General features: G+C 34.1%; 2 pseudogenes; one reads left to right on the forward strand and one right to left on the reverse strand.

Moving 5' to 3' along the window:
- Positions 1 to 8,817: 8,817 nt before the first annotated feature.
- Positions 8,818 to 12,425, reverse strand: LOC149882097 (uncharacterized; annotated as a pseudogene).
- A 4,498-nt stretch (positions 12,426 to 16,923) lies between these two features.
- Positions 16,924 to 30,557, forward strand: LOC149882098 (uncharacterized; annotated as a pseudogene).
- The last annotated feature ends 37,183 nt before the right edge of the window (positions 30,558 to 67,740 follow it).

Here is a 67,740-nt window from a genome sequence, read left to right on the forward strand (position 1 = left end):
GATGCAGCTAGACGTGAAATGTTTCTTTTAGTCTTGGGTAACAACTTCTCTTTTTCTAAAAGTGATTGAAACTTAAACACAAACTGATCATTTTTAATATCCCAGTCATTTCCCAAAATCATTTTATTCAATGGAGTATTTATATTGACTTTATCATATTTACTGTATTCATCATTATTAACGTTAATTCCTTCCCTGTTGTTAATGTGGCTTTGTAAATCTAAATTATTTGTTGTCCATTTCCTTAATTCTAAACCTCCTTTTAGCATAATGTCTTTTGCTGTATGATAAAACTGTATACCATCACTTAAACTGTCATACTCACAAACTAACTCATCCACATACCAATTAATACACAAAAACTTATTGAGATGATGCTGTATTGTTCCGTTTAAAATAAATGGACTTGAATTAAGACCTAACACAACATGAATAAATCGATAAATAACTAATTGATCATCATGACTTAGATTACTGAACCAAAGTAAACGTACAAAGTCTATATGTTCAGGAACAATTTCTATATTGAAAAAGGCTTGCTTGATATCAGACGTAATACCAAAAACATTCAAACGAAATCTAATAATAATGTCAAATATCTTTGAGAGCAGGTTTGGACCAGGGTATATAATATTACTTAACGAAGGAAAATTTACAGCACATGAAGCATCAAAAACAGCACGCATTTCTGTTGTTTCTTTTTTTCTTCCCTAGTAACAAGGTAATGTGGAAGATAACATACAGATCAAGGTGGTTTTATAATTTCATCATCCTTAACTTTTTTTCTTATACCATCTTTCATATATTGTGTGAATATCTTATTATAGTCATTTAACAGCTTTGCATTTGATTTTAACCTTTTATGTAAGTTTTATAAACGTTTCTTTGCAATTTTAAAATTATCAGGCAGCACTACATGGTGTGGTCTGAAGGGTAATTTTGTGACATATCTTTTACCATTAAATTTTATATCTTTTTCAAATTGATGCATTACACTGTCCTTAAACTCACCAATGGACTCAAGTTCCCAAAATTTTTCTAATTGATTTTTTAATTCCCTGTCGACATTACTACGTAAAGGAAGAACCCTACACTTCATGGAATGACTGTTAAAATGTTTACTTGAGCCAATCGGAAAAGATAACTTGATTTGGCCTGCCAAAATCCAGCTAATGATGACTTAATCGCAATCGGACCATCAGAACCACGAACTATTTCGCTAGTGATAAAGGAATAGCAAAAGTCAGTTCCAACAAAAATATCAATACTTATTGTAATATTAAAATTATTATCTGCTATCTGCTAGTGTTAAATGTTTCAAATCTTATAATTATTGACGGCTTCTGCAATACTTTTTCTTTTAACTTTCTTAGAGTGGCTACACGAGTTGCTTCAATATTGGTGACTTCACAGCATTTAGTTGAGGAATGTTTATCTTGACAATACAAACACTTATTATATTCTTGACCTCCTTGGGCATGTAAATTTTGGGTAGTAAATCGAATGTTTCCACTCACAATTTTTCGTTTCTGCTCCTTTTCTCCATGAAGACTTTGACGTCTTTCTTTGAATAAAAGTTCTTCATTAAAATTGGTGACTTCTTTTCTAACAACCAAATATTATCACCAAACTTTTTTGAAATAAGGATTTTCAACTCCTCAGATATTCTTTCATTAAGAATAGGTATAAATAGACAACCATATGAAGTAATGTCCATTTTTAATGAATTTAGATTACTGATAGAGATTTCAATCTCGTAATAAAGCTTCCTCAATTGTTCAAGATTATCCATTGATGTCACAGGACGAACTTTTAACAAAGCTTTCATATGTTCAGTAACTTGCACTTGAGGGTCTGCATATCGTTGCTTTAAAACATCAATTGCTTCTTTATAGTTTTCATTTGATAATGTTAAACCTGATATGGCTGATAGAGGAGCATGAAGCAAATATTTTTATAAATATGAAAGTTTATCTATTTCACTTAAGGAATAACTTCGATTAATGGTGGGATTAAATTGGTCCCAAAAGGAATACCATTTTATAGGGTTTCTGTCAAAGGTTTGTATTTCTAATTTAGGCAAATTATAGTTTAGATGGTAATATGGTCAAAATTCTAAAATCGTTTATTTTAATTAAAAAGTATTTATTTCTTCAGAAATTATTAAAAAACTGCGTAAATTAAAATTTCATATTTGGACCCATGTTTTAGGTTACGAAATCTTAAAAAGTCAAAAGGAGCTGCGATGTATATTGAGACAATGGTAGATGCTATAAAACTCAAGCTTTTAGTGTTTACTTATATCAAATAACTCATGGAACCGAAATTATAAAGTTAGCTTAAAGCACCAAGGAGATGCAGTACATACAACTAATGGGTTAAAATTTACCCCAAAGCAGCCCCCTTTTGGAGCCCATAACTCTGCAAAAAAGTAATGTCAAAGAAATATACTGCTTCAATGAGTTCATCATATATGTTATTACTAATGTAAAAAGTTTTAAAGCATCATAATAAGTAGTTCCCAAGTTATTAATCGCAGCATGCTAAAAAATGGCATTCTGAGAAATCAGCAATTTCAGACTATAAGCAATTAAAAAAGCAATTTAAATTTTCAAATATACTCCCATTTTATTTCTAAAGATTTGTAGTCACTTCTCATTGTTTTAGCAGAAGTAAACTAAGTTTTCTATGAGTTTTACTTAACTTTTCAAGTACATAGAGAAGTTAATATCTTTGTTTAGAAAAATAGACAAATTTTAAATTTAAAAAAAGTATTTTTAAAAAGCAAAAATTACAATTACCAAATTTAAATTTTTAAATTAAATAGCTATATCAATTGGGAGATTAAAAGAAAGTAAAACTAATAAAAACTTCCAGAACCATAAGCTATTCCTTCTCTTTCTTCATGTTGATCTCTATAACCTTTTCGTTTTTCCCTAATTTGGTTCCGACGTTGTTTTACAGACTTCCCACAGAATTGACGAATTGCAATTTCAAAATATTTTTATAACATGTTAATTTTTTTTTCTGTAAGACGACCAACATCCCCTAATCTTTTAGTATCACTTAATAAGCTTTTATTAGTTGCTTTTAACTTTCTTAGTCTTGCTCCACTTCTTTTTTGAATATGACCTCCACATTCAAGTTTGGTTAATTCTTTTCCATCATATGGATTCTGTTCTTGAATGTCTAAAAATACTTTAGAATCAACGTCCTCAAGATAATTTACACTTCTTAATATTCTTTCTAAAACAGAAGCATTAAAATAAACGACAAGTTCTGCTGTTTTTATAGATCCAGCAGATCCAAAATGATTAAGGTGACAGTCATTTTTATGTTTTTGCATAAACTCTATATACTCATCAGAGTTAAACTTATCCTCCCAGAGTTCACAAGCTTTACATTTTTTTGTGCAAACACGATAGTCAAGGCATTTTCCTGTATCAACTGTAATAATAGTTACTATAGAATTTAAAGAGTTACGTCCTCGTTTCTACCATGTATCATCAAGAAACAGTAATATCTGAAATTAGACTTTAGATACTGAACGTAGATTTGTATCAAAAGATTTTTCAGAAGTTTTACATGAAACCTTTTTACTGGATTTTTCAGAAGTTTTACTTGAAACTTTTTTACAGCTTTATTATTGGCAATAACATTGCTGGTTGATGTTGTAAAGTTAGGTAAAATGCTTAAAGCATTTCTCTCAATTAATGACATTTCTTTACTCACAAAAGTATCTTCATTTTGTGAAAAAATGGGCAAACTTGATTTTGTAGAAGTGCTTTTTCTTTTTTTAAACACTCTTGAGGCCCTAATTTTTCTTCTCCTCAAAGCATCAGTTTTCATATTTAACAATTAGAAATAATATATCTATTTTAATCAAAATTAAGTTATTTAAAAACAAAAAATAAATGATTATACTCAGGCTATATTCAACACCAATAACTGAAATGCAGAACATTTGCTTTTAAGGTGGTACACCAGGGAAAAAACGAAACTGTGAAATATTATATAAAATGTATCTTTTTGATGAAAACTTGTTTTAATAAAGTGTTTTAATTAATTTTATTTAAAAAGATAATTTTTAAAACTTATTAAAAATGCATAATGGCGGAAAAAAGAACAACAAAGGCTGTATTTCAAAACATAATATCTTTATCTAGTGAAAAGATTATGGATAACCGATACAGTTATAAAACAACTTATTATATACCGTTTAACCCATGCATTTTTAAATTTTTTGAAAATTACTCTTTTTATCACGAATTTACTAAAAAAATTGAAATTTTTGACTTCCTCTATAGATTTATAGCAATAACTTTTTATCTAACCAAATCCAAGAAAAACCCATGGGTCAACCGGAGCATCAATATTAAATAAACATTTCCTGAAAATTTCAGCTCATAAACATAAACTGTACTTAAGTTATCATGTTTTAATTTTAAAAAACCCTAAAAAAAACATTTATGCAAAAAAAACAAGAAATAAAAAAGAATAGATCATTTTGAAGTGTTAAAACTACTAAAAACCACCAGCTACATAAAATTCTTTTTTCTTATCCTGTTCAGCATCACGGAAAACCATTTTATTTGGTTTTAAAGATTTTCTCCTATTTTTTCCTTCATTATTCGATTTTAAATTCATTCAATTAACACGAGCAATATTTGCTAAAATTGATTTTTTACAAGTTACTGAACCAATTAAACCATAATACTTTAGTACATTTAACACAACCAATTTCTCGAAAACCAATAACTGCACGCATATTTACTTCAAAAGTTTTTTTTTTACTTTTTTCTGGTTTATTTTTTGATAAAACTCTTAGTGAAGTGTAATTACACGTAGACCAGCCACAAGCTGAGCAGTTCATGTTGAGTAAATGAGAAAAACCCATTCTGTGACTTAATTTATCTTCAATTAAAAGAGGAGAATAACAGCACTGACAAACTGTTTTTGAAATCAAACTTTTTAATATGGTAAAATTAATCAAAACGAAATAGTTATCAATTTGTTTATCATCAAAACTTTTAATACTATTGTCAGTAATTACTTTCTTAGCACTGAGAAGATGGAGATATTAAAGGCTGAACAGTAGAATAATTTTTATTAGGATGACATCCGTTCCATTTTCTTTTAACTTTTCTAGATAAATTTTTTTTACTTGACATCTTAACAAAAAAAAATCAAATAAACAACAAGAATGTTTGTGCTCTGTTTAATAGGGTTTGTGACTTTTATCAATGCAGTTTTGTAATTTCGGAAAGTTCTAGAACATTTGATGACGTTAGGGATTTAATAGCTTTAATAGATTTACCAATAAGAATTGTAAATATGTGTTTGTGGTGATTTATGACGGTTTGTGGAAGGATATTTTGGGAAAAGCATGGGGTATATATAAAGGAGAAAATTTGTAAAAAGGGAGAGTTAGTTAGAAGAGAAAATTATTGCTATTTAGTGACTTGTTGATTGCGAGAAAAAACTACAAGTTTAGACCGGGAAAGCAAGAGCAATTCTTTCTTGATGACTTAATGCTTTCATAATTGCTATTGAAAAAACAAGTCCAAAATCACTTCCAAAACAAGTTAAAAGTTTTTTGCTATGAGGTTGTTAGGGAGTTTTATATGATAGTGGGGCTCAAGTAGGTCAAAGTTAAGCTATATATTTAAACAAGTATGTCGAAAGTTTTTTTTAAAAGTCAACTTAAAGGGTCAATCTTTCATAAAATTAGAAAAAAAAAAAATCAAAAAAAATTTTTTTTGGTCATTTTTGTTCCTCGTGTACCACCTTAAGTTACTTTATAAATAGGACAAAAAATGAATTAATATCAGCATATTTAAATGCTGGTTTTATAGTTTTTAAGGCAAAAAAAGAAACCAAATATCACTTAGTATTTTCTAAAAACTTTCTATAGAAAATGCTTGCTTAAAGCAGTTCAATAGAAATCAATACATGATGTTTATCTTGTTGATATGCCATTGCCAAGGAGCAATACTTCATAGTACCATTTTTTAAATGAAAAATAGAAAGCTGTATATAGATTTTATTGGATGATAAAGAATTCCATCGTTTTCAGCTTAAATGAAAATCCCAAGAAAAGTTTTTTTCAAAAAAATGAAAAGTTTTGATATTTTTAACCATACTACCACCTCAAATGAGATGCCTTGTGAACTAACAGATTGAGAATTAGGTGACACTTTTTGAAAATTCATTTTGTAATCAATTTTCCAAAAAATTTGATTAGAATGATGTACAAAACTTTTGGACTGAATAATAAATTTAGCTAAGTCGTCTGGCTCCTTTAAATTAATAATCTTTTCCTCGAATTCTCTAATTTCTAACAAAGTGCTACTTAATGAGTTTCTTAATCCTCTTATAGTAACTAAATTATCACCATTCTTTTACAAATTTGTTTTAATTTCCTCATTGATTTCGTTTATGTCGTTTTGTAGTCCCGCTCTTCGTGATGTTTTCCTATTTAAGGCTGCCATAATAAATGAGTATGAATGTCACTTTGTGCATAAAACAGTTCCTTTTCAATTTAGTAAATTAACTGAAAATAATGTAGCTCGCTAATTCTTTTAGCCAATTTTTATATTTTCTGTAAGATTGTCCCCAGTCAATAATACGGATACGCGGTGGGAAGGCCTATAATAACCTGTATCGCCATGACAAGCTCGCATTTTGCAAATTAATGTATTGGCAGTAATTCCTCCTTGAGCATGTCATAATTAAATTTCTGTGGTGTTCATGCAGCAGAATCATATACAAAAATTATACAACATATATAGTACTAGCACACAAAGACGGAAAATATTAAAAAATATACTGGACGTTCTTTGCACACTATGTCATATACACCCTGGTCTGCAAGAATTGAGAGTGTTAAAGTATTTGCTGAATAAGTTAATGAAATTAAAATAGCAATAGACTTAACTTCGGAAACTCGATTAGATCTTAACGAAATAAAAAATAAATATATAGAACCTTTTAAATGCTCATTACTAGCAATGTATGACACAAAGTTCTTGCAGCTATAAATTACAGAAATACTGTTTTACAAGCTCGTTATGCAACAACTTATGTAGTAATAACCAATTTGTCAAGTTTTTTTACTGAGTTAAATACTTTAAGAGATAGTTGGAATACTATTTTAAATGATTGTTGGGCATATCTTTACACATAAACACAGAATTATCAGGAAAAAGTTTACTAAAAGGAAAAAACAGCACACGAGTTAAAAAGGACGCCGACAAAAGAATTTAGAATTAATGTTTTAGATGTTTTCATGAATAGAATCATGAGAAATATGATAAGAATATTTAATGCAGCAAAAGAAATAGATTCTTTATTAAATATATTATGGTTGTTCCGTGACTTAAATGATCAAGAAATACAAAATGTATGAAAATGATATCGATGATCATCTTAGAGATGAAATGCTTCATTTAAAATCATTTTGTGATGCACATATGCAAAATATTTCTCTTCAGCCTGTTGAATAATTAAATTGAATAAAAAAAAACAAACTGGGATGTGCTGTTTCCAAACATAATTGCAATAAGGCTATTTTTAAAAATTCCAGTGACAGTTGCCCAAACAGAGAAATCTTTTAGTATGTTGAAAAGAATAAAAAACGTATTAAAATCAAGAATGACACAAAATCGTTTAAATGACTTTGGACTTTTATCTATTTAAATCAAAATGGCTATGAAAATTAATTTTGAAGAAGTTGTTAAATTGTTTGTGAGTCGAAAGGCTCGCACAGCTCTAATATGAAAAGTGTTTAACATTACTTTTTATACACCATTTTTTTTAACTTTAGTTCTTAAAAGATTTCATTAATTTTCATTTTTATTTTTAAACGGCCAGAGCACACTTCTAGCAGTCTTGGGTATATGATTAATCATAATGAGGACACGTTAAGTAAACTTCCCCAAGACCCGAAGTTTCTCTCGGCGGCTGTGATAATATGCATTCGTAATTCTTTGAATTGTTCCTGTTTTTGAGTAAAGTTCTTTATAAATATTTATTAAAAAACTCATAACCCTAGTCATTTATTTGAACTTCGAAACAACCATGTCGGCATATCTGTTTATACAAACAAACAAAAAAAAACCCACAGTTGTAGCAGTTTTATTAGTAAGTGCTTCTGCTTCGACCCATTTACTGAAGTAGTCGACTAATAAAACCAGATATTTCTAACCATTAACTTCTGGTAGTTGTGTTAAATATATTCCTATTTGCTTTATATTACCTTTTGGAATTAAAATGTTTTTGTTTATCTGGTAAGTAGATTGTAATAGGATAAAAATGGCAAAATTGTTTAAAACATTTTGAAGTAAAAGAATACCTTCGCAGCTTTATTTAAATGATATAATTCATTATCATGACTATAAATGGCTTTGTTTGTCTTCTAAAGTTGGCTTTATCACCTTTATTTAAAACTTCTTTTGGATACGTTCTATATTTTAAATAACTAAATATCAGGGTGTCCCACTTTTAACCTGACCAAAAAAAATTCAAATGCACCCTATGTCAATCATCCTTATTTGGCCCCAGGACAGACCAAAAAAACCTTTAGGCCTCCAAGTCAAGGGGTTCCAGTACAAGGTATTTTTATATGCGAGGTCCATGGAATTATTCCCCCCCCCTTCCTTTCGGTGCCTCTAATTTATGAATTGAATAGCAGAAAATTGTCCATTTTACATTTATTTTTGTTCTGAAAAAAAAAACCTTTCATTTAAGAGCTAATACTTGTACAAATTTGTCATTTACAACAATTAAAGACAGATAAAGTCAAAAATCACATTAAAATTACATAAAGTCACTTTTTTTCATATCTTTTCCAACCTCTTTTTGGTTTTTTTGCACAACTTGCATGGTATCCTGTAGAAGACTTTCTTCATGGCTTTCAGCCACAAAATCTTGCACAAGTTTTATATGGCGCTCAGCCCTGTTATTTACTACTGCTAGATTCTCCCTCTGATCTTGAAAGTGTCTGTAGGAATCATTTTCAAAGTTATCCTTTATCCTTGTATTGATTACTCCTGTAGTTATACCTAGGTATGTGAAGAGCAGCCAGGAGTCTTTAGAGATGAAGTCGGACAAAACTGACATAGGCACCTCATGAGTTGGAGATTTAGGTTGCTTCCGTTTAAAATTATCAGGCTGCGGACAATTGAAACCTAGCAGCTTCTGAGCTAGTCCTGCTCTTTCCCTCAGTTCTAAATGTCTATTTGCTATTGAAAGAATAGCTAGCTGTGGGGTCAGGTATTAGCTATAACGGTGTGGGGAATTATTTAGGCCTTCCCTGAGACACTAAAGAGTCACTTTTTGGAACCTGATAATATTTTTTACATCTGACATCAAATCAATACATTTTACAAAAAACACTCTCTTTTTATACACTTTTACAATCGCGTCATTTTCACACATTTAATGCATTAACAATTACATACATTAACACTTACATACATTAGCACCTATAAACATTAACACCTACACACATTAGCACCTACAAAACATTAACACCTTCACACACGCTAAATACATCTCGAAGACGTTATTTACGACACCCTCCCCCGATTAAAGCTAAGACTTCGGCTTTAATCTTCCATCTCGTCTTCCATAATGTAATTGATCTTTTGTCTTGCATTCAATTTCGCCAGTCTAGTTTTTCTTTTCAACGTATCCTCTTCGGCTCTGGTTTCCAAACTCTCGTCCGATTCGATTGCGCATTCTGCCCCACAATCCATTTCCAAGTCACACACCAACTGAATTGGTCGTTCAATTGCATAACCATTTCCCAGGCGTATTTTAAAGCCGCGAATAACTATATCGCTCCCTTTAATGTTGTTTTCAATTCGGCCGATGTTGAGAAGTGCCTTGTCCCTCACATCGTCTTTAATGAGCACTATACTTCCGACACCTGGGAGTTTCACGTTGTTTCTCTTTTCCCTTGCTTGTTGTCGTTCTTCCATTGCGTGCACGTACTCGTTCATCCATCTTTTCCTTAAGTGATTCTTACAATTTTTAACAAGCTTGACTCTACGTAGCGTGCAATTGTCCCTTGATATTAAATCGATATCTTCTTCAACCAAAACTGCAGGTCTCCATTAATACATTTGGCGTTAATACTTGATTATAGAATTGGTCACCTTGGTAACAAAGTGGCCTATTGTTCATTGCGCATTCCACATCCAACAATACTTCTTCAAATTCAAAGAAGCTTAGGATGCCCTTATCGATTGTTTTTGACAAACTTTTCTTCATTATTCCAATTAATGCTTCAAACAAACCTCCCCACCACGGCGCTCTTGATAAATTAAACGTCCATTTTATGGCTGTGGTAGCAAGATAGTTTGCGAGATTTTCATCCTTCTTAAGTGATATTTACCACATCCCTGTTGCCACAAATGTCTTTGCGATATCACTAATCATCATTTGTGGTAGTCCTTTTTTTGCGACAAATTCCTTTAAAATTCTCTGAAATACTCCTGCCGATAGATCATGACAAAGTCTAAGGCAGACAGCTCTTGTACATGCGCAGTAAACAGTGCAACATAACATTTTTCAACCCACTTTTCTGCCGCTTTTTACTTTAGCGGACCGGCAAAGTCAACACCAGTAACCGTAAACGGTTCGATATCTTCAATTCTAAAGCTCGGTAAAATTGCTCTCGTTGGCGGTAACAGCGGTTTCACTCTATATCTTTTACATAGATTGACATAAAGTCACTTTTTTCATGTCTTTTCCAACCTCTTTTCGTTTTTTTTGCACAACTTGCATGGTATCCTGTAGAAGACTTTCTTCATGGCTTTTAGCCACAAAATCTTGAACGAGTTTTATATGGTGCTCAGCCCTGTCATTTACTACTGCTAAATTCTCCATTGATGTTGAAAATGTCTGATGAGCAATAAGCTATATATATCCAAGTATGGTCCCCTGGGAAAGCTGCTCCATGCAAGTCAAGTTCAAACTCTGATGGACCAGGCTTGCATGGAGCAGCTTTTCCAGGGGACCGTACTTGGATATATATAGCTTATTGCTCATCATTTCGTAAGCTAGCTTAAAAGCATCCAGATCATGTGACGGAGCCTGGGCCACCATAGGAGATTTTAAAAAGTATGCTCCGTAAAATGTGACAATAAAGTCAGTTGACAGTTCGATCATATCTTTCTCACTATTATTCAACTTTCAATTAATCTTTGAAGTCAACTGCATTGTAAGCAAGTATAGACTACCAGCCAAGAATCTTGCTTGATGGTGGGCACCTGGTTGTTTGAACTGGAAACCAGGTACATGGCCCCTGAGGTACATTACTATAAGCTCACAAAGAACTTTATAATCTCCCCTTTGAAAGCGGTCTTGTTTTAGGGCTGTTATGCAGAAGTTCTTAGTATCTAATACCTTTCTATGAAAATCAGTACCTACCATATCCTCCTCTCTTCCATAATTGAAAAACAGCAACTGATCAACATTATTTGTTCTTTCTCCTATTTCTGGTCAGATTGTTTGAAAATCTTTATATATTGCACGTGATGGAGATTTATTTGATTCTTGAATACAATCCATTGCATAAGAAATATGCCTTTCAGATATATGGTGCCTTTAAAGATCAATTTTAAAAAGATACAAAATGTAATAATATTGCAACAGTTTAGTGCAATAAACTTTTAAAGTATGACATCAAAATATTTACCTACAGGGCGGCCGAAGCACAGGTCTTTTAAATACAAGATCCACCAAATTCACTTAGTTGCCCCCTTGTATTTTCCAGAATTAGAGGCCGTTGTATCTGCACTACAACCAATTATCTGGTCAGTGAGCTCATAATACTCTAATATGCTCTGAATAGCTTAGTCCTGCCCTTTAGATGACTCAATTTCTAGAACTCCTAGCAAGAAATCTAAAGGTTGATTAACCTGGGGGGATGTTATACTGAGAGCAAGCCTTTCTACAGTTTTAGACATTTTTTGGACAGTTCGGTAGTGTTTGACCAGTTTTGTATCAAAATGAATGACGGCCTTTAAACCCCGAACTTTATCCAGATTTTCTTCTCTCGCTATTCTAGCTTCATTTTCAATCACAATCTTTTTGTTTCTATGTAGACTACTCTTTGATACAGAAAATGTATTTAGATCAACACCACCAATCTTGAACTTAGTCAAGAAAAGAGCCCACTAGTCGAGAACATCATTCATTGAAAGCTCCATGTAAACTCTATCTTTACTGATCTTCTTTTTTTTTTGATAAGGCTCAAATTCACTGTCAGTATCAGTGGCACTCGTACCACTTGAAGATAATTCTATCTTAAAATCTTTTATCCTTTCTATGTCCTCTATAGCTTTTTTCTTTGATATTTCATGTTTTTCTTTTTTATGTGGTTCTTCTCTACACATACTTTCTATCATATCTAACATTTGTTTTTCTCCGTCTACCATTTTTTCTTGGTAAGACTTGTCTTTTCCAGTGGCAAACTTAACCATTTCACCTTTGAATGCTCTCTTCAGGAACTCAATATCTTCTGTCTTTGCTTGCTTGTCTCTATTTTCGTCATCTCTTAAAAGTTTTAAGATGTCTGCGTTAAAAACAGGAAAAACACAGTTCGCTTCTTTTATAAGACTCTGTTTTTGTTTTATATTGCTCTTCTTTCATCTTGTTTATTTCCATATGGAAAGACTACACAATACCTTGTTCTAAGACTACACAGTACCTTGTAGCGTCCATAAAATTTCTCAAGCTTCTTCTACACTACTTGTTCTGTAACCCGAAATCTTGAATCAAACCCACCCTTGTCCCAAATACTAAGCAGTTCTTTCAGAATGCATACTGCAGTAAATTCTCCCTTGTAACTTTTTGTACACTCCCCTCCAATGCAAAGCATGGATCTTGACATTGTCTTTTGTGCACAGGATAGTTTTGCGTTTTGATTATTCTTACTTGACCTGAGCCAATATATTCGACGACAAGCTTCTCCCAGTGTGGGTAGTCTAAACATATGTAAAAGTCTTTACATATTTGTTTCAAAAGTTTTTCACCTAAAAAAAGCTTTCCAATTCATTATTTTAGTTAAATCTAAAAATATTACCTGTTTGGTACAAACATATGTAATGGATGCTGAAGTATGTTGATTGTTCTTTTGCACCTATTAGTTCTCTGTGGAGCTAAACTTATGTTGAAGGATGTACCTGAGGCTCCTGGCTGACAATCCCTCTTAGTCCTAAGAGAGGTATATCTCATTGGAGGAAGACTTCTACACTTGTAGTTACCAAGGAGCTCTCCTCATTTTTCTCTCTTACAGTACTCTGACCATTTCTAGTCCTTGGAGATTAACTAGGAAATCCATCACCATCATCGGCCATTATATATTTTAAGAAAATCGTAATAATCTGAAAAGTGTAAAATGAAAGGGTTTTATAATATTTTACATAAAAGCAGTAATTTGAATAGAGCATTAATGCCACGAAAAGAATGGCAAAATATTGCTAAAACAACATATTTGAATCTGACTTTAATCATCCAAGACATAATATTTCAATTTTTATAAAAAAAAATATCATTTTATGTCTAAAATAAGACATCTTAACTTGTGGCTGGAAGTCATGACAAAGGTCTTCTAGAAGATTCCATGCAAATAAACCAAAAAGAGGTTGGAAAAGACATGAAAAAAAGTGATTTTATGTAATTTTAATGTGATTTTTAACTTTATTGCCTTTAATTGTTGTAAATGACAAGTTTGTACAAGTATTAACTCTTAAAGGAAAGATTTTTTTTTCAGAACAAAAATAAATGTAAAATGGACAATTTTCTGCTATTCAATTCATAAATTAGAGGCACCGAAAGGGATGGGGGGGGGGGGGGGAATAGTTGAAAATACTTAGTTCTGGAACGCCTTGACTTGGAGACCTAGTAATTTTTTTGTTGTGTCCTGGGACCAAATAAGGATGATTGAGATAGGGTGCATTTGAATTTTTTTTGGTCAGGTTAAAAGTGGGACACTCTACTAAATATATCAGCAAATCTGGCGTGCATGTCTTATTTATTTGCAATTTCGCTAAAAATAACTTCAGAGTAAAATTAAAATGTTGGGAGTGAAAATCTCATATTCGTTTTTTACTCCGCGGTAAAAGTTTCATGCGCACTTCTCTAGGCCCTTCTTTGCGTGGTCTTGCTGCTCCTTTTTGAGTCCTCGATAGCTTTGTTATGACCTTCAATCTCATCTTTAGTCTCGTTCCCTAAGCGATGACCTTCTATTGAGTTTACCATTCCAGTTAGTGGTGTTCAATTATGAACACTGCTAATTGGAATGGTAAACTTAATAGAAGGTCATCTTCTTTGCTTCGATGCGACAAACACAGGTAAGACAGAGCTCTACATCCATATGCTTGATCGCCGACCCGACGCCTTAAAATTTTGATTTACCCCACGCTGGAGTGGAACAAGACTTCATAATCGACGACTTCATCATCAAAAAAAAAATTAATTCCCGAATTTCCCCGCTCTGCAAGATTGCCAATAGCGGGCGCCACATTAAGCACAGCCGAAGGATCATCGCCCAGAGATATGCGGCGGTCGCCCGACTCATAAGAGATCAGCTGAGTGCTTGGAGAATACTCGGATTCATTTATCGAGGTCAGTCCAGAGCCCAGCAAAGACAGCTTTGTAGAGCTCAATTGTAGTCGGTTTGCCGCTGCTGTTAGCAGTGGAAGTAGTAAAAACTGATCGGGAGGAAACTGACGCATGACAATGTTAACAAGATAGATCCGAAGGAGGTGACTGTTGTGTACACGAAATATACCGCAAGGATGGACAGGAGCATGGGTGCCGGGCTAAACCAAGTGGCAACATTAGCACACACAGGTCTTGTCAAGAGACTCTTTCCCGTGGGTGATCATGCTGCCCTTAAAACTGATCTCGATAATAACCCAATATTGCAGTATGCTCTATGTGTTCTTTTGGGAGAAGTATACCACCGTTTCAGTTTAGGTGTAGCTCCGTTGACCTTGATGTTGAGCACCGTTCAGCATGTTGATTGAACTCGTCCAGCGTGGTCTGTTCAATATGATCGGCAGTTTGTTTAAAAAATGAACACAGATGAATCTGATTAAATATGATGCAGGAACCGACAGTCAATATAAAACAAAATATGGTGGAGGAACCGACAGTCAACGTAAAACAAAAAGACGAGAGAGCTGTTAAGCCTGGAAAAGCATCCTCGGCCGTACGAAAAGAAAAACAGCGTCTGCTTTTCGAGACTTTAGAAAAACAGAAACTGGAGATCGTCGCAGTAGGTGCCTGAGGTGGATGAAGAGGACGAGAGACAAGAGCAACTTGAACAAGGAAAGAAACAGGGTACTTATGGCGAATAAAGTGAGATAGTTGAGCAAAGAGGGGTGAAGACGCAGTGCTTCACTAGCGACAAGAACCAGCGACTAATGTGATTAAGCAAGCACCTCGTGCTAACGACTATCGCGTACGTCAACTCCAAAAAGACGATGTCATTGAGATCATCGGCTGCGATTAAGTATTTTACATATCGAGGTATGGCTTGATATCTTAGAGAGTTTCGGTTTTTCCATATATCTCGTTGCTGGACGTTTTTTCCACGTCAGTATCAACATAATAAGATAGAGATAGGCCTGATATTTTTCTTCAAGAGCCTTGAACTCCTTGATAGTAAATTCACCATCATTGATGGCGGAGCTTCTACTTTTCTGGAGGGAGGCAACTGCAACATAAAATTGGGTAATAGAGTGTGATAGCTCTTCGAAGAGGATTTGTATCGCTTTTCGATGATACTGAGCAGGCTCGATAGAATGCTGCATGTTGATCCAACACGCGCAAGTGCAATCTTAGAGATTGGCCCGATTCCAGACGCTGCGAGATTAGCAGCAATGACACCTGTCAGCAGATCAGTCATATCAGAGATAGTGACCCAGACCGTTAGCCTTTTGGCGTAGTTTGTTCTCTTTTTCGATAGTTGTCGGTTATCTTCAGCAAGTTTCTCTTTTTAACATATCTACTGGAGGACCATCTGGAATCTCAGGGCAGAACTATCCGCAGTTGATAGTGTTTTTAGTGTCGACTCTGAGATCACGGATAGTGCGGATAGTGTGATGGAAAGAAACCCACATGGTGTTGGGCAAAGTCCGGTAGAGCCTCTCTCCGCACAATTTATGTTAGATTTATGGATGCGGTTCTTCTCCAATTAGATCAGTGGTATCCAACATTATATCATCCAAGCCATGAAAATTTATCAGGTACACACTTATTATTGGTCTGGCACTGCACCATCAAGTGTCACTTGCCACTTGCTCGCCGCGCCGATAAAAACATCTGATTGTTCAGGGATAAGGCTATCCAAAATTATATTAGCGCCTCCAGGGACTATGATGTTTCTAATCTTGTGTTACCCTGTTTACTCGAGTGGTTCGAGTTTCCAGTCAGCGCAGTACTCCGGTTATTTTCATAAAAGCTATACTCGTGTTCAAAACATGGACAAAAGTATTTTTTCTGATTCAGTGCGCGACGTACCATATTGTGAGACCAACAAGTCAACCACCGAAGCCCATGATTAAGGTGTTGAGTTCCGCCTGAAGATTGCCTGATCACTTACCTGTGGGTTGCTCGATTTGTGACTTTTTGTCTCCTGTGTAAGGCTTGATCGGTTTTTTATTTCCTGTGTCAGGCGTTATCGGATCTATAGACCTTTTCTTCAAACCCATTAAAGTTTATCGTCAAACTGGAAGCAGATGGTGGCGCCTGAAGTAACTCGTTGTTGTCGCATCTTTATTGTTCTCTCGCACCTTGTGAGTCCTTCTGTGATTTCTGGGATATGGCCAGCAGCAATATTTATGACAAAATAATCACTTGTTTTTCCGCCCTGTACAAGTCTGCGCTCGTCATATCTCCAAAACTATGATTGTAGCCTCAATCCCACGGCGAGGCCTGATTCTTTTCAAATTGAACTCAACTATGATTGTTTTTCCTCCCCACGGGGATGTAGAATTCTTTTCCTATTTCGCTCAGACTTCCTATTACAGGGATCAACATTTTTTGTTTAGATACGGAAACACCCAATCGCCAGAGGTTCCTCCTGATGGTGTAATACACGTGGAACCTTTATAGTTCCCTCATGAAAGGATTGCTACAGTAGAGCATGGTCAACGAAATACGCCACCTGGCGGTAGCCATACACATCGCAAAGTTTATGATGTAGATGATCTTGTTCGTTGGGTCGTGCCACTTATCTGGTGGGCAAGTAATAGAGAAATAATAGGACTCTAGCACGTTCTTATATTTTGCACTGAAATAGAAGTCAGAATTCACATAGATCAGCGGAGACTGAACGTTTTCGATGGCTAGAGGACAACGCGAAATTCCGTTAGTAAGCGAGGGTTTGTCATTTTTGAGTTTCACGTTATCCATCGCAAAGTCACGCTAAGAGTGAGACTTACCGGGATATAGACAAACTTTTCATCACATTTTAAATTAGGATAGCTGCTCTTAATACCGATACAAGTATCAACATTCCCATTCGCTGGTATGTCTGTCAGTCCCGGTGTTCCTAAATTGTCTTCTTTCGGTACAAACTTTGACGGATCCTAAATCGCAACAAGAACTATACCGCCTGGGATTTGTCCCCTAGAAAAACCTGTGACTATAATTATCTCCCATGACTATAATTATGTAGTCCTTCTTTTTTTCAACTGCTCTTAATCTGACACGGCGTCGGTTATATTCATTTACTGCAGCGATCATGAGTCCTGCACCAGCGACGAGAGCAAACCAGAGGTTTTCGGTGAGGAATCCCACAAGGTCGGCTGCGATTCAGAAGATCCAGGCAATAATTGAACCGAGTATGCCAGTCTATACCTAAGCAGCCTTCCCAGCGAGCTAGCGCAGCGCGTCTTTATGCCTACCTTTGGTGGCACTCTACCAAGTTACTCGATTAATCAGGCTATCGGAATGGAGAAAGCTGTGAGCACCGCAACTATCGTGATCCCCTGCTCTTGGAATATTGTTCTTATTTCTTCTCTCAAAGAGATGCTTCTGTCTCCGATCATCCTATCTATAAGGTCATGTATCTGTGCGAACTGGCTTTATAAGCCTTCCTATAACTCCTTTATTGCAGCTTCCGCATCAGCGTATTCTTTTTTTTAAGCTGAAACTTTATTATTCTTCTGATTATTACCTGTCTAGCTGTAACCAGGCCATCAGCATATTTTCTGAGTGTTGTTTTGGGTGACGAACTACTCGTGGACGGACCTGCTAATTTTATTAATGTTTCAGGAACGTTAGCCGCAATTTCTGGTGGTGGATCTCCTGAAACAGCCTCCTTGAGTTCCATAGTTTTGTTTAAATCATTTTACTATTTTGATCTTGCGACCATCCCAATCAATGCCTAAAGCTCTGAGCTCCGCTACAGATGCTCCAAATAAACTGCGAAATTCAAACCTTTCTTTGCTTGTCAATGCAATTTTTCCCCCGCTAGGCCTATGAAACTCAAGGTCACTATTAAAAATCTTGAAATCGTCTTGAGCTTTTGCTCTATCGACGCTCTGCTTCTTTTCCTAATCAAAACTGGGTCGTTTAAGTCTGTCATAAAGTTTAGTCGTATTTACTTCCGCAAGGGTTTCATTGTCAACACGTTCCTTGTATTCTTTCCACGCCTCTAGGCTTTCCCCCACAGGCCCACCTGCCAAAACTTGATCGTCTACGGTAGCACTAATAACAGGGTTAATATCGATAAAACTGCTATCCTGATCTCTTGTTTCACCCCATGTCTCCACTTCTCCTCCTATTAATGGTACTGTTTCTCCTTCAGCCATATCTTCAGTATTTTATGTAGCCCAAGATGACTTCTCCGTCCAGCATGTATGGCACACAGCTCGACCCCACACGGGACGTGCTTGCCCGGCACGATATCCTTAATGAGAGGTTAATAACCCTGTCAACTTTGCCCGTCAGCTCTATAGCAAGTCCTTCTGGTCAAACGTTGCATATTTAGTTTCCAGGCCTAAACAAAGATATGGTCGTTGTGCCTGGCACCGTATGGTTAGTCTATGATGTGACCCTAACGAGAGGCACGGACCTCAATGCTCGTTTCGTAAACAATCTCGGTCGTCCCACAGTGGATAAGCTGACTATCAGGATGCAGTGGAAAGAACTTGTTTGTCTTTAGCCCTATGTTGATTATTGGATTATGCGAGACTTGTTTATATCTGCCTTCCAACAAGTCTTTCCTGATCGTCTGATGCAAGGCATTTATGATCATGCAGATTCTGGCAATCTTACCCTATTAAGGTCTGGGGCTTCTTCGGCGGTTGCCATTAAACCGAATGCTGGTGTTGTTACACCTTACGGTAGGAAACCCTCAAAGTTCTGTACACCACTCGACTTTGAAATGGTTAAAGGAAGAACTCCCTTCTACCCCTCAAGCTTCAAGGATCAACTGCAATATGAGATTGTATTCAGCGATCAATCACAGGTTGTCATATCGACTGACACAGGAGCAGCTGTCAACTACTCTCTTAATAGCATATCGCTAGAGTTTGAGTCTGTCTCTTCTGCTCATTTGTGGCAGAAATCGCTCTAAGTTCTCAAGGACGCGTCACTCTGGCTTTTGAAAAAATCATACGCCATAGGAGGGTCAAGCAAATAAGTACGCTGACCAGCTAGTTGTTCGATGTCAATATCTCATGCTTCAATCTGATATACGTCGCGATTGCCTGTCCCAGCTCTTTCAGTTTCGCGCGTCAGCTAGAAACAATCTGCTATACTCGACTGGTTTACTAAGTTACAGAATGTTTGAAAAAACATGTCACCGTCTCGCCGGTACTAATCCGTTCATTTCTCCTGAGACAATTATGGTCTCTAACGAGTTATTTATCCAAATCCTTACCTGATTAATTGCAGGAAACCGACAGTTCCTCGCTGTTGACTTCTGCAGTACAAGCGATCAGCATCTTCATGGTTCAGGCTTGAAACTAGTAAAAACTGGTAATGACATAACTATAAATATAACTCGTACCTCGTCTAGAGCCATGTCTGTCAATGTGAACCTGTTCATTGTGCTAGACGCTATAGAGAAGTTTGAAGAGAGTTGCTTCATAGGAGCCTCTTCTAAAGAGACACAGGCTTAGAGGCTACTATTCAACTAGCCTCACCATTTACTACATCACAACCAAAAGCCAATAGTCAACCATGTTGCAAGCCGCGCCTACACGCTGGGCCCACCTCTGAGGGCTACCTCGCCAAACTGTTTAATAACTGTAACGATTGTTGCTCGATACCCCGCTCGCCACTCTTTCATTCGCTATCTCAAAAGTCTCAGAGGTCTCAGAGGTCTCAGAGGTCTTAGAGGTCTCAGAGGTCTCAGAGGCTACCTCGATGGCTACTCCCTGAGCTCCTGGATGAGTTGAAACTCTCATTGTACGTCTCCTCTGCCTGCCCCCCCCCCCCTGAGAGACCAACTCTGAGCCCATAGAGAGGTACCTCTGAGATACCTTAGAGGCACCCCTCCGAGGTACATCTAACCGGTACCTTTGAGGGGCACCTTAGACGATATCGCTGAGGGTACCTTAGAGTCTAACCCCTAAGCTCCGAGGTGAGTTCAAGCGCCCAATTTACATCTACTAAAGCATAACTACTATTTTTAACGGTTATTATCAAGTCTTTATTAAAAAATTCATTTTTATTTACAAGTATTGTTTTTAACTTGATTAATTAATCAACAAAAGAAACATCTAAATCTGATATCTCAAAATAATCCGGGAAAAATTTTCTTGTTTAACAAGGACTTAGTGTTTTAGTAGTTCTTTTTACAAGATCTACTAACACCTCCTCTTCTAAAAAAAACCCTTTTTCTTGAATAATACAGACTTTGTCTCGCACATTTGATTTAATCTTATCATTTGTGGTTCTGCAACGAACTTCTCTACGATTCCTTCCTTTAAGAAACTTTAGCTTTTTTCTCTCAACCAGTTGTTTTACTATTTAGGTAACTGTCTCTTGTGATTTTTGTATCATTCTTTTAATTTGACCTAAAAAGCTTTCAAATAAGAAAGATGATAAATGCTTAGGACTCTGCTCAAAGTTAACACAATCATCAGCTAAATGAATAACATCAGTACAAAGAGAAGCATTTGCCTCCAATAATCTTACACCATGCTTTTGTGTGCCAACTACCGTGCATCTTTCACAACTATGGTAACCAATATGCCCAATAATGCATTTTACAAATGCTCTTACAGGCGCATCACAAATAAAAGCTTTAACAGTAACATGCAGCTGTTTATATCCATTACTTTCCAACTCTTTCATTTCAAGATTAAAATCATTAAGGTACTCATCCAAATATGTTGGTTTTCCCTAAACATATCAAAGTGCAACAGCATATGGTACTTTCCTATTAACTAATTAATTAACGTTAGCCAAATCAAATTCTTTTTACTATTTTACATAGGTGCAGCATTAATATTTACAATTATATCAAGCTTTTCCTCAATTTTAGCTGATACTGACATAAAATATTCAACTGCATTTTCAACACTAAGACATATATATACATATATATATACATATATATATATATATATATATACATATATATATATATATATATATATATATATATATATATATATATATATATATATATATATATATATATATATATATATATATATATATATATAATCACCTTCAAGGGCACAAATCGAGTCAACTTTTGAAAGAGATTTTTGTTTTTGAAATTTGGAATTCAGCGTTTGAACACTTTTTAATGTGCTTGACACTGCAATTGCTTTAATGACCAACTGAGATAAATATAATGAGTCAAATTTTACAATTCACAAACTTTTAATAAAACACAAGCTTACATTTATTGCATATTTTTAAACATAACTTTTAAATTTGTCCTTGCAAACATCTTTTACCATTAACATTTAAAACACTGAAAAAAATCCTATAAAATTTCCTAAAGGGTAATATTGTAGTAATTCGTCCATGTGTTTAAGCAAACGGCACCTAGATTCAAGTAAATCAATGAACATATAGTGTTTAGAAGGAAACAATGATTTCCTGTTGACAAAGTTCTCATTGAAATAACCCCGTTTACAGTTGATCTCTATTGATCATGAATATCAACACAAAATCAACGTTGATCGACATCTAATAAATGCTTCACTTTTTAGAGGGTTCATATACATATATACATATATATATACATATATCATATATATATATATATATATATACATATATATATATATATATATATATATATATATATATATATATATATATATATATATATATATATTCCCTCTAAAATATATATAAATATATGTATATCTTTAAATATACCCTCTGAAATATATATAGGTATATGTATATCTATATATATACTCTTTATGTATTACTGAAAAGGAAATTTGACGAAGTTTCCTTGAAACACTATAAATATAATTTGAGGAATTTTTTAAGTGTAAATTGAATGCGAATTTGTAGAGGAGACTTTTTATTGAATAAAAAAAGATTAAGTTTTGCACAGTGATTATATATTTATATATATACACACATATATATATACACACACATATATACACACACACACACACACACACACACACACACACACATATATATATATTAATGCTATTGTTATTATGTAAACTAAATAATTAGCTAGGTTTATATTACATTACTTAAAGTTTCACGCAATAGATAGCGATTCCACGGCTCAACGAAAAACGTTTCACGTTTGACAAAAAACACGTAATTTTCATGAACTTTACTCTCTTATATCTTTTTGTATGCTGAAGCAAACACCTTGAGGTTTTTTGCATCAATTAGTGATACTCAACCTCTTTTCAGCCATACATAGAAAGTACTATGATTTATATGACTTCATTAAAATTTTACCTATATCTTAAGACCACTTTTAAGAAAAAAGCTTGAAGTGGGAATGATCTTTTAAAACGAAGCTTTTGGAGGTTAAGATTCCTTAGTACCAAAACACATCCAATTTTTACAAAACTTTCCGTATATATTAAAAAAGGGATGAGGAATCTAATGGAATGTGGACACTTTTTAACTTTTATACATAAATTTTTAGTTCTTAGCGTTTCAAAACTTTAAAGTTAATTTTTATAGAAAAAAAAAGTGTTTTTTAAAAGTGTCCAGGTGGAAATTGCAAGTTTAGCCTTTCCTCTTTTTATAACAAATATTTATTTATGTTTTCTTGAAGAACTGATTCTAAGGATTTGTATATAGAAATTATGTATATATATACATATTATATATATATATATATATATATATATATATATATATATATATATATATATATATATATATATATATATATATTCCTTCGCATATTTTATGACGTTTTTTGTTTTGATTTTGCGTTTCCGAAATTTTAACTTCAAATAAAATTGAAACTGAAAGTATGCTTCTTGATTAAAGACTCCAGTTTTCAAGGCAATAAAGATAAATTTATTAATGTATTTTGTTTGGATTGTTCAACTACAAGCTTGATTCTTACAATTTTTACTCAAGTCTGTACTACAGATTCTTTAAACTGTTTTTTTCAAAACAAAACCCGGAAATAGTAATCAACTAACGTTCACAAAATGTGTAAGAAAGTTATCAGTTTTTTTTTTCAGTTATTTTTCTATTTTTTATATTGGTTTAGTAAAAGAACCTATGAACTCTAATGATAATTTAAATTCCCTTTTGTTATAATTGCTTAAGTTAAGTTTAATATTAATTTTAGCTACCAAATTGTTGTCAGTAACACCAACCTACAAGAATATTTTGGGTTTTCTAAATATAAATGATGGCATTATTTCTGTCAAATATCCTGATTTTATATCAAATAATAACCACTTTTTAAAAATTTGCAAAGAAAAAGGAAAATATAACTTGACTTGGCAAAATCTTTCATTATTTTTTACAACCAACTGTAAATATAATATCTCTAGAGTGATGCTAATTAAGTACTTGAAAAAGTTTAAAGATTATGTTGCAAAATTAAATCAAGCAAAAAATTTGGACTTAACAATAGCTTTTTTAAGCTCTGTTTCATCTTTTAGTAATGCTTTTTCTGATGTTGTTGGTTTGTCACCTTCTGATGTTTGTTCTACTTCTATCCACAATAGTGAAATTGTTCCAAATCATGCTACTGTTTTTGTATCTTCTGACTTAAACCTGCAAATTGCTAATGATGATTTTTAATGCTCTGTTACCCCGAATTCTATTCTATACACTCCTTTAGGAAATAGCTCAGAAAAATTTTTTCTTGAAACGCAAGTTAATGAAGAGAATCTCTCAGTTTCCAATTTAGATAAAACACTACCTATATTATCTGGTGATTTGACTTATCAAATAAAAAAATACAAACAGAGAATTAATCATCTCAAATTAAAAAATAGACGAATTAATAGGAGATGTAATGAATATAAAAGAAAATATCAAGCAATCTTGTCAAAATATAATGTCAGAAATGTCAACAAAAGAGAAGTTAGAAAGGATTGTAGGATTAACCAATTGTTGCAGAAAATTTTTGAATTGGAAAAAGAAGTTGAGTTGGCTAGAAAGCGTTCACAATCAGATCGACAAAAGGCATGGTATTTAAAGAAAAAATTGAAAACACTGTTTTGAAAACATCTGATGAAATGAATGATTCAATCTTAATCTAAATTATTTTGAAAATCTTTCAGAAGAGCTAAAGGAAAGAGTTAACTTTTTTGAAAAAAATATAATTGATGTTTTTGAAGGAGGTAGATATAATGATAAAATTCGCTCTGTATATTATGACCTTTTAAGTAAAAATGTTTCTGTTAATAATGAATCTGTTATCAGAACTGTACTACAAAAAATGGATGGTATTTCATGTGGCCCACTTCCAAAACAGTCTTTGGCTGCTGAATATTTAAGTGAAATGAACCTTTTATCAAAAGCTCAGGTTAGAGAGGCTATGTTGAATAGTACACACAATGTTCTTCATACAGATGGCACAAAGTATATTTTTAGAGAGATTGGTAGTTTTCAAGTCACAACATGATCTGGAAGCTACACGTTTGGGATAGAAGATATGTTTTCAGGCGAGGCACAATCTTATTTTGGAGAGCTAAAAAATTTACTCACTTGATATGTCTCAGATATTTTCAACTGAAAAGGAAAACTATGAGGATGATCTTCGAAAGCTTATTTTTTCATTCAAACCTTTGATGACAGACTGCAGTATAGTTAATTCAAGTTTTTTTTAGCCAATTTAAACATTGGAGAGAAGCAATTTTGCCTTTTGTTGTTGAAAACTATGATCGGCTTCCTTTAAATAAAAAATTAAAAATTTCTCAAATGCATCATGTTTTTTGTGGCTTACACGTTATCCATAATTTAGGAATATACGCAGAAAAAGCAATCATAGAATGGGAAAAAGTGGTTGAGCAGGAAGGTAGTATTCATGGTGGTTTTAAAAATTCTCAAAACTCACGTACCTTTGATATTTTGTATGAACTTTCAAAGCCTACAAGTTATAGACATGGCGATAAACAGAATGGGAAAGCTGATGAATGGAAAGCATTTTTGCATAAAAAGTTTTCAAAAAATTTTATGGCTTTATTTTTGTATCATCGATTTAACATTATATTTTTACTTGGAGGAGCAACGTATTTTCACAAAGATCATCTTAAAGAATTTGTTTTTAATCTTAATGGTTCAAATTTCCTTCATGAATCAATTAGGCATGATATTGACAACATAATTTTTCATGCTTCAACCAGAGCACTGGAAATTTTTAATAAACTGATATCAGGACCTCTTTTTCTTATTATTGAAGAGGAGGATCATATTTTTTCTTTGAATACTGTTTTGTCGCAAATGTTTAATTATTTTGTTTGTTGTTCTTCTGATGCATCAATAATGTTAAGTGATTCTACATTTTTTGATGTCAAATATCTCACTTTTGGATGCCTTAACACAAGAATGTCTTGAAGTTATATGTTGTTCATGTTCGGTTATGATCCAGAGTCAGTTAAGAGACCAATTGCCTGGAGGAAAGTATCACAATCCAGATGTTGATGTTCTCAGGGCCGGCCTTACGAATTGCGGGGCCCAATTTAACGAATGCTTGCGGGGCCCACCTGATTTTTTTTTTACAATAACTACTATTAATAAAACTATTAAAACACATTTATTATACAAAAAAACATAACTCCACAAACGAATCAATAAACAATAATAAAAATATTACAATGAATTTAAACAAAACAGTTCTTGTTATTGTCATAATAAACAAATAATCTATAAGTCAAAGTGGATCTTTCTTGCTTTTTTGCTTGCGAAATCTTTTAGAATTTTTTCATAATTAATTTCTCTACTTATAGGAGATTCAATTGATATTAGTGCCAAATTGTTTAGTCGTTCTTGGTTATTTACTGACCTAAGGTAGGTTTTAATTAATTTTAGTTTTGAAAAACTTCTTTCACCGGAAGCGACTGTAACTGGAATTGTCATCAGTATTTTTAGGGCTATGAACAAATTTGGAAATGCAGTCGACCTATCATTACAAGCCAAATATTTAAAGAGTTCTTTGGGTTTTTGTTGTTGAACGGGCAGTATTGGCTTAATTGCCTCCATTTCTTCGGAAAGCATGAACCCTTCTATATCTTTTGTAATGTCTGTCAAAGCAATTTCTAGGTCGGCTGAATGTTTTCTGAGATCTTCTTTAGACATATTTTGAAAATTATATAGAAATCCAAAATGTTTATGGTGTTCTTTCAGCTGCATAAACCGTGGTTGAAGAGATTGCAATGCTTTGTCTACAACTTGATTGAAAAAATTTACCCGGAATTCTGTCTTGGGGTCTAAAATTGGTTCGTCAGAAGATTCATAAAGAAACATTTTCTTTTTCTTGTAACAGCGCTTCTGTTGAAATATGGGTTAAACTTCTAACTCATTTGCAAGCTCTTTGGCATCAATCAATGCTGCTTCAAAGCCTGTCTCTCGGTATGTCTTCAACCAATCAAACAATTTTTCAAAAGATGTCAGCCCCGCGGCAATGTCTATGGTATTGCTTTGAAGTTCCTTGCTAGTAAAATTTACTTGAAACAATAAAGAGTGCCAAAAACATAGTGCAACCAGAAACCTATAATTTGTCATTTGGCTTACTAATGATTCAGCCTCACTTTTCCCTTGAGCATCATTTGTGCTTTTTGCTAGTTCTTCTAAAGCATCACACACTTCTGCGGCTTGAAATCGTACAGCTTTAACACTTTCCATTCTACATTCCCATCTTGTTTCTGATAATGGTTTAACAGACAGGCATTTCACATGCTTTTTAAAAACAGTCCATCTTTTTGTAGATGAAGCAAAAAGAGTGTAAATACGCTGCAGGGTTCCAAAAAATGTCATGGCATCTGAACACGTTTTAGCCATATCTCCTAGAACAAGATTATAATTATGGCACACACAAGGAGTATAGAAAGCTCATGAATTTCTTTCCAAAAGTCGTGCTTGCACTCCAGAATTGTGCCCTTTCATATTAGCTCCATTGTCATACCCTTGTCCTCTGATGTTTTCAACATCTAGTCCTAGCATTTCAATTTCTTTCACAAGAGTGTTAAATAAATTTTCACCAGTGCTGCTCTCAACTATAATAAACTTTATAAAATGTTCATAAATTCCTGCTGGGACATCTGAGTGTGTGCCATCAGCGACATATCTTAGCACCATTGACATCTGTTCCTGATGGCTGATATCAGGAGTGCAGTCAAGAATCATTGCAAAATACTTTGCCGACTTAATTCTAGCAATAATTTCCTGTAGAACAGCTTGGCCTATATTATCAATAATTTCATCTTGTATGGTCTTGCCTAAATAATGATCATGAATGTCTTTGTTAATAATTTTCTGTATATGATCTTGCATAACTGGATCAAATTTTCCTAGCAATTCAATGACGCCTAGAATATTGCCATTATGTGGATTTCCAATTTGTTCTTCAGACCCACGAAATGCCAAGTTCCTTTCTGCCAAAAACTGTACAGAAGCAACAAGTCGCTCAAAGACTTGATTCCAGCGTTTTGTTTCCTGTCTTATTAATTTTTCATTTAATGTATTAACAGTTAATCCAGTAGATAATCTTTGCTGCAGTTCATAGCAATTAAGTGTACATTGCAAATGTTTTTTTGATTTTTCATGATCCTCTAATCTTGTATGAATATTTGACCAGCTGTCAAATCCAGAAGTAGCAAGTGTAGAATCAGAATTTGTGTCAAAAAGTTTGCAATAGTAACAGTAAACTTTATCAAATGATTCAGAATATATTAGCCATGGTCGTTCTATAACTTCCCCATTTTTTAATTTTCTTTTACAATGAAATTTCGAAAAATGTAACACTTTTTCATTTTGCGGAAAATTTTCTACAGTGATCTTAGGGGGTCCTTCGTTCACTAAATAATATCTGACATTTTGATTTATTTTATTTGGCCATGTAGCAGGGTAATCTTTTATCTTTAAAATATCACATAGTGCTGGGTTTGAATTTTCTTCTCTTGATTCTGAAATATCCTCATTATCCTTGTGTGTGTTAACAGATATATTTATACATAATTCAGATGTATTTTGTTGAGCATTACATCCAGAAAGAAAACTACTACTGCCTTCTGATGTAATTTCTTTAGAAATATTTGTTTCAATGTCGTCTGACTCGACTTGTTTGTCTGATTTTTCAGTTTCAAACAGATCTACTGATTTACTCAAATATTTATCTAACGCAAATTTTTCTTTTTCTGCTTCAGTTTTCTTTACCTTAGCTAAGGTTCTCTTCATGTTACCACTTAGATATTTTCTACCGACGTCCCTTTGTCTTTTACTCATATTTTGGCTTGTGTTCTTCAAAATTAAAAACTTATCTCTTTTTTTACTACTAAATTGCACAATAAAATAAAATAGTTTAATTAAACAGTTTAATTAAACTATTTTATTTTATAAGATTATTATTTTTTTTTAAGAGTCTTAAAATTATCCAATAAAATTTATATTGTCTTAAATATAAAATATTTACTGAAAAGCGAGAAAAGTTTGCGTTAAACAAAAGTAAATAAAACTAATAGTAAACAAAATGAAAAATAATTAAAGCATAAACAAACAAAAAATATATTACAAACATTTCAAAAGTATATACAGCTTAATCTTTAACAATATAAAAGCTGCCGCCATGTTCATTGCTTGCCTCGTGAATTTTCGGAAATAAGTACTTCTGGAACTTTCGAAAGTAGATTGGAAACTAATATATTTTATACCATATACCGCAATAACTAAGATAAACTAAAAATAACAATAGACGTTACCATGCGCATTAAACGTTCAACGTTAACTGTACGAATTATATTAAGATTGATAGAAATTTATAAAAAAAAATTACTGCCATTTATAATGATATGCTATAAATTGCGGGGCCCCTACCAAGCGCGGGGCCCTATTTGGAGCAATCGGTCAAATCGGCCTAAGACCGGCCCTGGATGTTCTTGAGAAAACTCAAAACTCCCCACGTACTAAAGTTGTGTCTGAACGTGACTTTGCTTCTTATGACTGCAGGTTAAAAATGAAACCTAACATGACAACAGTAGCTGCAGCTGGTGTCATCATCTTTAACAATAACAAAACAGCTGATTGGCTAGATGGGAAATCCCAGGAAGAAAAGGCTAGTTTTACTAGCAAGGCGAAATAGAAAAGGGTATATCAGAAAGTACAGAGAAAAAAAAGCAAATATATTGCAGTACAAAATCAATGAGATGGACAAGCGCAACTTAGAAAAGGAAATAAAGGAACAAAAGACAAGCGAAGAAAAAGAGTTTTTGACAACAGAAATTGGAAAGGATGGTGGTTTAATTTTGTGTAAAGAGGATTTGGAGCAAATCCTAGGCACTGAAAATGAAATTCTAATGAAGTTGCAAAGACAAATTAAGTTTCGAAAAAAAGTACTTCAGCAAAAATTCCCAGAAAAGTGGTTACAGTTAGGAGAAAAGGGAAAAGGTGAAAATTACAAGAAATTTGGTATAGTGGCATTAAAGACAAACCTACTATCAATTTTTGAATTTTTAAAAAATGCTCCAGAACAACGAGCAAAAACAATAAAATATTCAGTAATCAGACAGAATAATGAAAGACAAGAAATGTTGTTAACATTAAAACAAAAGGTCAGGTTAGAGGGTGAGGCTAGATTATTAATGGAAACTGGAAAAAAAAAAAGAGCAGGCACATCAAAGGGTAGGGTTCCAAAGTTTTTAGGAAAAAGAATTAAACATAAAATGGTAGATAAAGGTGGCAAGGATGTATGGTATTCAGGGTTTGTAGTAAGTGTTTTAGATGACAATGAATTTAATGAGGAATGCGAGTTTGACATACTATATGACGGATTTGAGGATAAATACAATATTGAGTTAGTCAAAGAGTGGAGGATGAAATGTGTTGTGATAGAGGGAAAGGCTGATGCTTATGTGGAGGGTAAAGTTTGAAAAAAGCATAAATGTTGTTAATATTGCTTTTGACGCAATGTCAATTCAACTTCAATTTATTGTATTTATGTTTGTTATTATTATTATTCAATTTAATGTCTTTATGTTTGTAATCTCTTTGATCATCTAGAGCTGTGTTTGCGCACCCGCAATTCTTTATATGTATATTTGATTTCTGTTGTACCTCTGCAGCCATGGCAACATACTGGTAAGTGATGCCTTCTATTTTAGCCCTGATTTACCTGTCAATAAATGTATCCTTGTATTTAGGTATTTGTAAGTCATTATATGTATGTTTTTGCAGGTGCACCCACAAGTCATGATATGAATACCTGTCTTTTGTTCATCTCTGCAGCAGTGTTGATTTACCGGTAAGTAATTATTTGTATGTTTGTGTGTACGCACCCATAAGTCACTATATGTTTGTTTGTGTTTATGTGCCTGTCAGTCATTATGTGTATGCTTGTGTTCTTTTGGACCTCTTCAGCACTATTTAGGTACAGGTAAGTCCTGCAAATTGTTGTGTTTATGTACCTGTGAGTCATTATATATACACTTGTCTTCTGTTGGAACTGTGGCCGGAATTTCATGTGATAATACTGGTCAATATATGTAAGTTTCTTTTTATGTACCTTTAAGTCATTATATGTATGTTTGTGTTCTGTTAAATCTATATATATATTTTTTTAAGATCTTTACTTTAACAAGGTGACCACTCCAAGCAACCACTTTTAGAGTTGGAAGTTAATGGAAGAGCCAAGGCAAAGTTTATATAGCTAATAACAATTAACCGACAACTTAAAAGGTTGCAAAAAGATTGGTAATTTTATCATGCCAGACTTTATCAAAAGCCTTTGATATCCAGAGAAGTAGAATTTGCTTAACCACTTCTATCTAATGCTATGTAGTACTGTTCTGAAACAACAGTTAGAAAGTCAGCTCTAAGACAAGATGGTTGAAATCCACGTGTTTTTTATTTTATCTGCAAATAGAGCCACCTTTAAGCTTTTCAGGATGATCAATAGTTATGGCTAAAAGTTAACCCATTACTTAGTTACACTAGTGTGAATTAGGAGCGTTCCGTGCCACATAGTCTTTGTGTTTTGTATTGTGATGTTATTGTTGTGATGTTTTGTGTTGATAGACAACTTGGCTTACCTTCTCGTGGTGTCTATTGTTAAAAATGATTATTAGGTTGTTTCGTTACTGAAACTTGCTACCTCTAAACATTCACTAAAAGCCAAGAAATAAGTTTTAGAATAAAAACATTTTTTTATGTTATTTTCATTTTTTTTTATCTTAGGCGTTTTCATAAGTTCACAAAAACAATCTTAAAGAGTAAGTTTCTTATTTTATAATTATTTTGGTTTCAAATGTTTTTAATTTTTACATTTTTAAAATGAATTAACAAAATATTTTTTGCACGTTATTGTTTATCTGTGTTTCTAATAATAATATTTTTACATTTTTAATATTAATATTTTTAAATTTAATAATAATATTTTTACATTTCTGCTGTTATACCTGCCTATTGCTGTTGTAAGAACTCCAAATTTCAAAAAGTTCATTTACTGTAAGTTATTTTCATTAAAAATTAAATTTTGACTTTATTAAAGAACCTTCTGTCTGTTAAATAGGTCGTTCTGAATAATTTTGACAGTTTTCAATGCACAAGAAGTTTCTGTTTCAATGCACAAGAAATTTCCTTACACAAAAAGTTACTGATCAGTCGGTAAATTAAGCAATAGTTTAAAAATGTATTATTTGGATTCCATGATTCGATTATGCATATTTGCATGGTGTAATTATAACTTAACCCCAAATTTTGATATCCAAAACCAAGTGAATAAGTAAAAACCCTCAGCCTGTAAAATAGAAGATTCTGGTCAAACCCTTCCGATTTAAAAAAAAATTGGATCATTATGGAAAATTTCAAGTGAAATGTAACAACAGTTCAAAAATATCAAATACATTAAAAGTCGATATGCCAATTGGTTTGTGCTGCCTTTTTGCAGTAATTTACTGACCAGTCTGTAAATTAAACAATAATTTCAAAATGATGCATTATTTGAATTCCATGATTTGATTATGCATATTTGCATGGTGTAATTGTAATATAACCCTAAATTTTATTTTCCGAAACTAAGTAAATGTGTAAAAATCCTTAGTCTGTAAAATAGATGAACTTAGGCAGTCCGCACAGACTAAAAAAAAAATTGTGGTGTTTTATTTGCTTATAGTTGTTGGATCACTATGAAAAATTTAAAGCCAAATGTATTAATGGTTCTAAAGTTAGTCAATATGACACCAAAACTAAGTAAATAAGTTAAAACTCACAGTCTGTAAAATAGACGATTCTGGGCAATCCCTTCAGAATTAAATTTTTTTTTTTGTTGGTATTTTGTTGTTCTCAAGTGAACTAAGGCGGGAAGCCAGGATTTTTTCAACAAAACTGTACTTATGCTATAGTTGATATTTTTTTTAAAAGTTAAACAAAATGCCACATATTTGGTACCGTTGGAAAGATTTTTTGATGAATTTCTTGATGCAATTAAAATATATATTTTATAAGTAACCTACGAGATAGGGTAGGCGCTAGAAAGTAGCCAATATTTACTACAAAACCTGTCCGCGCACAGAGATTAGCGCTCGTTTTCGGCTAAATTTTGCCTCAGAATATCCGTTGAGCTTTGAGCCATACAATTACATCGTCACAAAGTCTTTTAAATTAACATAGAGCTCGAAAATTAAATAAAAACCACCTTTTTTTTGTTTTACAATAATAAAACTTTGTTTTTTATAGAACAAAAACAAAAGTGATAACGTTTGTCACGTACTTTTTGTGCACAGTTTTCAGTCGTGTTCACTAAAAAGTAATAAAAATTTATAAATAAATTATGGTTCGGTTGCGCCAAAGATAAATGTAATAAAAATGAGTCTCGGTTGTATTTTACTCGGTTATATTTCCTCAATATTCTCGGCTGTAGTTTTCGGTAAATTTATTATATAAATTATCTTACGCGTCATTCGCATCAGAACTGCTTTTTAAAAATTGCTTATATATACAAAAGAAATTATTGACGCCAAATACGGTTTGCATAAATTATAAAGTTCTCGGTAGCGAAGCTTACCGCGGTATGCATAAGTTATTAACGAAACAACCGATCGAATTTAACTAAAGCTTTCGGCTTTTTTTTAGAAAAAAACTGGTTTCCCGCCTTAGTACACTTGAGTTTTGTAGTTGTTGAATCAATATGGAAAATATCAAGTCAAATGTAATAACGGTTTAAAAGTTATTCAAAAGTCAATATGATCCAAAAATACTCTCTTTTTCGGTGCCATAACAATGCAAATTTTCCATACTTAAGCCCTATACCTTTCGTCAAAAAATCATCAATTTTTGCACTACAAAAAACTCAATAACTTTAGATCCGCTTAACTTCAAAGGCCGAATGACCCCTCATTTTTTAAGTCAATTCAAGCTCTATACATTGACTACTAGGAGTTATAAAATTTTTCTTGCGATAATCCGCAACGAAGTATTAAAATATTCTTGTCGTAAGATTTAAATTTCTCCCTGACCAAAGACTTTATCATAATCCATGAATTTAAAGCAGGGCTCAGGGCAAGGTCTGTTTTTGTAATGTCCTTTTGCCAACGTACTGATTCCATAATTTTGGATGATTCTTTTGTCATCGTTGGCGCTGAGAGCAACTTTGTTTATTTCTTCGGTGTAAATGTCGTGAAGATGAGATCGTATGACGTTTATGGTTGCAAGCTTTTCTTTTTTATCCATCAAGCAGTTTTTGTAATCTTGATGTCCTATTTATTTTTAATGACGCTCTTCTTGACACCTTTGCATTTTTTGTAATCTTCCTCAAGAATCTTGTAAGAATAGAGCTTAGGTCGAAGCCCAACAAACTCTTTAATTTGCTTACCTCCAGTCTCATCTTTGAACATTCCGATGACTTATTTATTTGCACCCACTTTGAACCCAACATTTTTAACAGCAGGATGTTCTTTGTCGAAATTGCTTGTGTCAAACCTGCTCTCCACGTCTGCGGCAATGTCTTTGTAAAAATCTTCAGTTTCGATTTCATAAATGAGCGAGTCTGTGTCAGTCATTAACAATTTTGCGCGATCACCGTATTTCTGTTTGATGTAGTCGTAGTGGTGTTCAAACATGAGAGTTTTGCTGATGTCTAGGATGCACATTCTCAAGTAAACAGGCTTGTCGTAAAAGAGATTTGTTCTTTTCATGTGAACGGCGATCAAGTTTTCATCGAAAATCGTGTTTCGCTCATAATTAGGACTTTTAGATAATTTTAGAGCTTCTTTTTTGTAGTGATGAGCCTAATATCAACATGCTTTTGAATATTTTCCATGGTTTTTCCAAAGACGGAGTTGTTCATAAGCTTGAAGAATTCTTTTTCAAAAGGACTTTCAGCTTTTGCTCTTAAATTGGTGTTGAGGTCAATGTAAATTTTCATAAAAGGGTCTTCTTTAAAGGTGATTCCTCGATGAAATTTTGTAATGACTAAACCCATTCGTTCATACAGTTTCATGTTTTCATGATAGACGACGTATTTCTCTTTGTTGTTTAAATTTGGAACCAGCTTGTCCACTTTGCCTATTTTTAATCTTTCAGGAGCTAAAGGATAATCGTTGTGATCGTCGTGAAGGTGATCAGGGTAGTCCAAGTCGATTTCTAAAATGCATGGCATGGATTTCCAATTTAAAAGTTCGTCTTCAGTCATCCATCTAAATCCTCCACATGGAAGATTTTTGCTCATCGCCCATCCGTACAAGTTGTTAGTGTCTAAATATTGGATGAATTTCGATGGTTTTGAAGAATCGTACGAGTCGCCCATGTATTTATTATTAGCAGTTCCATGCCGGTTTGAGATCATGCTTATTCCACCGCGTATTCCTCTTTGAAACATGAGAAGCATGTCAGGGTCAAATAGAAGCTCCAATTTGATTCCAGTTATTTTTAACATAACATCCCAAGCTAAACCAGGGGAGGTGTAATACCAAGGAGGGTCAAGACCGTAATAGGTACGACACACCTCTCTGAAATTTTCAAAGACATCTGCAAGTATCAACACGTCTGAAACGTTGTACAGCTCGTGGTAGTTTTTAAACGTTACGCATCTGAATTCGTTCTAAACGTTTTGAGCGTGTGCATAGTCTTCATCTTCTATTTCAGTGTCGTTTAGTTTAGAATCAAACGCTTTGATAGGAGGTAATTTTGTTTCGGAAAACTTTTCAATCGAGTCCACCCATTCTTAAGGGTAAACACCTTTTCCCAGCAACAAATCTCGTTTTGTTCCACTAAATACTGAATTTAGGTTTTTGCACATTTCATCTCCTTTTTTAGATCTTTTATAAGCACAATCTTTACAATTTGTTTTGCATTTGCATCCATATCCCTTTTTATCTTGACAGTTTTCCTAGCATGTCTTTGGATCTAATCTAGCAAATTCAGCGCAAAAATCTTTAACAAGGTTGTCTACCAAATCTTTTAATGAACTTCCCATGAATCTGAAGCTGTCTATAAACCTCAATTCTTTCCATACTTCCCGAAGTTTTCCAGTTTTTTTATCATTAAATTCTCTCACTTTGATTTTTTATGAGAAGCTGATGTATTTCTCATCGTTGTTGGGTATGCAATTTAATTTTCCACCTAATTTCTTGATGAACAAATGGCTGTCATAACCAGATAAATTATGGAAAATGATGGGTATGAATTTTGGAATTTTATAATCCAAGTTGCATTTGTTATGCGCAGCTCCTCGATACTTTCCAGTTAAATGGCAGTGATCGCACACTTTATCACCGTCAAGATCTTTACTGCAAATGTGGCATTGTGTTGCATCTTTAAAATTCTTTTCATCCTCATCAGTCATCACTTTCTTTTCTATTAAATCAATCTTGTTGAAAATTTTTCTAAGGTCTGTTTCAACCATGTTTACAAATTTTTGAGCAACATCATCATCATCGCTTTCTGCTGTGTACGTGACAGGTTTTCCTTTGTAAAGGTTTTCGTCGAAGCATTTGATGTAATAGCAGAAGGAGCTTGGAATGTGTTTTTGGTATTTTTTGGTGTACCACTCTTTATCATTATATTAAGTGTTGTCGTCAATGGGTTTGATGAAACTTTCAAAGTCAGCATATACAACGTACGGAACTTTCATCGACATTTTATAGTTTTTAAACCGAACGGTTGTCCCTTCTTTAGGAAGTTCGATTCTCACTGGAGCGTTATCATAACAATAAGGTTGATGTTTTTGGAGCTTTTCTTCCAGGTCGTAAGCTTGGAGACAATTTCTGCAAAAATGTTGTTTTCTTTTACCTTTCGATACTGAAGAACCAGCAAATCGACTGAAACTTTTAATGAGGCAATAATGGTTAGTGTCTTCGTTTGAAATGAGCTGCAAATCAACAGTATGCTTTCGATCTAAAAATTCAGATATTCGCAAAGGGCGAGGTTTTTTTTCAATATAACAAAAGACGTTGATGCTAAGTGTTGGATTATTTTTTTCAAACTTGCTGATTTTATTAAGCTTGACAGGAAATGTAATTCCTTCCCATTTCAACTCTTCTCATTTTAGAACTAAGTCTTCATCAATTATTTCGTTGTTTTTATTTTTTAGATTTATCGCCCTGGTGACTGACCATTTAAAGCATTGATCGTCTTCGTTTTTCATGTTGATAATAGCCTTTTTATTTTTCAGCTCAACAGGCAGCTCAATGTAGGAAGAACCGCCGAGAGGATTGTAATCGATAAAGTTAATATCCATTCTTAAAATTTTAGATGTTCTGCAATTGGATCCCATCTTATTGTATTTGACACTGTTTTCCAAGATTTTTTCTTCCATTTCACCCATTAACTTTCTTAAATCCGTAGCCTCCAGTATAATTTCAGAGTTGAATGAAAAACTAGCCATTCGAGTAGCTTCTTCACCAGTCAAGATGCTTACAGATTTCATTTCACACGTTAAAATAATTCTTAGTTTTGTATTCCTTTCTCCTCCCATAACATGAATAGCAGACTCTTTAACTAAGTTAAAAAAGGCTGCAAGGTCTTCATATCGAACAGAAGGTTCGTAAGAAAATTGTCTAACAGCATGCTCCACCGCATGATCAGTCATTTTAAACTTTATTTTAAAAGGTCTTGGTGCAGGAACCGGTCTTGGTGCTGGAACAGGTGTACTAAATACAAGACCTTTGAGAGTTTTTATCTTTTTTTCCACTCCATTTCTCACGCTGCTCACTGCATTCTTCACAGTATTTGGAATGAATGGATCAATGAGAGCATTCATTTGGTTGACACCATGATTAACCGCATTCAAAGCAGTCGTCCGAAATCTTGAAAATAAACCAGGAGGAACCGGTGTAATGACGTGCGTTGAATCGACAACAGGTGTGTCAAGGATAGATGGTTCAGCTCTAGTCACATGATTTTGTAAGCGGGCAGGTCCGAATGAAATCAAGTCGTTTGAAACAGGTCTTGCATCATTCTTACGTCTACGAGCTGCAGGTTTAGAACCAATAATAGGTCTTGTTGTTTTTACGGCTTCAACGAGTTCTTCCCTGGTCATTCTTGTATAACCTTTTATTGCCCTTTCTTTGGCTTGACTTCTCAATGTCGCCATTGAGACTTTTTTTAATGCTTTATCTTCCATTTTTATTACGGAAAGATTTTTATTTAAGTCATTTTCAATTTTTCGCTCTTTGGGGACAGTTTTAGCTTTTTGCTTTTTAGCAACTGTTTTATCTTCCATTTTTATTAGGGAAAGATTTTTTTTTTCGGTGCTTTCAATTTTTCGCTCTTTGGCGATTAATTTCTTTGAAGATTTACCACTCATTTTATTTGCGCCATGATTTTCTTTAAGTCAATTCAATTTTTTTTCATTTTGGCACACTTTCGACACACTTTCAGCATATTTTCTTCTTCGAAAAGTCTTTAACGTTTTGTTTTCAATTCTCCCGTGAAAAGAATTAAAAAATTAAGCAGCAGGAGCGCAAACTCTATCATCATCTGAAGAATCCCTTCTCATTTCTTCCAACCGTCTTCTCTTTTCTCCAAACCATCTTCTCATTTCTCCAAACCGTATTCTCATTTCTCCAAACCGTATTCTCATTTCTCCAAACCGTATTCTCATTTCTTCAAACCGTATTCTCTTTTTTTCCAATTTTCTTCTCATTATTTTTAACCGTATGTCTTTAAAGTATCATCTCATTTCTTCCAACTCTCTTTCATTTTCTTCAAGCCGTCTTATATTTTCTTCCAACTCTCTTTCATTTCCTTCCAACTCTCTTTCATTTTCTTTAAGCCGTCTTTCATTTTCTTCAAGCCATCTTATATTTTCTTCCAACTCTCTTTCTTCACCCAAATAATCAGAAGAATTGTTAATTTCGTCCATCTTTTTTATTTATGCCAAGAAACCTGAATTCAATTTTTTTTCATTTCAGCAACTTTTCAATTTTCATAGATCCTTCAGATCTAGGAAAATTCTTCGAATGTTTAAAAGAATTGAAAAAGAATTTAAGCAGCAGGAGCACACATTCTATCTTCTTCCGATTTAAAAATTTCAAGCAATGCTTGTTTTTGTTCCTTCCATTCTTCAAAATGTTGATTCCCATTCTTCAAAACCAGAATCAAAATCAACCAAAAGAGTATTTCCATCTATATCAGAACCGAGTGTATAAGAAGCGCCAGATTCATCAGTCACTTCAAAATCGTCATCAAACATCGATTTCCATGAACATCAACCACATACCGATGACCAGATTCATCAATCAGTTGCTCATATCGATCAATATAAACCGAATATCGTTTTCCACGAGAATCAATCACATACTGATTTCCGGATTCATCAAGACAAACCAAATACTGATCGTTTGAAAAAGAAATAACATCCTTATCATTGCATTTACTAAAAACAAACAAATAACGCTCGTTTTCCATCTTTTTTAATTTGGGAAGAAATTTATTTAACTCGAATTCAATTTTTTTAAATTTTGGCTCCTATGAAAAGAATTAAAAATCAATATGATGGTTACCATGACAACCATTGGAAGAAGTCACTAAGAAATTTTTTCAATGCTTTCAATTTTTTAACTTTTGTCATGTTAAAAAATCAATTTTAACTTTGCTGATTTTTACGTTTTTCAAGCTTTTCAGAATTTAAAAATTCAATCTTGATTCCATTGTCCACCATTCCATCTCGACGCTCTAAATATCTCCATCCACATCCAGTCCCTGCCATCGCTTTTTAAAGAGACTTATATTCAATCACCTCACCCGTTTCAATGTTGGTTATTCTCACAGTGATGGGCTTTTTCTTAACCAAACGAAGCCATTCCCATTTTGGATCGGTTGGTTTTTTTTCTTTTATTTCACGTATTTTCTTTTCTTTTGCTCTTTCTAAAATCTCATCTTTACTGATCAGATTATTTTCAACCGCAAGCATCATCAATGGCATTAAATCGTTTGCCGTTTTGGTGACACCGTTTTCATTCAGCAAATTTTTCAAATACGATGTTGTATATCTCATTTTATTATACAAAGATTTTTTTTAAGTCAATTAAATTTTTTTAAATTTCCCGAAAAGTATTTAAAAAGCATCTTAATAAACAGCAGTCATGTTGGTTCCATCTGAAACAAATTTAAGCAATTTATCAAAAATAACCACTGCAAAAATAACGGTATTTGCAATAGGCGAAGTTCGGAATTTAAGGTTTACCACCAATTCAGCTGTTTCTGACGCCACTCTTTCTTTTTGCTTACTGATATCAACAAAGAACAATGGATACAATTTTATATACTCAAACAAGGACAACCCTGATTGACAAACAAGTTCATTTGTACCATAATATTTCTCATCAAAAGAGAACGGATCTGCATAAGCCATGACCACTTTCTTTTCTCCAAAATTCAAGTCGTAATTGTAATTTGGATACTTTATTCCATTAACGGTCACGTAAAAATTGCTATCATCACAATGGTCGAATATAGACGGATTAACAATTTGACTGGAAGATCTGTTTGTCTGAAGTCCGAACACAATAAATCTTGGAACGCTTTTGTCAGTGATTCTTCCAAGCGACCAGGTAAATTCTGTTTATCTAGCTGGAATAAGCTGTCTTTCACATTTGTTTGATTTATAAGCCACTTGAATGGGAATCTTTTTAGCTATTAAATTCATGAAATCAGTCTTCCTCGAAATATCTAATTCAACGCGAGGCATATAAAGTCTGAATTTTTTAAGATCAATCATCCCTGCACTAACGCTCTCCGCTCTGTAAATCGCATCATCGCATTCTTTCTTTGTAAAGGTGATGGTGTGACTGAACCCATAAACAACTTTGTCATAGGTTTCACAAAAACCAAAAATGTGCTTCAACGGAATTTTAAACGAAAAAGCTCCAACGGATGTAGTATCTGCAAACAAGTGGTCTCGTCTAACATTGAATCCCGAATTTCCAACAAGATTTGATGTGTTCATGAACCACATTTGCTTCAAACCATCTGTAACCTGAAATCCGTAAGGATATTTTATCATTCCAAGAATGGTGGTGGCTTGACCTGGATGAATAACTCTCTCCACTTGCTCTCCGGACAAGTCATAAGTCACATCGTTGAGCAAATACATCAAAGCATTGTTCACCAAGGCAATCTTGTCTGTAGCTTCGTAAAATGTTTCATCACTCTTTTTCAACACTCCTTCAATGAAAATGTAAGCCTCTGATGGCACTGTTTGAATTGCTTGACAGTCAATGTTAAAAGCAATCGTTCCTGAAGAATTTAAATCGAGATTGGTTGGAAGGTACTCAAAAAAATCAACTTTTTCAATAACAATATCATACTCTGGGTTCTCAGTAACTCTTAATCGATCGGTGCTTATCATTTTTATTATAAAAAAATAATTTTTTTAATTCAGTTCAGTGTCTCTTATGACATCACAAGACAAACAGGAGGAGGCACGCAAGTCTGAAGGGTCCGCCCCCTTGCAACAGAATACTTCGGAACTTTCGGAATACTTCAGGCAATTTTCATACCCCTCCCCATCTTCACCAGGTCTTGGATTCGAATCACATTCTTTTTCGACATTTTCTTACTTTGAATGGATGAACCAGTCTTTAATTTCTGAATAGTCTTTTTACCTTTATCAATGGCTACGTCTTTAGCAGCGGAGATGGCAGAAAATGCCAACTCTTTACCAGCAGATTTTGCAGCTGTAATCGCTTCTCTTCCCAGCTCGCTTTTTGCAGCATTTTAAAGCAAATTCACTGTTGCTTTTGACATGCTTGAAGCAGCCGCTCTTTTGATGAAATTTTTAATCGTGTCTACAATACCACCTCCTCCAACAAAGTTCTTTTTCACATATCTTCGATTATTACAAATAAGAATTTTTAAATAAAACAATTTTTTTAAAATAATTTTATCAATAGTCCTCATTAACAATTTACATTCCTCTTTATTAATCTCCCACTGTCTCAATAGCTCGTCGCAAATAGCAACAGCCTCATTTCTCGACCGTGTATTTCCAGCATGCCAAGCAGCAATACTCAATTCAAGCTTTTCCACCAACGCATTCGGATCGCTTGGAAGAATGATCACTCAACGACCTTTTTCCCCTTTTTCAATACGCATCATTTTTTCCCAAATAGGAGCAATAAGTTGCTGATACTTTGGTCTCCTTGAAGCTTTCGGTTTATGCAGCTGTAAATCAGATCTTATAGCATCACTATCCATCAGAATTTTTTCATAATTTTGCAAATCTTCATCGGTATAGTCGTTTGGTATTGTAAATTTAGTCATCAGCTCCCAAAGACCTTTTGTTCCTTCATACCTTTCTCCACCTACAATAATGTCATCTCCATCCATTTCAACCTCTATTTTTCCAATGTACATTTTATCTCCAACTTTGTTCACTTCAAAAGGCATTTTCTTTTCATTCCTACTTTTGATCAGCTTTTTATCGATGAGCGGCTGGAACATCTTTTCATTGCTATCAACTTCCATCAAGTTCTTATTCATGCTGTTATTTCTTCTCGCCAACACCTCTTTCACAACTTCATCCCTTTTGTTCGGGTCTTGTATTTTAAAAAAAAACATCTTTTTAAAATACGTGGAAAAAAATCATAAATTGGTTTTCACGATTATGTTGATCCTTTTTTGAATAGGTTGTTGAACGTTTGAATCGCGTCTTCTCGTCCTTTTTGGATCAAGTTTTCTTTGGTGACTTCATCAATACCTATTTTGGTTTTGGTTCGTATTTCCTCCACCATCTCTTTAAACTTTTGAAGCTCACCAAGAATCAACTGAAACTCAGAATCGGTTATTTTTCCATCCATCAACGTTTTGGAAATGTGCTCGCTGATCGTGTTCAATTTTGACTCTGACAACACTTTTATCTTTTCATGCTTTTCCGCTTTTAACGCCAACTTTTTATTCACTTGACCTCCAACAATGGATAAAAAACCCACTCCAATAGCTACATCTTCACAAGCAATCGCCGCTGGACTAGCAATAATAGTTGACAAAAGACTAATTCCAGCTACACCTAGAGCTATGCATAAGGCTTGCATTGAATTGCCTACATTGGATATAATTCTAAAAGCGCGATGGTACTTTTTACTCAAATAAATTCTCTTTTTCCTCTCGTTGTCCATCTCTTTTTGGATTTCGCTTATTTTTTGAAGACGGTAAACGTGTCCTTCTTTTTCTGCAGAAGCCGTTGGAAGAACAGGATAAAGTTTTTCATTCAATATTTCCATTTTTATTAAGAAAAAATTATTTTAAATCAATGTAATTAATCTTACAAAGTTTTTCGCCTTTTTTAACAATCACGTCCTGTTTGCTGTTGCTACTCATGTCCATAATGACGTCATCTATAGACGTTTTTTCTATAATTCAATTGCTCAGTGATTTTATTCATTAATGTCACCACTGCAACACCTTTCTCCAAATTCAATCCAATGGACAGAGATATTATTGTATGCGAGAGAGCAGCAAATCTAATGTCTTTCTGAGCAAAAATCTCATACTGTCCGTTCATGTTGTAATAAGTAGGATGATCCAACGTTTTTATAGACACAATAATGTTGCTCGGTCTTCTTTCCTCCAACTCTCTAATCCTCTCTTCTAAATGAGCTAATTGCAAATCTAAACTGTGAACTTCTGCTGTAACAACATTTTTAAAAAACTTGTGAGGAGCATGCATTTTAACATATTAAAAATAAATTTTAGATCATTTTTGCAAACTGATCAATTCATTATTATCCACCCACGAATTAAACGAGTCTGGATATCCTAACCATTTGACCAGTGATTTGCTCTTGGTTTTGCGAATGACTTTTTCAATTCTGAATATGTCTTGATGCGTCTTTTGCATCTCCTGCTCGTAAAAAGTACCTTGAATTTCTTCACTGTTGGCGTCAGCGATTTTATACGTGGGCGGATCCCACGTATAAAATCGCTGACACCATATACTGAATTTTTGACACGGTAAAAACCTCTTCAGTCCATCTCGGTGTATACCCCTTTTCAAAATGAGACTTCTTTTTTTACGATCCTCACTTGATCACCCATGGAAAATTTTGGATCTTTTCTTTCTTTTTTTACCTTTCCATTCAGGTTCATCCAGACCTTATTTTTATTCTTTTCATCGCTGGCTTCAACTGGTGTCATTTTGATGGAAGAGTGCTTTGTGCTGTTGTAATTTTTCACCATTTCATCTAAAACGTCAATGTATTTATTAGTGTTGTTGGCTGAAATATATTTAAACATTTTCCCCATTATCGTTTTGTTCCATTGCTCAACGACACAACTTTTTTCTTCGTTTTCAGTAGAATACAATTGCACACCCAACGCTCTCACATGCTTGTTGTAAAATTCTTTTGCTTTGTCCACCCACAATTTGATGCATTTTCTTTCGTTAAAGATTTTTTTCAACGCTTCAGCCACTTCAAGACCCGTTTTGCTTTTTAATGGAACAATCCATCCATACTTTGAAAACACGTCAATCACCATGAGCAAAGATTTTACGCCTTTGTTGAATTATGAAAACAATTGCATGTCAACCAAATCTGCAGCCCATATTTCATCAATGTCGTTCACAATCACCTTTCTTCTTTTAAAATGATAAATGACTGGCTTATGAAGCTCCTCTGCAAGTTGATCTGTCCATTTCGTCGCGAGACCTAATCCGAATTTAGCTTTTGCTTTAATCACAGGAGCAATGAGCTTTCTCTCGTTGATTTCTTTTTGAGTGGGGTTGGGGATAGAATCCATCTCCTCAAGCATCATCTGATCTGCTAAATTCCTGTTCTGTCTGTCATTAAGATATTTATAAGCCAAATCGTGATGGTATGCTGAATTGTCCACTCTATCCACCTGCTTGCTCCATTCTTGATATGTCTGTTGAAGTCAGTCTCTTATCCAAATTCGTACCTGGGCCTGCAAAGTTCATCCCTGGAATATGCATTTCTCCTGGAAACTTCGCCCACGGAAGCTTCACTTTGCTAGACAGTTTATTCAACGATTCCACCAAATCACCTCCTTTTGCTGCAGATAATCTATGCGAAGAAACAAACTTGCATTTGGTTGTTCCGCAAGAGTCGCAAGTCCCTTTTAACATATGTCTGTTGTTTTTACTCATCTCGCTTTTCAAGTGAGTCGTCTCTGTCTCTCTTTTGCATTTAACGCAATACATTTTAACATATATAAAAAAAAGTTTTTGATATAAAAATGGAAGTTACTAATTTCTCTTGAAACATAAACAAAACCAAAAGAAACAACAACACGCTTTTACCGAGAAGCATTCGAGGGATCATCATTGGAAAGTCTGGATGTGGAAAAACAACGTTGCTGCTCAATTTGCTGCTCAAGCCTGGATGGCTCGATTACAACCGCTTGCAAGTCTTCGGCAAGTCTCTTTTTCAACCCGAATACAAAATACTCAAAATGTCCTTCGAAAATAAACTTCCTAAAAAGGATATTCTTGATTTGTTCAAAGTGCAAAACGAAATGGAAAAATTGAATTTAAACGCTGAAGATGTTATTGATAACCTTTCAAAAAAATATTCCGACAACGAGAATATGGAGTGTCAATTCTTTGAAACTGCTGATGATGTGCCTGAGCCTGAAGATCTAGATTCGACTAAAAACAATTTAATGATCTTTGACGTCTTGCAACTCACCAAGCAAAACAAATGCGAAAAATATTACATACGAGGAAGACACTCTAACGTTGACACTACTAGGACTTGCCAATTCTGGCGCATTGACATTTTTTATAATATTGCATTGTCATTTTTAATAATTCCGCATTGACATTTTTAATAATTCCGCATTGACATTTTTTATAATATTGCATTGTCATTTTTTATAATTCCGCATTGTCATTTTTTATAATATTGCATTGCCATTTTAAAAAACCGCATTGTCATTTTTTAATGCCAATGAATTCGAGATGTTGCATTTCCATTTTTGCAATACTTAAGGTTTTCAAGATGACATCGTGTTCTGAGTTTATATTTAATGATCATAGTCCATAAAATTTTATATATATCTGAAAAAATATATAAAATAGTTTTTAATGTGAATCAAGGAGTTCAGATGGGACAGGTTTTTTAATTATATATTTATAATATCTTGCTAGTCTTTGTTTTTGATAATTTATTTTTTGTTCTTCTTCTTCAATTCTCATTATGCGCATCTGATCATATTTCCATGAATTTATTTTCCCTTTTTTTAGTTCATTTAATTTTTCTATTTCTTTTAACAATTTTTTACATTGTTGATTTGCTTCAATCTCTCTACTGTTTTCTTTGAAATCTTTATCTAGGAGAATACGTTTTCTGATATAATGATCATAATATTTGAATACGTATGTATAGTACCTGTTTGATTCTTTATCAAAAATTTTAAAGGAGTATGTCATTTTTTATAGCAAGAAAAATTTATTTATATCATTTTAAAAAGTTTTTTTTCTTTGTACAATTGACAAGAGCTTTTCATAGAATAGCGCCTAAAAAGGGAATGCTTGAGAAGGGTGAGTTGGGTCCGAGCAATAATCCGGATCCAATAGATTGATAGCCTTTTCCATTTTTAACAAAGAGTCTTTCACCAATAGTAGGTTTTACCCAAGGTCTTAAAAAGATTCCTGATCCTGCAGCAGTCATTTTCATTCCATTTCCATTCTTTTTCAAGTAAACGATTCCTCTTCCTGCAATTTTGTCAACCATAGCAGAGCCGGCAGAAGAACCTACACCTGCTAACAATCCGGTGGCTAGAGCAGGAACTACTCTTGTGGCAAGAGTGCTGCCTAACATACCTAATAACGGTAGAAGGGCTCCGATGAATCCGCCTTTGACTTTTGAGTTGTATGCAATTTGTCTTTTGCTCAGTTTGAGTGTGACTCCTTTTCCAGCTTCATACGCTTTTGTAATTTTGTTCAATTGCGCATGAGTGATAGCGAGAATATGTTCGCCTTCTAGATCTGAATGAGATAGTCTTATACTAACATCAGTCTTTTCTTGAATGGCTTTTTTTATTTTGTCAGATTGACTTTGCGAGATGTTAATTTTTACTTTTTGGTAGTTGTTCATTTTTTAAATAAAAGAAAAAAAATTATCGTTGAACTGCGCTGCTCGTAAAACGGTCTTGAAGCACAGAGGTTATTCTTTCTCTAACGTGAAATCTGAGGATAATGTCTTCGCCTCTAAAGTCGATCAAGTTACCGTTTTGATCTACAATTCTTGTTTCCATTCTTGAAATTCTTCCCACCATGATGGGTAAGTATATCAAGTGAAAAGGCTTTTCGCTAATTTTATAGCCTGGAGGAGAGTCAGGATGAAAAGAGTAAATGTCAGATGTTCTTTTTCCGTTATCATAAGAGGATCCAATAACATCGTTTGTGATTCTGATGATGGCTATATCATCTATTCTCGAAAGTGTTTCAGACTCGCAATAGTCAATATAACTTGTGACTTTATCTGGATTTGCTGGATCATCCTTTTTCTCTACATAGGTATATTCTTCTTTATTAAATCCGAGAACAGTGGCTAAACTGTTATTCACGTTGAAATCCACCCAATATTTTGTTGTAGTTCCAGGTTTTCCAAATTTCAGAGTAGCTCTTAAAGTGGTTAGGTTTGCGCCGATAACAACACCATCTGCTCTATACAAGTTTCCAACTTGTTTTTTCATTTCATTCTGAAGATAATCATTAATCTCGCTAATTTCATACGCTCCTTCTTCGATGAGAATGGTGTAGCTGTTTGAACCAGCGTTGGGACTGTATCTGAAAACATTATTTGTCGAATTGATGTTGGTGTAACTGTGAACAGAGTCAAAGCCAACAAGAGCCATTTCATACTTTTTATTAGGTTCGAATTCAATGGGGTTGTCAAACTCGGTTTGGATGACGCTGTTTCTTATGGTTGGAGTTTCTTTTTTTGCTTTTGCAAGGAGATAAAATCCGCTCATCTTTTTATATAGAGTTGGGAAAATAAAAATTGTCAAATCCGCTTCGATATTTCCCACAATCCTTTTTCGAGGATAAATCAATGACGGCAAATCCGTGAGGTTGAGACCAGCAATATTTACAAAACTTTTTAAACTCTTCTATTTTCATATCGCTGGATACATGATCTTGGTAAATGTGGTTAATGTTTTTCGAGTCTTGTGGAAACAAGCAAATGAAATTAGCATTTTCTCTAATGGTTTGTCTAGGGAGCATGAAATAGTTTTGAGCGAGGTAAAAGCAGTCGACGTTAGAATGTCTTCCTCGGATATAGTATTTTTCACATTTGTTTTGTTTGGTCAATTGCAAATCATCAAAGATCATTAAAGTGTTTTTGGATGAATCAAGATCTTCTGGTTCAGGCACATTGTCTGCAGTTTCGAAAAATTGACATTCCATATCCTCTGTGTTATTCCATTTTTTTGAAATTTCATCAATAACACATTCAGGACTCACGTTTAATTGTTCAATTTTGCTTTGAATGTTAAACAAATCAAGAATAACCTCTTTTGGTAATTTCTTCTCGAACGAGTTTTTTAATATTTTATATTCCGGCTGAAAAAGAGATTTGCCAAACACTTGCAAATGATTATAGTCTAACTATCCAGGCCTTAAAAGTAAATTGAGCAGCAGCGTCGTTTTACCACAACCTGATTTTCCAATAATGATTCCACGTATACTTCTAGGCAAAAGCTTGTTGTTTTTCCTTTTGCTTTTATTTACATTCCATGACAAATCAATCACTTCCATTTTTTATTATGTTGAATATAAAAAAATGTACTGCGTCAAATGCAAAAGAATAACAGAAACGGACAACTTACACCATGCTATAAGCAAAAGCAATAGAAATATGCTTAAAGGAACTTGCGTCATCTGCGGAATCACAAAGAACAAATTTGTTTCTGCGCATGCGATCAATGGAGGAGACTTGGTGGAATCGATCAACAATTTTTCAAAAAAAATAAAGCTTCCATGGGCAAAGTTTCCAGGAGAAATGCACGTTCCAGGGATGAACTTTGCAGGGCCTGGAACCAATTTAGACAAAAGGCTCACTTCCACAGACATGTATCAAGAGTGGAGCAAACCGGTGGATAGAGTAGACAATGCTGCATATCACCACGATTTAGCTTACAAGTATTTTAACGACAAGCAAAACAGAAATTTAGCAGATCGAATGATGCTTGAAGAAATGGATTCTATACAAAATCCTACTCAGAAAGAAATAAGCGAGCGAAAAATCATCGAGCCCATCATCAAAGCCAAAGCCAAATTCGGATTAGGTGTTAGAAAGAATTTCCAAAATAATAAAGTGTATGGCAAGAAAAAAAATTTTTGATTTTGAGTTAAATAAAATCTTGCATATAGAAAAGAAATGAATGAGATGAATGAATTAATAAATGTGTCTGAAATTGCTATGTATAAGCGCATGAGAGATAATGATTTGGGTATGTTCATGTCAAGGTATCAATTGATGTTGAATGAATTACGTTGTAGTATGTATGAAGCAGAGAATTTAGATGATATGAGAGATTGTCTTAAAAAGGTATATTATTTAGAAGATAAATTGGTTGATGATTTTTTAGAAGTGGAGGATTTATGGCGTTGGGATAGAGAAAATATGAAATTGGAAACAACCATAACTTGAAGTTTTGCTGCGATATAATTAGTAAAATAACTCTATTGATGATAAAGTTAATTCCTTAGGATAATAATAGTGAAAAAAAAATTTTTATTTTGAGTTAAATAAAAATCTTGTATATAGAAAAGAAATGAGTTTTATTACAATTGAAAGTTTTGATGAGAGTAAATTATCAGTTGGAGAAATTTACGCGGCGACCAAACCAGTCGTATATCAAAAAGTGCCAGTAAAATATTCTTATCCAAATGGAGATGGTCCTCTTGTATTACGATCGCCTATATTATTTTCGTATGGTGTATGCGAGAATAAAGAACCAGCAACACAAAAATTGACTGGTTATTCCATGCCCTTCGTTTGCTTTGATGCTAAAAAGGGAAAGACAGAACAAGAAGAAAAGTTTATTAGCACAATGGAAAAAATTACTTTGTTTATTAGAGGTGAAGTGGATAAATTGTCAGCCAAACTTAAAAAAGGAGGAAGAAAAAAGCAAATCAACTCTAACGAATTGACTATTTTAAAATATAAAGCTGAGCATCCTGAAGCAGCACCAGTCTTTTATGCAAAGACGTTTACTAAAAATGAGAAAGACGAAATACTTATTACTTCTGTATTTCATAGAAAGAAAACAGATCTTGATATACAAAATGGAGTCAAAGGGGAACGTAGTAATAAAAATTTGGTCAGATCTTCTGGACATGATTTTATCAATCAAAGATGTTATGCTATTGGAGGACTTAGAATTGAGGGGGTCTATATTGGTCCTTCGATTGTGTCTATTCAAGTTAAACTGGTCGAAGCCGTCATCGTAAAAAATGCAACTTTTTCTAATAGTCTCATGATGTGTGAAGACTTGAATTTAGAGGTGAAAGAAGATGAAATAGAACAGGATGAAATGTAAATCACTTGTGAATCCATGGAAAATCTGAGATTTTTTTAGATCCTTCAGATCCATGGAAATTCTTCGAATTTTTAAAATTTTCTGAATTTTAAAAAATGATCAACGTTGAAGGAATTGTACTACCGAACAAACCTCTAACCAACTTTCAATTAATAGATGCTGTGAAAAAGCTCAAAATTAAAAACTTTAGAGGTGTGTTTGTCAGAGATGAATTGCCTGAAAAGACAAGAAAAAAAGAATGTGGTATTGTGAATACAGGAGATTCTAGCACAGATGGGTTTCATTGGATCTGCTGGTATAAAGACGGAGACAAAAAATACAGCTTTGACTCTTATGCTCAACCTCCTCTTGTGGAGCTCATTGATTATTTAAAAAGCCCAGTCTTTTACAACAGCGAGAGAGTGCAATTTGGCAATACGTCTTATTGTGGCCACTTATGTCTTTACGTCTTGAAAAAATTACAGGAAGGGGATGACTTTCAAAGCGTTGTTAACACACTTTGGTGAAAAAAAAGTCGTGTCTATATAAAATGATTGACAAATTTGGAAGAACTGAATTAGGGAGGTATTTTTATGATCCTTATTCATCCACAACCATAACAGGTGATCTCTATGTCAGAACGGATGGAAACAGTACCATCACTGCAGATTTAGATTACAACTCTCATAAAATCATCAATTTGGGCGAACCGACTAACGCACACGATGCTGCTACGAAAAATTACGTCGATACGCATGCGTCGGGTGGTACGACAGTGGGCACTGCAGATTTGGATTTGAATTTTCATAAAGCGATCAATTTGAACGAGCCGACTAATCTTCATGACGCTGCCACCAAAAATTACGTCGACGTCAGCTCGAGTCAGTGTGTTAAAACCGACGGATCCAGCACCATCACTGGAATCATCGACATGAACTCTCACAAGTTGATTAATGTAACTGATCCAACCAATTTAAAAGACGCAGCGACAAAAGGGTATGTAGACACCAAAGTCTCTTACAACGCTATTTCATACACCGACATCAACATGACAGCTCATAAACTAACTAATTTCTCTGAACCTACATCAGCCTCAGATTCAGCTACAAAAAATTACGTAGACACACATGCTTCGGGTGGAACTACAGTGGGCACTGCGGACTTGGATTTGAATTCGCATAAATTAATCAACGTGCTTGATCCAACCAACGCACAAGATGGAGCGACAAAAAATTATGTGGACTTGCTGTTGCAAAAATCGAGTTTAACCAGCGTCGTTCCAGGATCTAGTTTTACCAGTTTGGGATTAAAGTCTCAGACGGTAGCAGCGTTAACCACTTCACCAGTGTTTGCGTTTTCTGGAAAATCAGGAGTACTGAGAAGACTGTGGCTGTCTTTATACAGCACCTCTGGAACCAATACTCCCGGACAAGTTTTCATTCGAATCTTTACTGACGGAGAGATCAATGTGGGGAACTACATTGAGGTGACCGACGGAATCGGCATGGATCAAACCGGTCTTGCCACCGATTTGCTTTTTTCTCCTTTGGGAGGAGCTTTTTACGCCAATTCTTTGCAGGGTTGCAACATGTTTAGCACCACTTCCTTGGGAGGATATTTCACGTTGGACATGCCTTTCAGAAACGACATCTCCATTCAACTCGTGAACAGAAATGCCACAGCCATCACGTATTGGATTCAACCGTTCGTTTCCACACTTGCTTCTATTCCTGCCTCCATCCCTCTTTACAAGCTGTACTGCAGAACGTTTCGATATATGAGCACCACTTACGGCAGCGAATACGTTTTGATGAACACCAACGGAAAAGGAAATGGTGTGTCGTTGAAATACATCAGGATGCACATCGTTGGCGCTTCTGGAAACTGGTGGGAATCTAGAGTTAGAATGTACGATGGAAATTCACCTCCAGGTAACGGCACTGTACTCACTCCTTGGACACCGTACAACACCAACAATTACACGTATTTTCCAGGATATGACGGTGACAGCACATGCATCTTCTCCTCTTCAGGACTGGAAGATTTTTACTTGTCCTCATGGAACGGTTCAAATGTGACTTCCTTCAACAACAAATCGACTGGACTGTTGTATCAATCCACTTCATCCATCGGTTCCACCACCACCATTTCTTTTTACAGAAATTTCGGAGAAGCAGATTCTATGCCTACTGTCGAAGCTGGTAGAAGACTCGTTGTCACGCTCAACTCTGGTGATGCACAAGTCGGTCAATCTGGAAGCTTTTACCTTCTTCTAGGACAAGTCTATTATTACGCTTAAAAAATCGCAGATTTTCCATGGATCCAAAGGATCTAAAAATTTCACAAGTGAAATTCCATGGATCTGAAGGATCACAAGTGAAATTCTACAGATGAAAAAAAAATTTGAAAATGACTTAAATAATTATCTATTGATATAAAAAAATGAATTACAGACAGCGTGCGATAATAGAGCGAATGAATGCAATGGATGAAAACGTAACTTGTGAAGATCTGGATAGTCTTGAAAAAGATGTGCTAGAATTACAAAGAATGGGTGAATTAACTGATGATATACTTGAAATGTATGAAGATTTAAATGAGTATAGATATAGTTATTATAGAAATAATCGTGATGAAAGCGAAGAGGATGAAAGCGAAGAAGAAAGCGAAGATGATGAGGAGGAGGAAGACGAAGAGGAAGATGATAGCGATGAAGAAACGTATGAGAGTATAAGGTATTTGTGGAATGGATATGAGAGCGAAGAAGAAAGCGAAGAAGAGGAGAAAAGAAAAAGAATGATTGAAGTATTGTGTGAAGGTCTTCATAATGATAAATATAGAGTGTGTGCTTCTGCTGCTTAAACATTTTTTAATTCTTTTTGAAGAATTAAAAATTTTTGAAAATGACTTAAATAAATTTCTATTTATATAAAAAATAACAATGAGTATGTCAGACGAAGAAGGAGAATATGAAGATTTTTTATATGATGAATTTCTTGAAGATCAGCGTGAAGATTTTTATTACAATAGACCTGCGACGAATAATCCTGAAGATGGATCTGCGATGAATAATCCTGGATATGTTGATCCTGAAGATTTGCCTTACAATGGATTAACGGAGGACGAGCTACGAAATAGAAGGCTTAGTTTTATCCGACGAAAAAATTATGAAACGAGAGCAAACAGAATCCGCGATGAGAGAGAAAGAAACCAAGAACATGATATTATTGAACGACGTCGAAGAATTATAAGACCTCCGTCTGAAATAATTATAACAGAACCCACTGAACCTGGTGGAAAAATTAAAGTTAAACTTGTTATAAGGAGGCCATCTGTAGTTGAAATTACATTAGAAGAAAAATTAACTCTTAAAAAACAAAAACGATATGAAATAATTGAAAGAGGACCAACAGTAATACTTAATGGGCGTAGGCAATAATCATTTTATTCTTTACATGTACGGAATAAAATGATGTATTATAAAAAATAATTTTTTTGTAATAATAAAAAATGGAAACTAATGTATGTAAAAAATTTTTTCATAATGATCGAAAGGCGTGTAATAAATCATATCTTTTTTTCGACAAGTATTTGAAGCATCCTCCCTCAAAAGTAGGAACGAGATATGAAATATTTGCTCAAAAAGACATCACACTAAATCGGCTAAGCCATCAGAAAATAACTTTTATGTTTGGAATAAAACTTAAAAGCGGATTAGCTTTAGTGAATTTGAGGGAAAGCCTAAAATCAAAACTGGATTATTTCAGTCACAGCATCATACTATCAGAGTCGACGGATAATGTGATCATGGAAATTTACAATAACAGCAAGTCAGATGTCATTATTAAAAAAGGGGAAAGTTTATGCTTTGTCATTTTCATAAAGGAGTGAAAAAAATTATTTTTTTTTGTAATAAAAATGGAATACAATTACGATGCTAAATCTAAACTTTATCCAGTTCTTCCAACAGCTCCTGCAGATGAAGGGCATAATTACCGACTTCAAAAAATAAGCGAAATCCAAAAAGAGATGGACAACGAGAGGAAAAAGAGAGTGCATCTAAGCAAAAAGTACCATCGCGCTTTCAGAATCATTTCTTTTGTAGACACTACGTTGCAAGCAGGTGGTGTTGCACTTGGAGTTGTTGGAATTGGAACTTTGACCACCATCGCTGCTGCCCCTGTTGCGATTGCGTGTGAAGGTGTGGCTATTGGAATGGGGTTTTTATCCATTGTAGGAGGTCAAGTCAACAAAAAACTAGCATTAAAAGCGGAGAAGCATGAAAAGATCAAAGTGTTGGCAGAGTCGAAATTGAACACCATCAGCAGCCACATTTCAAAGGCTTTAGTAGACAACGTTGTGAGCGATTCAGAGTATGAATTGATTTTAGACGAGCTTCAAAAGTTTAAGAGCATGATGAAAGAAATAAGAACTAAAACAAAAATCAACATTGACGAGATAACCAAAGAGTCGTTGATCCAAAAAGGAAGAGAAGATGCAATAAAAGCGTTCAATAATATGTTTAAGAAATCGTAGATTTCCACGGATTCGCAAGCGAATCTAAGAAAAATTAAAGATTTTTACATGGATTCAAAGAATCTAAAAAAGGATCAACGTAGTCGTAAAACTAATTTAAAAAAATTAATTTAAAAAACATAATTAAGTCTGCGTTTAAGTTTTTTTTCTTGTGTTTTAAAAAATGTCCTTTTTTAAAATACTAGATCCAAACAAGAGAGATGAACTTGTGAAAGAATTTGTTGAAAGAAGAAAAAGAATCTATCGAGATAGTTTGAATGAAAATATTTATGATGCTAATCTTCAGACTGACTTGAGCAAGCTTTACAAGCCTCTGATTGAAAGCAATGAAAAGATGCAAAACGAACTAAAAAGCATCGCATACAAAGAGACAGAAAACACTCCACTGGCTTTAACCTATCCTGAAAGCGAGCCGTCGTCCATTAAAAGAATGAATTTAGGAGGTATTGCAAGTTTCTACTTGATGAGATATGCATCGAAAAAAGAATTAGGTGATAGAGTGTTTGGAATTCACGTAAAAGGTGGAAAAATGTATATTGGTAAAGAAGAAGTAACCATTGATGAAGACGATATCATTATTGGTGAAGAAAAGTATAATGGAACAAGAGGACTTTGGGAGTTAATTTCAAGGTTTAGACCTGATATTACCAAGTACACTGATGATGACCTTAAAAATTATGAAGATATACTTATTAAAACTCGAGCAATAGAGTCTGATGCAAATCCAAACAAGCCAAAAGCCTCCAGAAGCGAAAAATACCGACAAATTATAAAGCCTATTTGGGATAAATTCATCATGAATAAAAAGGGTAAAAAAGGTCATGGTGTGATTATACTTCCGAGTGATCCAAATGCTCTTGTGGAAAAGCTCAACTTGAGTATCGCTGCATGGCATGCTGGAAATAAAGAGTCGAGAAATGTCGCTGTTTCCATTTGCGATGAGCTGTTGAGACAGAATAGGATTAATAAAGACGAGTACAAGGCTATGATCGCGTATATCGATATGAAATAAAAAAAAATCTATGGAAATAAAAATGATCGTTTATAGAAATAGATATGTTAAGAAGCATATTGTGGGTGGAAGTGGGATAATTGACACGCTTAAGAATTTCTTGAGAAGAGCAGCATCTTCAAGCGCTTCAAGAGCAGCATCTACTTTAGCTAATAAAATTGCAAAAACTGAACTGGGAAGAGAAGCAATCATGGCTACTAAATCTGCAGGAAAAGAGCTAGCTTCTACAGCCATTTCCACTGCTAGAGATGTGGCTATTGATAAAGGCAAAAAGACCATTGAGAAATTGTATGCCAAGACTGGAACTCCTAAAAAATCTCAGATTTTCCATGGATCTGAAGCTGCAAAGAATGATCTCAGCCTTAAAAGCAAAGAAATTATTTCAAGCATTGTTAACAGAGCAGCAGCACCAGTTATAGATGAATATTCCATGTTTGGATCAGGATTGTCGAAGAAGAATGCGATTAGAATACAAGACCTGGTAAAAAAGGGAAATGGGCTTTTGATTGCATGAGGATATAAATTTTTTTTCTTTGACGTATAAAAATGGCAAATTCAGATGTTTTAAATTTTACAGAAGAGATTATTGTTGATGAAGAAATTGAGAGATTCGAGTTTCATGAATACGAACCAGTGAATAAGAATCTAAACGTGGATGGAGAAATAAGAATCAATATTGAGCAGCAAGATTTGTTCACGCTTCCATCTGAGGCTTACCTTTTGGTTGAAGGAAGACTTTTAAAAGCAGATGGAACTTCCTACGCTGATACAGACGTCGTTGCTCTTGCTAACAACGGTATCATGCATATGTTCAGTCAGATTTCTTATCAGTTGTCAAATCAAGAGGTAGAAACCATTTACGAACCTGGACAAGCTACCACCATGATTGGATACCTCAAATATCCAGTAGAGTTCCAAGTGTCTGAAGGAATGAATCAGCTGTGGCAAAGAGACGTAACAGCTTTAGCAGATCTTGTTAACAACACTGGATTTAAGCAAAGACAAGATTACATCATTACAAAAAGTGAAGAAAAAGGAACGTTTTCGTTCTGCATTCCTTTAAAGCACATTTTTGGATTTAGCGATGATTACGATAAAGTGCTCTATGGATTTAAGCATACACTTGCTCTTGTGAGAAAGGGTGATAGTGATGCTATTTTTAGAACAGCTGCAACAGCTGCAGGAAAAGTGGATCTAACTAAATTGTCTTTGTTTATGCCTCATGTCACACCCTCTGTCGCGAGTAGTAACAATCTTTACAAAATCATTGAATCAAAAGTAGATGTCCCATTTTCGTTCAGATCTAGACAATGCGATACCATCGCTGTTCCTGTATCCAACAACTTTAGTTGGAGGCTAAGCGCAAGATCTGCTAGTGAAAGGCCTAGGTATGTCATTGTTGGATTCCAAACCAATAAATCTGGAAGTCAAGAATTAAATCCTTCAGTCTTTGATCACTGCGATTTGAAAAACATATATGTTACTTTAAAAGTGAAAGGTATCCCGCTGTTGATTACAATTTAGACTTTAATAACAACAAATACTCAAGAGCTTATAGAGACGCCTCTAAGTTTGACAATAGACTTTATGGAACAAACGAAATTATAGCTCAACCTAATTTATCTGCTCTAAATTATAGATTCATTTGTCCTCTTTTTGTTTTTGATGTAAGCAAGCAAGCTGAGAGGTTAAAAACTTCAGTGATAGATGTGCAAATAAAAGCTACATTCAATGCAAACGTTCCTGCAAACACTCAAGCTTTTGCCGTCCTCATTTCCGATAAATTGCTTAGGCTTAAATCAGATGGAAGCAGAATGAATATTGTTTATTAGATGCACTCAATTATTTGAATTTCTTGATGTTCTTCAAAATAATATTTTTTATTAAAAAATGAGATATACGAAAAAGGATTTGAAAAAATTACTGAAAGAAAACGGAATTTCCAAAACGTCAAACAATAAAATGTCATTATTGATGCTTGCGGTTGAGAACAACTTGATTGATAAAAACGAATGGATTAAAGACGTGAAGTAAGAGCGACCTGTGGGTAGACCGAAAAAGGATTTTAAAAATCTTTAGATTTTCATTAATCCGAATGGATTTAAAATCTGTTAAAGAAGAATAAAATGATACAATTTTTTCCGTTTTTTCTAGAATGCAGTATAAAAGAGACTGACGCAAATAAAAAAAGGCATCTTGAGCTTCTTGCTTTTGGAAAAACAGGTGTGTTTCGCGAATCTGTTTACATCACTGAAAACGGAGATTTTAATATTCCAAAAGAGTACAGTGAGGAAGAGAGAGACAAGCTTTACCGACTTGTATGGAGTGGTGAGACAGAATATTCACGAATGGAAGAGAAAATCAAAGAGCATCTCAGTACTTGGAAAGGCTTGTCTAAAGAAGAAAAGCTAAGAATGATTGACAAGTATGTGCTTGGTTTGGATTGCGATTTCGAGGAGAAAAAAAAGATTTCTGGAAATCTGAAAAGCGCAATTTTAAATCATTCACTCGCTTCCAAAGACATTGTGTATGAAAACTTTAGAATACTTTGTATTCATGAAACTTCTTCAGATGTTAGAAATGAAAAAATTGAATTTGATTTAAATAAAATCTTGATATAATAAAAATATGCCTTACACAAGAAAGTTTTTGAAAAATTTGTTAAAAGAAAATGGTGTTTCCAAAACGTCTGACAATAAAATGTCGCTCATGATGATTGCGGTTGAAAACAACTTGATTGATAAAGATGCAATTTTGGAAAACTCGAAAGATGTGAGACCTGTTGGAAGACCTAGAAAAAATGAGAAAAAAGAAAAGAAGCCTCTTGATCATAAATATGCAAGACTTGGTTTAATTAGAAATAATCCTTTAGGTTTGAAAATAACTCATATTGATACTGGTGAGGAGGTGAAGTACAAGTCTGTTTATGAATCGAAGAAAAAGACAGGACATGGCTGGCAGTACTTTACGAGACGAAATGGAAAAGTAGTAGATGGATACAAATATGAGATTTTCTAGCGTGGGAAGTTTTTAAATTCTTATATTGAATTTAAAAATTGAAAAATGATATAAATAAAAAATCTTGTGTTAATAAAATGGAAAACAAAACGGTGAAAGAATTAAAAGAAATTGCTAAAGGGCAAAAAATAAGAGGGTACTCTAAAATGAGAAAGGGGGAACTTATAATGGCTTTACAGCCTCCTAGAGTTCTCTCTGCTCCTGCTTCTTTTCGTAGACGCACGACTGAGGCAAGACCGTTGCCTGTTAATGCTACCGTGGTGAGGTTTGTTCGACCAGCTGTAAAAGTTTCAATAAAGCCGACAAAAGTTTCAATAAAGCCAACAAAAGTAAGGTTTGTTCCTTCTGCAGTGATAAAACCTCCTATTGCTCCAAAACCAAAGATCATTCCACCAAGACCTGTTGTGCAAAAGCCTCCTATTGCTCCAAAACCAGCCCATTTGCAAAAACACATCCTTGATGAGCCTGTTTCAGATTTAACACCTGCTATAGCGCCAAAACCAGTCATTCCACAGAGACCTTCATTTTTTTCAAGTCTAACAGCAGCTACAAAAAGTGTGGCGTCCTATGTTAAAACTAAGTTTAATGATGTTAAAGATTGGATAGAACCCTACGTTCCTGAAGTAGTCAAGAATAAGGTAAACGAATCAGCAGAACAAATCGATAAAAAGATACAGTCTATCAAATCACTTGTATTAAAAACAGTGTACAAACAGCCCGTGTCAAAGCCTTATAAAATAAAATTCAAGTTGACTGAACAATCGGTAGAGAATACTGTGAGACAATTTTCTTACACACCTTCTTCTCGATATAACGACCTTGCAGCCTTTTTTAATTTGGTGAGAGAGTCTGCTATCAATGTCATGGAAGGGGAAAGAAACACAAAGGTAAGAATTGTTTTAACGTGCAAAATGAAATCTGTAAGCATGATGACTGGTGAAGAAGTGACTCGGGAAGCAAGCTTTTCATCAAGAACAGAGACTATTCTAGCAGCTGCAAATGTAAGAGAACTCCTAGGGGAAATGGAAGAAAAAATCTTGGAAAGTAGTGTCAAATACAATGCTTTAGGCTTTAATTCTACCCTATCTAAGATTTTAAGAATGGATATTAAATTTTTTGATTACAAACCTCTCAGCGCTTCTTCCTATATTGAGCTGTCTGATGATTTGAAAAACAAAAAGGCGATCATCAACATGAAAAACGAAGACAATCAATGCTTTAAATGGTCAGTTACCAGAGCGTTGAATCTTAAAAATAAAGACAACGAAAGAATTGATAAAGACTTGGTTCTAAAATCAGAAGAGCTGAATTGGGATGGAATGGAGTTTCCTGTGGATTATCATAAAATAGACGTGTTTGAAAAGAATAACCCAACTATCAGCATTAACGTCTTTGGGTATGAAGATGAAAAACCTTACCCTTTGAAAATATCTAAATGTCATGATCGAAAGCACAATGTTGATTTGCTGTATATTTCAAACGAAGAAAACAGCCATTACTGTCTCATTAAAAGTTTGAGTCGGTTTGCTTGCTCCTCAGCATCGAAACATCAACATAAACAATACTTTTGCAGAAATTGCTTGCAAGGTTATGACCAGGAAGAAAAGCTTCAAAAACATCAACCTTATTGTTATGACAACGATTCAGTAAGAATCGAACTTCCAAAAGAAGGAACAACTGCTGAATTTAAAAAATATAACAAGTCTATGAGGGTTCCCTATATTGTATACGCAGACTTTGAAAGTTTCATCAAACCCATCGAGGACAACACTGAAAAACCAAAAAATACCAAAAAATACCAAAAGCATGTTCCAAGCTCCTTCTGCTATTACATCAAATGCTTTGACGACAGCCTTTACAAAGGAAAACCAGTCATGTACACAGCAGAAAGCGAAGAGGATGATGTAGCTCAAAAGTTTGTAACCATGCTTGAAGCTGATCTTATAAAGATTTTCGATAAGATTGATATAGTAAAAAAGAAAGTGGTTACTGATAAGGATGAAAAGAATTTTGAGGCTGCAACTCTATGTCATATTTGCGATAAAGATCTAAACGGTGACAAAGTACGAGATCACTGCCATTTAACCGGAAAGTACCGTGGTGCTGCACATAAGAAATGCAAGAAAGATTATAAAATTCCACAATTTATTCCCGTTGTCTTTCATAATTTGTCTGGTTATGATGCTCATTTGTTTATTAAAAAAATAGGTGGAGAAGAAAAAGGAAAGATCACTTGTATACCTAACAATGAAGAAAAATACATCAGCTTCTCTAAACAAATCAAAGTGAGAGATTTCCATGATAAGAAAGGTAAACTTCGTGAAGTATGGAGAGAGATAAGGTTTATTGACAGCATCAGATTCATGGCTGGTAGATTAGACACTTTAGCCAAAAATTTAACCAATGATCAATGCAAAAACGTCGCTCAATATTACTCTGGGGAGCAGTTTGATTTATTAAGGAAAAAAGGCGTTTACCCTTATGACTGGGTAGACTCGATTGAAAAGTTTTCTGAAACGCAATTGCCTCCTATTGAAACCTTTTATTCAAAACTGAATGATGAGGGAATAAGCTGTGAAGACTATGCACATGCTCAAAACGTTTGGAGGGTATTTGGCTGTGAAACGTTTAAAGATTACCAAGAACTTTACAACGTGTCTGACGTCTTAATACTTGCCGATGTCTTTGAAAATTTTAGAGACGTATGTTCTACCCATTACAGACTTGATCCTGCTTGGTATTACACCTCTCCTGGTTTGGCTTGGGATGCTATGTTAAAAATAACTGGAATTCAGTTAGAACTTCTAACCGATATTGATATGCTTATCATGGTTCAAAGAGGGATACGCGGTGGAATTAGCATGATCTCAAACCGATATGGAACTGCCAATAACAAATACATGGGAGACTCGTACGATCCTTCACAACCATCGAAATTCATTCAGTACTTAGACGCTAATAACCTTTATGGGTGGGCCATGAGCAAACCTCTTCCCGTTAGAGGATTCAGATGGATGGCTGAGGATGAACTTTTAAATTGGAAATCCATGCCTTGCATTCTCGAAGTCGATTTAACCTATCCTGAAAGTCTACACGATTTACACAACGACTATCCTTTGGCTCCTGAAAGATTAACCATTAGAAAAGTGGAAAAGCTTGTTCCCAATTTAAACAACAAAGTGAAATACGTTGTTCATCATGAAAATCTAAAACTTTATGAACGAATGGGATTGATCATCACCAAAATCAATCGTGGTATCACCTTTGAAGAAGAACCCTTCATGAAAAAATACATTGATCTCAACACCGATAAAAGGAAAGAAGCTACCAACGAATCTGATAAGGAATTTTTCAAACTCATGAACAACTCCGTTTTTGGCAAAACCATGGAGAATATTCTAAAACGCGTTGATATTAAACTGGTTACCACAAGAAAAGATCTCTTAAAATTATCTAAAAGCTCTAAATATGAACGAAACAGAATTTTTGATGAACACCTGATTGCAGTTCATATGAAAAAAACAATTGTTTACTACGACAAGCCTGTTTACTTGGGAATGAGCATCCTAGACATCAGCAAAATTTTAATGTTTCAGCACCATTACGACTACATGAAACCTAAATACGGTGATCGCTTAAAATTACTCATGACCGACACTGACTCGCTCTTTTACGAAATAGAAACAGAAGATTTCTATAAAGACATTGCTGATGACGTTGAAAGCAAGTTTGACACGAGCGACTTTCCAAAAGTCCATCCTGCCATTCAAAACTTTGCATTTGACGTTGGGTTTAAAAATAAAAAGGTTATTGGCATGTTCAAAGATGAGGCTGCTGGTAAACAAATTAAAGAGTTTGTTGGACTTCGACCCAAACTCTACTCCTATGCAGTCTTTAATGGAAAAGTAGAGAAAAAATGCAAAGGAGTTAAAGCTAAAGTCGTACAAAAACACATCACTCATCAAGACTATTACGACTGCTTAATGAACAAGACAGAAAAACTTGCCACCATGAATGTTATCCGATCTCATCTTCACGACGTTTACACTGAAGAAATCAACAAAGTCGCTCTTAGCGCTAACGATGACAAAAGGAACATCTTACAAGACGGCATTCACACCCTTGCCCTAGGACACTACAAACTAAAACCCTGCTTTCATTTTATGGACTATGATCAACTCTTCGGACCTGATGATCATTAAATATAAACTCAGAACACGATGTCATCTTGAAAACCTTAAGTATTGCAAAAATGGAAATGCAACATCTCGAATTCATTGGCATTAAAAAATGACAATGCGGAATTATAAAAAATGACAATGCAATATTATAAAAAATGTCAATGCGGAATTATTAAAAATGTCAATGCGGAATTATTAAAAATGACAATGCAATATTATAAAAAATGTCAATGCGCCAGAATCGGCAAGTCCTAGTAGTGTTGACTGCTTTTATCTTGCTCAAAACTATTTCATGCTACCCAGACAAACCATCAGAGAAAATGCGAACTTCATTTGTCTCTTTCCTCAAGACCAAAAAAATGTTGATCACCTCTGCAGAGATCATGCTGCTGTTGACATGAATAAAGAAGAATTTAAAATGTTCTGCAAGTACTGCTGGTCTCAACCTCATGGGTTTGTCGCCATTGATTTGTCTTCGAAAAAGAACCAGGGAAAATACAGAAGTGGGATTGACGAATTGTTATTTTTCTAAAAAAAAACAATTTAAAAAATAATTCTTATTTAAAAAATGCCTGGTATTATAATCAATGTAGATGGAAAATCAAGTGTTATCAGAACTGAATTTTTAGATAAAATCATTTTTGGCGAAGGAAAAAGTTATGAAATGGCTTTTCTCGGCTTGAGACTTACAACAGCATCCCAAATGTAAACAGCAAAAACAATTCTTTCAAATACAGCATGAACAATGGAGTTAATTGGGAAAACATTATCATTCCATCAAGATGTTATGATATTAAAGACATTAATGAGTATTTGCAAAGGTCTATTTCAATCACAATAAAAACAGCCCAACGCGGAAGTTATATTACTGCAAAGAAAATTAATTACTCTCCAAACAACATTCAAATTGGAATCAATCTTAATACTTTAAAATCAACCATTAAACTTGGCTTGAATGATTTGATTGACTTAAACGTGGAGAACAGCATCGCTTCAGTTTAAGGGTTTACTAAAAGAAAATTAAATTCCAATTTTGAATACGAGTCTGATAATATCGTTAGAAATTCAAGCATTAACACCATCAGAATCGTTAACAACGTTATCGGATCGTCCTATATTAATGGAACTCAATTAAATTGCATTTACTCCTTTTATCCAAATGTTGGTCCAGGTTTTAAAATCATTGAGAGACCAATGCATTTGATTTATCTTCCTGTTAAACTGTTCGAAATTTCAACAATGGTTACTCGCATCATTGATCAAAATGGAAATTTGGTTGATTTTCGTGGAGAGGATGTTACAATACGATATCACATTCGAGAAGTGAAATAAATGATTTCTTTATGTATTAAAAATGAGCAATTATCAAAAGATCAAACTTAACATCTCACAGGGACAAGCTGATAAAATCAAGAAAGCAATGCATGATAAAACTGATGCTAGCATTAAACTCACTCATCAAGATTTGAATGGTGAACATGTTCTCGCTGTCACTAACGCGCAATTGAACAAAATTAAAAAAGCATACAGCGATGGAAAAGGAGTCACTCTTAAACTTAGCAAAAGACAAATCGCACACAACTCTAAAGTGAAAGGAGGTTTCATTGGAGCTCTTTTACCTTTATTAGGAATGATTGGAAGCACTCTCGCCACAAAGGTTGTTCATGCTCTTGCTACTGGACTGCTTTCAGGTGTTGGATCTTCCGCAGGTTCAGCTTGAGCAAAAATGGTAATGGAATGAAGATGAAAACTGTAAGTGGAAACGGATTGTTTATAACTCCATGGACTAAAAATGTTCATGGTGATGGACTCTTCATTAAAACTGGAAAAGGATATAAATATGCTGGTTCTGGTTTGCTGCTTGGACCTAATTCACCCTTCTCAAGCATATCCTTCTTAGAAGCTATTCTATAAACTTCTTTGCTCTTACCTTTTTCAAGAACTTTTTAAAGAATTAAAAAAACTTGTTAACAAAGTAAAATGAGAAACAAGAAAATCAATGTGGACAGAATTTTGGTCAATTTTCAATTGATGTATGGAATTTAATTTTTTTAATTGTTTTTTTAATTGTTTCCTAAATACAGTTGTATTAACATAACATTGATACATAGCAAAAATTAAAACATAAGTTCAGTGACGCAATGCGGAAAAAAGTGTTTTTTATTAGCATACTTTTAAATGGAGTTTTCGCTGAAGTTTTAATTCTTGCAAGACTAATTAGATCTTTTTGTTGTAATATATTCATTTGGCAATAAGGTAGTCATAAAAAAAGCCACAAGTAACAAAGTTTTCATATCGTTTTATTCTACAGAAAGAAACTATTAGTTCAGTGACGCATTATTCAGTGACGAAACAAAAAGATGGAATTAAAATCTTTTTAAAATATTTTGTTATTTTGCAATAAATTTTAATTATACTCAGGTGAAATAGCATCGGAACAAAGTTATCATTCTGAACATAAAAATAATGTGATTTTGATATATCTTTGATTTTTCTTGAATAACTTAAAATTGAACTGAATCCAAGTTCATTTTTTTATTATCTTGTGTCATTTTCTGGCATATGAATTACAGATATTTGTAAATCTTGTAATGCTAACGCAAAATCTGCTGCTTACCTGATCTTACATTGATTAGAATTAATTCTTAGGGCTGCGATTCGCTTAGCAGTAGCTCCTATTCCGTCAACTTCTCCTTTCCTGTGCATCACTGCAAAGAAATGCCAGAAAAATTTTTTATGAAAATATTTTTCAAACCCAAACATTGCAGCCATAATGCTTTTGTTTTTGAACTGAGAAGTTGCATTATTGCTGAACATGTGTACTTCTTTGACTTGATCAGGAATAAAGTGAAGTATTTTGTCGATGTACGGTATAACGGAAGACTTTGTATGATCAATTGAATCAGAAACTATGGCAAATGTTTTTAACTCAATGTTTCAGACTGCAAGGGGCCGCTTACGGTTAATTTTGATAGAAATACCTAGCGTTTTCACCCCAGTTAGCTTGGATTACCGCAATTTCAGAATTAATACTCATCGAAACTTCCTTCAGTTTCTTAAAAATTGTTGATTAGTTTTTCCTTACAAATGCGTGTTTAACGAACTTATCATGTATCGCTGATATGTGTTGGATGAGTTCTGTTAAAATAGACTTTTTTGAAATTTTTTCAATCTTTGCATATGTTTTAGTTTCAGGCTTTCTCCACCCGTCCCAGGATACTTCGAAACCAAATGTATTAACAGTTTATGTGTTTATCAAACTATTTCATACCTTTGCATGCAATTCATTTGTCAAAGGCGCAATCGTATGTGTACGGTTCACATACAAAGTTATTTATCATTTCAGATCCAACTTTGATTGAAGACAATTAAATTGATTTTGTTAATGCATCTAAGGCAAATTGCATATTATCATACTAACTACAAACACAAACATTATGCGGAAATTTTGTAACTGATTTCACATTGCGTGGACGAGTCCAATTTTTATGTGCTGATGCTTTTCCTTGAATAAGTCGAACGCTTCTTTTAGCGTAAAATATAAATGACGTACCTGAATATTGTTTGCTTTTCCGTCAGATAATTGAATTTGAGTGACATCTTTTTTGTTTGGTGATATTTAGGAAACTTCATCTTCATTAAAAAAGCTTACAACTGCTAAAACTTCGTTTTCAGAAAGACCATACAGCTTCGAACATGCTGGAGGTAGACCCGAATTATCTTAACAAGCAGAGCTATTTAAAAGAATAGAAAGAATATCAGATTATTTCTTCTTTGAAGTGGTAGTGCTTTTAAAGCTTTTTTCAATGCTTTTCCTCTTTGTTGTACTTTTTTTAAAGGTGAGCTTGGTCTTTGAGATTGATTTAAAAGTTTACTTTTTAGAGCGCGACTTTTTAAAACACTTAATTTTGCTTTAGCAGCAGAAGCTGCTTTTTTATTAGGATCGGCTTTCAATTTTTCTCGATATCTCTTAGATCTAACTCCAGACATTTCTTACTTTTTATCAGTATTCCAAGAAACATAATTGGCTTGGTATTCTGCATAACGTTTTTTTTTTTTTTTTTACTTCTAATTTTGATTCCATTTCTTAAAAGTTTGCAAGCTTACAAGAAAATGTTAACATACTCCCAATAGTTTGCTAATATTTACTAATAGCCCTTCACAATACTAAAATACCAAAATTATTGGAATAAAACCCACAACGAAATCTGAACATTTGAATACTTTGACTTCCTTACCACGCTATTTTATAAAACACTAATTATCAATCCCTTTGATGGGTTCACTGACGCAAAAGCTTTTAAACTATAACCATAAGTTAATATAATTCTTTTTGACCAATTTTTTTTTTAATAGTCCTGAAAAGTTTAGATAAAAATATATAATTTCTAAAAAAAACCA

The sequence above is a fragment of the Hydra viridissima genome, unplaced genomic scaffold (assembly GCF_058129835.1).
Source record: "Hydra viridissima isolate aposymbiotic clone 2 unplaced genomic scaffold, HvirCarnegie_v1 scaffold_11, whole genome shotgun sequence".
Taxonomy (NCBI): domain Eukaryota; kingdom Metazoa; phylum Cnidaria; class Hydrozoa; order Anthoathecata; family Hydridae; genus Hydra; species Hydra viridissima.